Below are 72,089 nucleotides of genomic sequence, written 5' to 3'. Positions count from 1 at the left end.
CTAAAGGAAATCAGTTCTGAATGTTCATTGGAAGGACTGATGTTGAAACTGAAGCTCCAATTCTTTGGCCACCTGATGCAAAGAACTGACTCATTAGAAAAGACCCTGATGCGGGGCAAGATTGAAGGCAGGAGGAAAAGGGGACAACAGAGGACGACATGGTTGGATGGCATCACCAACTCAATGGACATGAGTTTGAGCAGGCTCCGGGAGGTGGTGATGGACAGGAAGCCTGGCGTGCTGTAGTCCATGGGGTCGCAGAGTCAGACACGATTGAACGACTGAACTGATGTGGCACACAGGATCTTAATTACCCAACAAGTGATAGAACCTGTGCCCTCTGCAGTGGAAGCATGGATTCTTAACCACTAGACCACCAGGGAAGTCTCTAAAATTGTTCTCTTTTAATTGAAATATAGCTGATTTACAATGTTTCAGGTGTCCAGCAAAATGATTCAATTAAATATGGATTCTTTTTCAGATTTTTTCTATTAGTATAGGATATTATAAGATTCATCAGACTTATCACAGCGCCTACACCTTGTGGACGTTGTGACAGCGTTTTCCAGTCTAAGAATCACACTCTTAGCAGCATTGACAAGTCTAGTCTGAAGAGGTGCACTTGGAAAGAAATACCTTTAAAGGTGGATTATTTTTTAAATATTTGAAAAGCATTTTGGTCCATCTTTTCTTTCCTTCATGCTTTCCTCTGCATTCTGCATCCTTTTCTCTCCCTCCCAATGCACTGATAATATATAAGCATGTATTGCTTTGCTTAAATTACAAGCCAAATTAGGCAAAAATTCAAAGGTTTTCTAAAATATATATGCTATACATATTATTTGGGGCTTCCCTGGTGGCTCATATGGTAAAGAATCCGCCTGCAATGTGAGAGACCTGGGTTTGATCCCTGAGTTGGAAAGATGCCCTGGAGGAGGGCATGGCAACCCACTCCAGTATTCTTGCCTGGAGAATCCCATGGACAGAGGATCCTGCAAGCTACAGTCCATGGGGTCGCGAAGAGTCGGACAAGACTGAGCAACTAAGTCCAGCATGCATATTATTTATATATATGTATATGTAAGCTTTTCTACTACACTTGATAAAAGTTTGTGAAAGAACATTCAAAAAAGAGAAGAGATGGAGTAATTGGAAAACATAAACTAAATGAAATGGAAACACTGAATATGAAATAGAAAAAGTGGAACAAGCTAGATAAAAGATCATGATATAGTCCAGTTGTTTTCAAACATGGCCTAAACATTTGGCTGACCAAAAAATTTATGACATTTTGATTCCATTTTGACTTAGTATGAATAAAATGCTAGATTTCTAATAAAAAAAAAAGATATTCAACAAGCAGCAAAGGTTTACTGTACAGTACAGGGAACTACAATCAATATCTTATAATAACCTATAATGGAAAATAATTTCAGAAATAATATATGTGTATATGTATAACTGAATCTCTGTTATGTGCTGGAAATGCTGTAAGTCAACTGTACTTCAACAATATATATATTAAAAAATTACAAGCCAAGAGTAAATCTCCATATTTGTAAAAGATTAGTCACTCTAGCTTCACTTAAGTATGCTGTGTCCAGTACAATGCTGTTCTCATCTTGGTTCACAAAGCCACAAGCAAGGAACAAGCAGAAGACAGAGAGGATCAAAGGAAGGTCTCAGGACACAGTTAAGTTCTGCGAGTCAGCAGGTTGCCTGCTTCGTTAGGGACGCTCCCTGCGGCGTCTCTTCTCCAAAGTGCTGTTGGTATCTACACTGAGGATTAGTCTTACTGTCAGACCCATGTTTTTCTAGTCATGGGTCTTCACATATTCCAGGTTGCCTATTGGGGCAGAAACTAAATATTAGCATCAAGAGATACCCAGATGATTAAAGACACATAATGTTTTTCTCTATTCAGTAGAATCCGTCAGTCAGGAAAGCACGCACTGGAGAGAAATTAGAAAGGGAGCAGAAGATCACTGTCTTTTCTCTTAGAGAGCTTGTACTTAGGGGAGTGTATTCTTAGAAGAGTTTATGTTATTCTTCTATTACAATGCAAATTGTCAGAAAGTTTATTATTAAGAGAAATAATACCTATCCATATGAAATCAACTGAAAGTCTGCTGCTGCTGCTGCTGCTGCTAAGTCACATCAGTCATGTCCGACTCTGTGCAACCCCATAGATGGCAGCCCACGAGGCTCCCCCGTCCCTGGGATTCTCCAGGCAAGAGCACTGGAGTGGGTTGCCATTTTCTTCTCCAATGCATGAAAGTGAAAAGTGAAAGTGAAGTCGCTCAGTCGTGATCGACTCTTTATGACCCCATGGACCGTAGCCTACCAGGCTCCTCCGTCCATAGGATTTTCCAGGCAAGAGTACTGGAGTGGGGTACCATTGCCTTCTCCACCTGAAAGTCTAGATGACCCAAACATGAGAACATGTAGTATGTAATTATGAATTTGCCCAAATCTATAAGGGGTGTCGTCTTCCAGAAAAGCCTGAGGTCATCAGAGACACTTGGCGTCGATCGGTGAGCATGCTGGAGAAGGGGTGAGCCGCGTGAGGTGCTAGAACGTGAGATGAGAAGACGCAGCGTAGCCAGGGCACAGTGAGGTCTGCATTGAAGTCCAAGGCATGTCTTGACAGAGCACAAATCATCTCTGGCAGTTGCTTAATGTCTATGAAACTTATTTTCCTTATGAAATGAGAATAACAATGATAAATAATAATTTCAACCTTACAGGTTTGTAAGGAGACTCGAGATGAGGTCTGAGATCATTTTATAATTGATAAGCGGTGGGGGACTTCCCTGGTGGTCCAGTGGTTAAGACTTTATCTTCCAGCGTAGGGGGGTGATTGTTCGATCCCTGATTGGGAAGCTAAGATCCCAAATGCCTCAAGGCCAAAAAACCAGAACATAAACAACAGAAGTAATACTGTAACAAATTCAATAAAGACTTTAAAGATAGTTAACATCAAAAAAAGTCTTAAAAAAGTACAGTAAATAAGCTATGATTATGATGATAATGAAGGTGATGAGGATATTTTTCCTCCTTTCTATTAAGAGTTGTGAGAAAAAGCTTCTCTCTGCTCCTTTAGAAATAGAAACTCTAAGGATGCTCTTCCCCTCACCTCAGACATCATCCCTTTGTTTAGGTTTGGTGTGTGTTTAGCAGAACACAGAATACTCTCAAGGAGCCACGGATGGAGGTGGAAATGAGTATGTGTGGACATGATGTGTTTTGTGAGTCAGCCTGAGTGGAGATCTCCACAAAGAACATGAATGTGGTCAGGTTTTTCAACAATAAAATTACTATGGGTTAATATATGCAAATTGTGTAACCTTATGAATTTAAATCCTAATATTTAATTTTAAATTAGATGATCTGCTTACGTAAGTATCTGTAAAAGTAACTTTTACATATAATAAAATAGCAACATTAACCAAATCAGTTTTATATTAAAAAAGCATTCTTTCTTTTAATTGCTTGCTTGGCCTAGAAAACAGTGCCGGTAGTCCCACAATTCGTCCAGGGAAAACAATCACATGGTATAATTATTTTGTGTTTCTTTATTCTGATAAATAGAGGAAAAAAACAAACTATACAGCACATGAAATAATATGCTGTAAATAACAACTGGCAAACGTTATAAGACACTAATTTAATATTTGAAAAACTATGTACACATCAAATCTCTATCAAGGAAAGGCTGAAAGATATCAAGTCAAAATTATTGACCAACTATTTTGTTGGTTCCCAATGCCAAATCCATAATTTTTAGCATCTAGATTAGATACTAATTTCAAATCAGATATATTAAAAGTAAATTCTGATGTCTTCTTAGCTCAGCAAGGAAAAGTTATCCTTGACACTTATTTCCAGCAGCTGGATCTACTTCCTAGATATTTGAATGAAACTAGAATATTTGTGATAACTATAGTCTGAAAAATATCCCTAGGGCTGCTTCTGCGTTACTACTCTAACATTGCAGGTAGAGCATTCCGCAGTTCCCAGATAGTACACCCAGATCTTTGTGCAAGTGGCTACGGTGAAGACTGGTAGAAATCAATGTGGATAGAAAGACGAAGAAATTAGAAAGAGGTGGGCCTGATGGTGGTAGAAATGCTAAGAGCAAGATCAGGACAATCAACCAGGTCAAGTCAAATCACCCAAATCTTCTGCTAATCAATGTTAGAAGGAAGTAAACTGAAAGGACTCATCATATGCTTCCAATTAAACTTAAATCTATTTCCTTGTGGTGGTTCCTTGATGTTGTTGTTTCTATTCTAATAAAAACCAGTTGTAGTTTCAAGGGCAAGAGATTTTGCCACTGAACAAGATGCTGTCATCCTTCTTGATAATAAATAGGAATGGATGATCAGCTCGGAACACACTGGACTCGGGCAGCTGCTTTTCCACAGTGTTGCTTCCTGTGGTGGTGGTGGCCTCTGTGCCCTCCTCGGTGACCTCTATGTAAGACTTGTGCATCAGCTTTGATACATACAGACGGCCTCCTGCAGCTATACCAGAGAGATCAGCTCTGGATTCATCAAAGATATCTCTCAGCCCTAGGGCTTCTAAATAGTGCTTGATTTCATAATTCTTCTCTATCTTGAACTGAGGTAGAAACACTTCGACATACTGAGGCTTCATTTTTCTTGGATTGGTCCAGTCCATTAGATTCTGAAAAGTCAGTTTGTTTTCAATCTGTAGAAATAGTTAAGAGGCAATTTAGAACCATATGGTTAAGAAACAGATGAAACAATAGCCTCAGAGGTATATGGTTTTCCATAACAACTGGATATTTGCTTGTAAGTATGTGGAAGGGTGCCAGCGGAGTCTGGAAATGGGAAATGATTAAAACAAATGGTTCAAGTAATCTTGAATGAATCATATGTTTAATTTGCTCTGCTATGACAAGGTGTGGTTTATTTATATTGATATTTCAGGGCATTTCTGTTCTCTGCCCACGTATTAACATATATAGACAAAGTAGAACAGTGAGCAAGTGAAGGAATTTGGGACTCAGAGATCATCAGAGGGAGAAAGGAACTCAGCAGTCATTTGAATCAGTGTTTCCTGACCATTTCTGCCTCATGAAAGACACGGAAAATAACATTTGCACAACTTGTAAGAGTAAACCAATGGAACCCCAGGTAGCCAACAGCAAGGAGCCCAGAGCTGTAGCCTCGGGACTTGTGCGATCACCATCCCCAGCGCGGCGCCCACACTGGGAGATCTGGATACAAATTGACTCTGCTACTTCACACGTGTGACAACTGGAACTCAAGGCAATGTAGGGAGGTGTGCCCAAGACGCACAGCCTGCCCTTGGTGACATAGTGCATGCGTGTGTGTGTGCCCCGTCGTGTCCGACTTTGCAAACCCATGGACTGTACCCCGCCAGGCTCCTCTGTCCATGAAATTCTCCAGGCAAGAACACTGGAGTGGGTAGCCATTTCCTTCTCCAGGGGATCTTCCTGACCCAGAGATCGAACCCATGTCTCCTGCTTGACAGGCGGATTCTTTACCACTGAGCCAGCTGGGAAGCCCCTAGTGACAGAGTGAGGGACTACATATATCTTTCCAACACCACTGCCCCAAAGTGACTCACAAATTGAACTCACCAACTCCTTAACACTGAGAATTGATCATAGATTATTCCAGATTTATAATGGGAAGTTTTCATATGAGCATTGTTTACAAATCTTGTATTAATAAATGAACAAATGGGTGAGTGACTAATTCTGACGACCTGAAATCTTGAAGCTGGTGGATGAGAACACGATCAAGGGTCCTAGACATCTTCCTATTCCCCAGCAATGAGAGCAACAGTGGTAACTTACTTGGGACAGGTCATTATCCGGCAGCATTATGTACATGCTTATACCACCATGATATCTGAGCTCAAGAACCTGCATGGATGGATCTTTAATGACAGACAAATTGAACTTCCGTTCTTGATGCATCATGGCCACTGCTTTCCCAGGGCACTGAAAGTCAAGTCATTTAAAGAAAACAATTAAAGCCCTCCTTATTTCATGTGTTGACCAAATACAGTGGAATAGTGCTGCAGGCTTTTCTTTCCAGTGGATTTTCCCCAGCTTGCTGCCAGTGGCGGTCCTATTGGTCCACATCTCGAGTGAAACCACAGACTTTGAGAGTAACTACCTGAGTTTAAAACTCACCAACTGTGTGACCTTGGGAAAGTTACTTCACTGCTCTATGTCTCTACACCTCATCTCTGTGATGGAGGTAAACACAGCCTCTATTGCATAGGATTGTTGTAAAGATGATGTGCCCTACTGTAGCTAAGACTTGGAACATTGCCTTGCATTTAGTGTTTTATCTGAAAATGTCTATATCATGTCATGAATAATTATTAAATAGCATTATAATTCCAAGTGATTGCTATAGATTTTTCTCTTATCTGACGTATTATCCAGGCAAGTGTTATAAAAATTACAATTTAATAATAGGGTGTTGTAAAGCTTTTTTTTTTAATTCCTATGAAATATTTGACAAATTAACTTGAGGAAAACACAGTATCTCTTATCTTTAGGATACCACTTCTAGATTTAGAAACATAATAGAGATATAATAAACTGTCTTTTCCTAAAAGATATTGTGATCCTGCAAGTTTTTCAGTATTCCTATAAAATCTCCCTTTACGAAAGAAGATCCTATAGAGGAGGACGGATAAATTTTATGCTTCAATCATGGGCTCTTCTTCCTCCAGAAAGGTTGTCCTTTTTGACCAAGAATCCAAACCCCAGAAAGAGCACCCATGATACAGTAAAGGAAAGAAGGTGCCTTCCTAGTGAGACAGGCTGGTGCCTTCTCACTGAGTCTGGAACCATGGGGGCTGAGCTGCAAAGTCTCATTTCCAAGCTAGGGCAGGGAAGATTCCCACAGCTGAGTTATGCTGGAGAAAAATTGAAACCAGACTTCTTAACAAAAGGGTGATTTCACCAATTTTGGATGGAACCAAAGCTGTCAAGTGATATAGATTCTACAGCATATTATATTATAAGCTATATATTAGAGCTCTATTATAAAGGATATAGTCACGAAGATTATTTTAAACAATGTTATTATACTTTATGTTAATACTTACAGATATTTTATTTGCACATACTCATATTTATTTAAATAAGCCATTATTTAAGAGCAAAATACAAACAAACAAAACCCCACAGACATTGCGGGAAAGAGTCATGCTTCATTTTCATTCATGGAAGTGAGTTAACAAATGCAGTCTACCAGAGGAGTTGAAGGAAAGAGTGGGGAATAAAAGCTCATTTCCAAATACCATTAACACTGTCAGCCCCAGTCATTAAAATTCTGTGTGTGTGCACTCGGTCACATCCAACTCTTTGCAACCCCATGGACTATAGCCCGCCAGGCTCCTCTGTCCATGGAATTTTCCAGGCAAGAATACTGGTGTGGATTGCCATGCTCTCCTCCAGGGGATCTTTGCTACCCAGGTATCAAACCTGAGTCTCCTGCATCTCCTGCATTGGCAGGTGGATTCTTTACCACTAGCCCCACCTGGGAAGCCCCATTACAATTCTGGGACTGTCTAATATGCTTCATTTTGCAATTACACAGCTAACATCTCTATCAGACAGAGTTATGGTTTATTAGGAGTTATTAGGTTTCAGTTTTTTCACTTAGGATTTTCAAAATACTTCTGTGCCCCTCTCTGTGTTCTCATAGAGGTACCTACATTATAGACTTGCTCCCGAGTTGGGCTCTCCTTAGGACCCTGCAGTTAGGACACACAGCAGGCTGGCCGCCCTCCATGCGGGTGCTAAAGGCCACCAAACTCCAAGTCCTTCTGGCATCTGATCTACTCTGCTCAAGTTTCTTCTCCTTCCTCCCAAAGCGCTCCTCTCCCCACAGACACGGCCTGCTAGACAACCTCTTACTGCCCATCTCCTCACTTATCAGTCATCTTTGATTTCCAGGAGCTCTCAGCACTCCTGTGTCTAAAACTTCTGATGTGGAAAGATGCAGAAAGAACATTTCAATAGCATTTTCCACTTAAAAATAAAACTATGTTTAAGCGTTAAATCTGAATTTTTATGCTTCAACATGAAAAACTGAGGATTGAAAGGAATTTGTTGTTGTTGTTCAGTCACAAAGTCGTGTCTGACTCTTTGTACACCATGGAATGCCACACTCCAGGCTTCCCTGTCCTTCTTTATCTCCAGAGTTTGCTCAGATTTATGTCCATTGAGTTGATATCTAACCATCTCATCCTCTGCAATCCTCTTCTCCTGCCCTCAATCTTTCCCAGCATCAGGATCTTTTCCAATGAGTCAGCTCTTCGCATCAGGTGACCAAAGTATTGAAAGGAATGTTCTAGGTGAACTAATGGAATCACTTGGTTTTACTTGTGAGAAAGACTATGGGTTTAAGGTTCATGTGCTAAGACAAGGCAATTCCTGTGAAGCAAGGTAAGGACCCTAACGTGGCATGTCTGACTACAAAGTCTTTGATGTTTCTACTATACTAAGATTATTGTGTGAAAGTGAAAGTATTAGTCTCTCAGTCATGTCTGACTCTTTGTGACCCCATGGACTGTAGCCCACCAGGCTCCTCTGTCTGTGGGATTCTCCAGGCAAGAACACTGGAGTGGGTTGCTGTGCCCTTCTCCAGGGGATCTTCCCAATCCAGGGATTCAACCTAGGTCTCCTGCATTGCAGGTGGTTTCTTTACTGTCTGAGTCACTAGGGAAGCCCTGTAAAGGCATATTATTGGCAAAAACCTTCCTAAATTAAACAGAATTCCATACCTTGGGAGATCTGAAATGGCAATTTTGGGTCTGGTTCTTGGTGAAGGCTGACTCCCACTTGCCTTTGAAGTACACGGCGTTCACCAGCACCATCACAGCAGATGAGCTTATGGTACCTTCATGAAAGACATCCCTGATTTTGCCTTTTGAAAAATTGAGAAAAAAAATGTAAATTTTAAAAAGCTAAAGACAAGATGAATATTTTTCTTATCACATAATTAAAATGATCGTGATATTAGTAATAATCTGTGATCAATTACTTTGTCCAGCACTTTCCATGTGCAATGCTTTATGTGCGATATTTGGTTTAATTCTCACAAAATCCCTGTAGGGAAGGCACTATTATTATTTCTGTTGCCTGTTGAGAAATCTAGGGCATAGAAAAGTAATTTGCACAAAGTCACATAAAACAGGATTCTGGCCCAAGAAGACAATGCTCAGAGACCTTCCCTAGACACCAAACTGCATTCATTTATTTGAGGCCATAGCATTCCAGGTATAGTTTAAGGCCATTTCATTCAATGGGCTAATTCCTACATTCCATGTTTATGAAATTTTTGCTAAATGCCTTGCACTATTCTGGATACTGAACAGGATCCTATGGGGTCTTCCCTGGGCAGGCCTTTCCCCATAACCTCTCCTTTAGCTCCTCTCTCAAGTGCCTGCTGCTGCTACTGCTGCTAAGTCGCTTCAGTCGTGTCCGACTCTGTGCGACCCCAGAGACGGCAGCCCACCAGGCTCCCCCGCCCCTGGGATTCTCCAGGCAAGAACACTGGAGTGGGTTGCCATTTCCTTCTCCAATGCATGAAAGTGAAAAGTGAAAGTGAAGTCGCTCAGTGGTGTCCGACTCTTAGCGACCCCATAGACGGCAGCCCACCAGGCTCCTCCGTCCCTGGGATTCTCCAGGCAAGAACACTGGAGTGGGTGCCACTGCCTTCTCCTGAAGTGCCTGGATAATAGTATTTGATACACATTTGCTGGTGGCAGTAGTGGTAAAGAATTTGCCCCCAATATAAGAGAAGCAGGAGACTCAGGAATATAATGGGCTTCCCCAGTGGCTCAGATGGTGAAGAATCTGCCAGCAATGCAGGAGAGCCAGGTTCAGGCTCTGGGTCAGGAAGATCCCCTGGAGGAGGAAACGGCAACCCACTCCAGTATTCTTGCCTGGAGAATTCCATGGATAGAGGATCCTGGTGGACTACCATCCATGGGATCACAAAGAGTCAGACACAACTGAAGGGACTTAGCATGCCCACGTTTCCTGAGTTGTCTTGCAGATGTAAAAACCTCCCCGGAGGATGTTAAGTGCCTAACACTGGAGCCCATAGCCTCAGGCCTCTTGGAGCCTAAGGACTGAGAATGTGAACCTCTGCAACACCACCCAGGTGCCTCAGCAACAGCCAGAGAATTCTTCACGAGCTGATCACCACTCTGCAACGCCCCACCTCCCCTGGCTTTTAAAAATGCTTTGCTGAAACTCTTCCAGGAGCTCGGGGCTTTTTGGGTCTACCACAGGGACCACTTGCTTGGTCCTGCAGTAAACCTTTCTCTGCTCCAAACTGATGGTTCAGTTTGTTTGGCTTCACTGTGTGTTGACCCCGTGAGCCTATATTAACAAGTCCAGTGCGGTGGGGGCACCACCTTAATGCAGTTGCAGCGTCCTGGGGTCACAGCCCTGTGCTCAGTGTGGGGTGGGTACACAGTGTCTATGGCCAGGCCACCTGCTTGAGCTGAGGGCAAGGTGACGGCCAGGGAGAATTTCCATAAAGCTGGGACTCTTTATTCAAAACTTGAAAGCTTCGAAGAGCTGACTGTATTTGGGGAAATCCTAACTTATTCTGATTCAATAGGAAGAGTAAGATTGGAAAGGTTGGTGGCAGGAGCCAGATAATTGAGCCTGGAAAGTCTGAAAAGAATTTTTTATTATTTTGAAGGCGATGGAAAAGCATTGTTCAGGATTCACTGAAACACAAAAAAGGACATGGTCATGATGGATCAGATTTGCCTTTCTAAAGGATGACTCTGGCAGTGTGCGTAGGATTGAAGAGGGGGTGGAGGGAGTGGGGAGGAGGAGGAATAAAACCTAATAAGACCAGGGTAGGTTTATTGGAATATTGGCATCATTTTGAAGTGTTCCTCCAAATAAGTATTGAGTCCATGCCCTCATCACAGTGAGAATAATTATACATAGATTTGCATGAGAAAGGAAAAAGGGGAAATAAATTACTACTCCAAATAAAGAAAGGTACTAGTAATCTGATACACCAAAATACTTTAACACTAAATGGAAGGCAGGAGGAAAGGGGACGACGGAGGATGAGATGGTTGGATGGCATCACCAACTCAAAGGACATGAATTTGAGCAAACTCCAGAAGATGGTGAAGGACAGGGAAGCCTGGCATACTTTAGGGTTGCAAAGAGTCGGAACACAACTGAGCGACTGAACAACATTAGAAAAGTAATTGCATAGTTTTTTGATTTATGAAGAGTATATTTGAAATACACAGTGGCTAATGGTCAAATTAACTCTAGTGAAGTAACGATGAATGAGTGAGCAAAAGCAAAACCGAGCCCCTGTATTCTTGTTTCCTGGAATAATTATATGCCTTTGAATGTTTGCACTTAAAGGTGCAAGTTACATGTCTCATATTTTTGAAACAGAAACAAACAGCAAATATGTATATATTGTTCAGAGTATAAATCAAGGCCATTTCTTAGGTAAAGAAATGACAAGCTTTGGAATCATTGACTAAGGAAACAATAAATAGATTTCTTTATTTCTTTTGTACTAAACCAGACCATTAGCTGGAACTTCATTTTTAGTTGGAAAGAGACTTGTCAATAAAGAAATATGCTTTTTTGTGGAAGGAACCACCATTGCCAGATATACAGTTTTGAAAATGAAGAGAATTTAAAATTAAATTTATTTTTTTTGACAGAGTGTCATAAAAACTATGTGTGTGTATGCTCAGTCGTGTCTGACTGTTTGCAACCCATGGACTGTAGCCCACCAGGCTCCGCTGTTCATGGGATTTTCCTGGCAAGAATGCTGGAGTGAGTTGCCATCTCCTCCTCCAGGGGATCTTCCCAGCCCAGGGATCTAACCTGTGTCTCCTGCATTGGCAGGTGAATTCTTTACCATTGTGCCAACTGGGAATTCCCTGGACAACAACTAGAGCAATTTTAAATAACAGCAATCATTACTTCTGATAAGCAGGAGCAGTTTCTCATATGTACAAAAGATTCCCAACTTTAAAATTGGGAGTTCTCAATATTCACATATAACTGACAGTCTTGCAGATAAACAGGGCATTGCACTCACCATGGGTCTCATTTTCAATCCATTTGTTAATTTTATATCTGGTATCTTCCACATCATTTGTAAAGTCAACTCTTTCCACTTTGGCATTATATAATTTCTTAGCACACTCAATATAGTCCTATAAATATAAATGATATACAGCTCTATAAGTAGCTCTATAAGTAATAAACACAGTTTTTGTACTTACAAATCACCACCAACTAAGCACCATAAGAGATATATATTTGAAATTGTCCCCTCATTTCCACTACCTTACTCAAGGACTACGTCCTGCCTCAAAGGTGAAGAAATAGGCTGGGAGGGAGGACCGGGGAACTCGAAGTCGAAATTGCGGAGCAAGCACACTGAAATGCACTGGGGAAGATCAGCAGGGCTTGTGGCTGATACCACCCCTCAACTTCACCACTCTTTCCACCATGAATATTTCAGGGGCCTCCTACCTCTTGCCCCTTGTTTGTGTCATTCTCTTCCTACTGAAACACTGTTCAAGAAACCTAGCAGATCCCACCGTAATCAAGTGATCACAGATAACGCTGCCAGCAATAGGGTTAATCAGAATCCTGCCGGGGGGCAATGAGGATAATATAATGAAAATAAAGCAACAACCGTGATATTTTCTATCAAATCAGATGGAGGAGTGATCTAAAGAAAGGGTGGTCACCATTTTGCAACATATGTGTGTTAGCTGCTCAGTCGTGTCCAACTCTTTGCAACCCCATGGACTGTAGCCCTTCAGGCTCCTCTATCCATGGGATTCTCCAGACAAGAATACTGGAGTGGGTTGCCATTCCCTTCTCCAGAGGATCTTCCTGACCCAGGGATCAAATCCCAGTCTTCCACATTGCAGGCAGTTTCTTTACCGTCTGAGCACCAGGGAAGATTTTTATGACATATAAGAGTATCAAATTAACATTTTGTACACCTTAGATTTACACAGTGTTATATGTTAATTATGTCTCAATAGAGCTGGAAAAAATATGACTCTAATTATGAAGAAACATCAAACAAATTCACACTGAAGGACATTCTAAAATATAACTAGTCTAAAACTGGACATTATGAATAATCATTGAAAGTGTCAAGATCCTTAAAGTCAAAAAAAAGGCTAGGGAACTGTTCCAAATTGAAAGATACTAAAGATACATACCAACAAAGCACAATGCATGATTCTGAAGTAAATTATTTTGCTATGGGATGATGTAATGATGGTTGATTAGACGTAAAAGGATCTAAAGATTAGCTGATAATGATCTAACCGTGTGAATTCCCTGATCATGACGGTTGCACTGTGGTTATGTAGGAGAATCTCACTGTTTGTAGGATTACACCAAAGACTTCAAATATGATTAGGGATTTCCAGTGGTTCAGGAAAAAAATTTTTCTTCTCTATAATACTTGCAACTTTTCTGTAAGTTTCAGATTATTTCAATATAGCTTTTCTTTTGAAAAGTAGAAGGAAGACCTAATAAGTCTTCTTCACTAATGGACTGTGAATTTTAGGGAAAAGAAGACAAATTTGACCCAAATACTTGGTGGATAATTCACTGAGAGAGAACACAGAAGAAAGAGAAGTCAGAGGACAGGAGGGGCGGTACATGAGAGTCTGGAGGTGCCTGCCTGAGGACTGGAAGGAGGCAGGTACAGCCACAGAGCGTACAGAGGCAGGGAGAACAAGGCTAAAGAGCTACACACGTTTTGAACACGTAATCTCTCCTTGGGTAAGAAAGTTAACTGAAAATGGAACATGGCTGAGGACAGAAAGTTTAAAGAACACTAGTGTTTTAGGGATGCCTGGAGGAACAAATATAAACAAAAGAGACTGAGATGAAACAAAGAGACTGAGTAGAAAACCAGGAGAAATCAATACCATAAAAACAATGAGAGGGGAAGGTTTCAGGGAACATCATTCATGGTGAATACTATGAAGAGGCAGATAAGATAAAAACTGCAAAGTGTTCATAGCTTGGGTGTCTACATGGAAGGCAGCAGTCAACTTCATAAAAAAGGATTTCAGGGGAGCATTTAACATAGAAGCCAGATTGCAGCGGATTGAGGAGTAAAAGGGGGGTAAATGGACTCCGAGAATACATATTACTCTTTCATTAAGCTGGATTTTTCAAGCTTACATTTTCAGTCTGACAAACAATAAGATGGGAAGGAGAATCATTGAGCAGCTTTTAAAAAAAAAAACTTTAGAAAAAAGGTACCTTGTACATACATTTATATGCTATGAGAAAGAAGAAAGTAGGTTAGTAAAAGCCCAATAAAGAATATTGTTGGAAAGATAACACCAAGGAAAAAGTAGGAGGCAAGAAAGCAGTGGAGGAATTGACAATTTAGGAAAACTGTTTCCTCTGAAATTGATGGAAAGAGGGGAAAAGATCAGCAAATGGGTTGGGATATGAATCCCGCCTCTATTTGCTTTGTCAAGAAGACAAGACCTTCAGTTGAAAGTGATGGTGGTAGTAAGGGGCTGTTGGGAATCTGAGAGAAGTCGGAGAGTTTTCAGAAACTGCCATCAGGAATGAAACACCAAAGCTGGCTATTCGACCCACGAAGAACGTCTGACCGGGACGGCAGGGAGACTGCCACGCCGTCGTGGTAACTGCACACCTCCAGGCTTCCCGCAAGCATTGCCCTGCAGCCCAGGCACAACTGTGAGTGAAGTCACGGCACTGCTCCCGACTCAGAGCTTTGTTGGGGGAAGAGAATGGGGAAGGAATGGCTGAGAGCAGTTCAGTGTAGGAATAAATCTAGGCAAGGAGAGAGCTGATACGCTGAGAGAAAGTCGAGAGATCAAGAGAATGAATAACTCAGTGCAGCTGAAGAACAGGTGGAGTAGTGATGAAAGAATGAGAAGCACGCGGTGCTGTGACCACACTGGAAAACTGGAGCTGTAGACTTCCGGTCGTTGATGAGTGTCAGGGTGTGGCTCAGGTATCTATAGTGGTGTAGAGAGAAGGTCAGGAAACTGTGGAAGCGGAATCTTCCATAGGGACACGGAGTTTATTCAAAACAGTGGCAGAATCAGGTATGGAATAACATGTACAGAGGTCCTACCCAAGGCACATTTAGCAAGGATTGGGGGAGGAGGGGGAACATGGGGTCAGAGATAGTGGTTGGGTCTTCTATAATACCATACTTTTCACAGAGACTATTAACATATTATTATCTTTATCAATTGTAATAGAATATGTATCCTCTTATTTGAACCCATACTCAAATGTGAGTTAAAAAGTGTTATAAGAAGAAATGTAAGCAGCTTGGAGATTATCTATCTTTGTACTGATCTGATTGAAATTTGATGATAGGTACATTTAAATCAAAAGTAGTTTTTAATAATAACTTATTATACCTATAAATGTTTGGGAGAAAAAAAAAAAAAACGGCTGTCTTGTTTTCAATGATCTTGATTAGACCTCACCTTTACTGTGCTTCTGGGTACATTGCAAGGAGAGTCAGAAAAAGGAACACAAAAAACAAGATGCTATAAATAGCACCATGATAGACTCATCAACATCCAGGCTACGGCTGAGGGTCCCTCAGGAAGATAACAGCATCTGTGGAATTGAGACTCAAACCGTGGCTGAACATCATGGTGGCCCCTGTAAAACTTGTGTAGGATACCTTTGGGAGGATTAAAAGCAAAGTGACCTAATGCTTCATAATTGACAGGTTGCCAAGCAATTCGGGAGTGGCGCTGGAAAGGGCAAAGAATCTGAGTGGGCAACAGACAGACGAAGCAGTAATGACTGGGCGGGACACAGAGAGCTGGAAAAGACGCCAGCAGAGACCAGCCCAGCGACGTCACGGACTGGAGTTTTATAGTTGTGTGAGACGTGGAGAATTAAAAGGGAGAACAGACTTCCCCCAGAGAATCGCGGCCACTGTGTCTGCTTAAACAACACTACCAGCTTCTGGTTGTCATAGCAATGACGGTCAGGCATACCAGCATGCAAGAGTGCGTCTGGGACTTGCTGGTCTTTGAATGAGGAGAATTCCATGATGAGGGAAATCAGTCTGCTGGCCTCAAGTTATTCACCTCCTGTGTTGGGTCTTAGCTGCAATTCTACCACTGGCCAGCCTTATACAGCTATGTCTCTTACCAAGAACTCTTTTATAAGTATGTGCCATGTGCTCAGTCATGCCCAACTCTTTGCAACACCATGTCTGTACCCACCAGACTCCACTGTCCATAGGATTAGGTAAGAAAATTGCAGTGGGTAGCCATTCCCTACTCCAGGGATCTTCCTGACCCAGAGATTGAACTCATGTCTCCTGTGTCTCCTGCATTGCAAGTGGATTCCTTCCAAGCTGAGCCATTGGGGAAGCCCCCTTTTATAAGTGATCTTATTGAAAAGATAAGTAACTGCTGGGAGGAGAGATGGAAGGGCATAGCTGAGGGAAAAAAAAGGCAGGTGAACTCAGCACTGGGGATGAAGAACTGTCCTAGAAGACAGAAAACTCAAAGGAAAAGTGAATAGGCTTTTTCTCTGCTGCCCATAGACAACCCTAAATGCACTGTCTGCTCCTCCCACCCCAGTTCTAACTCCACATCACTGCCAGTGGACAAGCTTTCTCTGTCTTGGAGCATGTCAGTCTAGTGACCCTGAATATGTGATCACTCAGGTGAAGAAAAGCTGTACTTTGGAAATAAAGTGATACTATTGAGAAGGCATCTGGGAACCTAATTAATAGCCACAGGAAAAAAATATATCACCTTGGTATGGCCCCATGGAAAGGCGCAAGCCTTTATTCAGATGATAAATTGAGCAAGACTCAGGTTCATAACAGAAATAACCATCTAACATAGGAGCCTGCACTTACTTTTCGAATATCAAATACTTTTTCTGCAAAAAGTCCATTGGCAATGCTGAGTTCATAATCCTTGTGGGATGTGTTTATATCAGACAGAACTCTTTTCAGTTGAGACTGGAGTCCTGGCTGCTGTTAAAAAGATTTATAAAAAATTATTCTTGGGCTGCAAAGATATGTCTACTCTTTTTACACATGAAATAAAACACGTATAATATTATCATAAAAGAATTTAAAAGCAATGATGCTTATTAAAGCAGGAAACAATGTCACATACATGTAAAATTTTCACCCTTTTTCTCAAAATAGTGTCTGTGATCAAAGTTAATTAAAGGAGTTAGTGAAATAAATAAATAACCTTAAAATAAAACTATTAACAGAAGATAATGAATTTGTCTAATGCATGTACTAAATAATTCATTTTACCAATGTAAGTTGACTGTGAATATCAAAGGATAAAACGCAAACATTTAGTTCCACGCTATCTTGCCAAATTTTAGCTAACACATAAGTAAAATATTGGCTTACTTGATAATTTACAAATAAATTATCAAAAATTGTATCTGGAATACCCACAATACAGAAATCTGAATGAGACATGATCCTTTGCTTTAAAGGGGAGAGAAAAATAGAAATATATTAGTGAGATGGGGATTTTTCTAAATGGAGTCTTACAGTCTCTTTCTCTAGAAGAGCATATTGTCTTTACCTGAGTATCAGAAGAGTTTCCATGTCTTGAGAAGGTATTAAAGTGAAGCACCTGTAAACAGGCAACAAGGAAAGCAGTCAGCAAGTAGTGGCAAAGAAGAAGAGAACCAATAAAAAATAAAGCGGACATCCCGCTGCTGGTGGCTGTGTGTGTGTTAGCACACAGGGCGGCAATGGGCTGTGCAACTGTCCTACTGATGTGTTTAGAACAAGACTAGTCATTGGGGAAAGTATCACAAACTGGGAGAATTCATAAATCAATGGCTACAAAGTGAAATATGTTTAATAATTTTGGTTTGCTCATTCTTGGGGATCAATTTAATAATCACTCACTGATTAAACCTGAACCAGAATCAAAAATAGTCTCATAAAAAAATGAAAACTTTGTTTAATGAAACAGGAGGCAAGACTGGGGCTAACTACACATACACCAAGACATAAAAGCAAGAGATTTCCCTGGTGGTCCAGTGGCTAAGACTCTCTACCTCCAATGCCAGGGGTCCAGGCTTGATTCCTGGTCATGGAACTAGATCCCGAGCACCACAACTAAAGCCTGGTGCCACCAATTAATAAATAATTTTTAAGACATTATAAAAACATAAAAAGGAAAACTAGTTATTGAGTATCTAGCAAATATTAAATAGGAAGCAAAATTGGGATTTGATAGATATAATTTTTGATCCTACAATTATTTGAGAGGCTTCCCTGGTGGCTCAGTGGTAAAGAATCTTCCTGCCATGGGTTTGATCCCTGAGTTGGAAGATCCCTTGGAGAAGGAAATGGCAACCCACGCCAATATTCTTACTTGGGAAATCCCATGGACAGAAGAGCCTGGCAGGCTACAGTCCATGGAGTGACAAAGAACTGGACATGACTGAGTGACTAAACAAACAAAAAAAATTACTTGAAATTAAGCAGTTTGGGGTTTCCTTTTCAGCATGGCTCTCAATAACCCCATTATTCTAATAATTGTTCCTATGCCCATCTTGATTTCTTATTACATTTTATCTGCTTTTTTCCAGGCCCTCTGTCTCTGGGATCTGAAATGCAAAACAACTCCATTAATAGGAAGTAATAAAATGTGCCATGAGTGTGAAAATCACTCGTGCAGCTGTCTGGGGCAGACTGAGTGCATCCTGCCTCCTCGGCACAGGTGGGCAGTGCGCGGAGCAGCATTTATCTTGTATTCCCCCGACCAATCGTCTGAAAGATCTAAATAACTGCCAGGCAATGGTGGATTTGTTCTATTGTCTCAGTTTGTGACTCTCAGAATCTCATTGGTTGAATTTTCTGTAGAAAGATGTAGCTTTGCCTTAAGGGACCTTTCGGGCTTTGTTTGTGTGTGAGGAGTTGGAGTAGGGAGAAGGTTGGAAGGACTGTTCTGATGCAGGGTAAAGAGACACGTATGGGAATTTAACTAAACCAATGTTGCTATCAGGGCCTCTGCGAGGGATTTCTACTTCAAAGCCTCAGACCCCTAATTACAGCACCATCATATTGGCTTGAGGAGAACGGAACCGCTCAGAAAGGGATATGAAAGCTTACGAAGGCTCCTAGTATCATTGTCTTAAAATGCCACAAAGGATTGGAACCTAACCTCAATTTCTACATCCTCTTAATCTAGGATGACACTATGAGATGGAATGAGAGAGAAGGCAAAGTCTACAAGGCAAATTTGATATACACATTCGTTCTATTCACAAATGGGGTCTTTGCAGACATCAAGGACTATGCCTGGAAGCCTGGGTGTCATTTTTCCCCTAGTTCTAGGCAGTTGTGGGGCAGGAAGAGCATCAACACCCTTTCTCATCCTTCAGGGCCTTCAAGGATACTGTGGTTACCTCTTCCCAGCTGATCCAGTTGACTAGAATATTCCAGGGTTCGTGATTCTGCCTCATAGTTTTGTGGTCAGTTTCACTGTGCCTGTGATTCATTGACAGAACGCTGAAATTACCAATTTAAGAGACTTTCCTGAATGTCCAGTGGTTCAGATACCCCCTTCCAATGCGGGAGCTGCAGATTCCATCCCTGGTCAGGAAACTACAACCCCACATGCCTCGTGTGTGGCCAAAACACATAAAATAGAAGCAATATTGTAACACACTCAATAAAGACTTCACAAAAGGTCCACATCAAACAAAAAAATCTCAAAAAAAAGAAATTGCTAATTTGTCACTAAGAAAGGAAGGTTCAACAAGGACCCTCCTTCCCATGGAGTTTATTTTGTAATTACAAGAGGAGGAAACAAAAGAATGAGTTTTATTACTTGGATTATGTTATTATAGGACTTCCCTGGTGGCTCAGATGGTAACAAATCTGCCTGCAATGCAGGAGACCTGGGTTTGATCCCTGGGTTGAGAAGATCCCCTGGAGAAGGGAAAGGTGACCCGCTCCAGTGTTCTTGCCTGGAGAATCCCCAAGTATAGAGGTACCTGGTGGGCTACAGTCCATGGGGTCACCAAGAGTAGTTTTTCCAGTTCTTACTGATTTGTAACATTCATGTTAAAAGTTTACCTCTCAGTACCCCCAGAACTGAAAAAGGAAAAGTTGCAAAGAAAAGTCTGTATAGTCAGTCACCTCAGTACGAGATGGAAAGAAGCTCTAGCCAGCTTTTGTTCACTGAACTTGAACTTGGGCAGCCCCGTTGCATATTTCCTTTCTAAAATAAGCCCTGGAAGTTGGAGGGTCCATTTCTATCATCTTTGAGAAAGATTTAACCAAGAGAAGGCTGAGAAAATTCTGAAAGTCATATTGATTGTTATGTAATGCTATCTTTAGTAAAATATATATGGCTTTGTGGAAAAACATTTTGAATGGTGTCTGCTCCTCTGAGTTCTAAACCTTTTACTCACTACCTCATAAAAACAACCTAGTAATTAACTTAATTAACTGAAGCTTAGCAAAGTGAAAGGAATCTTCTCTTCTTTTTGACCAAAATTTCTGTCAGACTAACTTTTTAAATTTCCTGTAGCTGTCTTTAAAAAAAAAATTCCCCAAGGTCACCATTGGATAGATCGGCTATTTGAGAATATGTGGATGTACCAGAAACAGACTCACTTGCTTCTGAAACATTATGTTTTTTAAATAATGAATGGAAATCTTTTTTTATTAGTTGTTAGATTGATTTTTCCAAAGTCAATACCTGTATTTATTAAAATATTGACTTCAAGATAAGTGAAGCTTTATGGTAGTGTACTTTGAGCTACCTTTCAGTTTGCTGACTTTAGGGCAAACAGCTCTTCCTCTTGGGGCTATTTGGTGGTGTCTAGGGACACGTTTTATGGCACCCCACTCCAGTACTCTTGCCTGGAAAATCCCATGGATGGAGGAGCCTGGTAGGCTGCAGTCCATGGGGTCGCTAAGAGTCGGACACAATTGAGCGACTTCACTTTCACTTTTCACTTTCATGCACTGGAGAAGGAAACGGCAACCCAGTCCAGTGTTCTTGCCTGGAGAATCCCAGGGACGGGGGAGCCTGGTGGGCTGCCGTCTATGGGGTCGCACAGAGTCGGACACGACTGAAGCAACTTAGCAGCAGCAGCAGCAGCAGCAGGAACACGTTTTATTTTCACGATGGGGGAGAGGTGTGCGGATGACATCCAAAAGGAAAGGGCCGGGGGTGCTGCAAAACCTCCTACAAGGCACAGAACAGCCCCTCACAACAAAGAATTCTCTGACCCAGAAGGTCAATAGAGCCAAGGTTGAGAAACTCTGCTTTAGAATAAGACCTTCCTGAGTTTACTAGCACAGAGATGATGTGACAAACCCTGCATAAAACCGGGGAAATGATGCCAACTCCAGGGTTACTGTGAGCATCAAATAAGATACGCGGAGAGCTTATCCCAGAGCCTGACCCTGATGGAGTTTCCAGCTGGCTGTTGTTATCATTGCGTTAGCGTGAGGTGCTCAGTGCACGGGTTAGGAACCACTCCAGCTCTGGGACAGCAGCATTCTTAGACTCTGTCATTATTTCCTAGCATCAGCTACTGGTGGAGCAGTTCAGAGAGTGAAACAAGTCTTTCCAGCTTCCCTGACTGCACAAATAGCCCTCAACACGTACTCAAGTGTGAGAGGTCACAGCAGGGATCCTGTCCCTCTTGCACTTAAGTGTGAGAGGTCACAGCAGGGATCCTGTCCCTCTTGCACTTAAGTGTGAGAGGTCACAGCAGGGATCCTTTCCCTCTTGCGCTGGTTTATGAACTAAAATAAGGAGTCGGTGGGCAGAAGGTTGGGCATCGAAGTTGCAACATGCAACTCGGCCCTGGTATCTCACCTGCTGCTGACGCACTGAATTTCAATGGCAAACTCCTGAGAGAAGGGAGAGAAACCATGAGCTTTTTGCCTCCCGGCAGTCTCGCTCAGGGTAGTGGGCAGGAGTGAGTTAATAAGCTGTTTCTAAATGTGGTGGGGAAGGTGATGCTGGCGGCAATGTGACAGGCATCCTGGTGGGCTATGATCATCCAGGCTGCACTACTATGTCACTTGTGGGCAGGTCACCAGTGCCTAAGCTAGGACTTCACTGGCATTTCTTTCTAGCTCTTCCTTCTCATCCATATTACTCAGGTGTGCATGCATGTTCAGTCCTGTCTGACTCCTTGTGACCCCATGGACTGTAGCCTACCAAGATCCTCTTTCCAAGGGATTTTCCAGGCATGAACACTGGAGTGGGTTGCCATTCCCTTCTCCAGAGGATCTTCCCGACCCAGGGATTGAACCCGGGTCCCTTGCGTCTCCTGCATTGGCAGCAGGTTCTTTGCCACTGAGCTGCCATCACTCAGGCTGAGGCTCTCTCCTTCCGCGTGCACCTGGAACGTCCATCAAAGCTCAAGTGCCAGGCCCCATCCCCGTAGTTTCTGATTCAGTAGGTCTGAATCCAAAGATTTCGCATTCCTCCTGAGATCTCCAGGTGAAGCTGGCATGGGAAACACACTTTGAAACCCACACTAAGGCACAGTATCAAAGCTGCAGTTCTGGAACGGTTCCAGCTTAAAGAGCAGGGGTTGCAAGCTGCATTCTTTCCTCCCCCTGGACGGGGTCCACTGAGAGGTCTTCCTTTACATGAGACCATTGCAGTGCAATATTCTCTTGGGAAAAACTGTTCGCCCTGATGATCAATTACAGAAGTCATAGTTGGTGATGCAGTCAAGACTGACCTTATCAATCTGAGAAGCACAGTCACCCCTCGCACCCAAACGAACCAGGGCCAGGGCAGTGAAGAGGCTCAGAGAGGAAAAGAACACGTTTTCACTCCCTTGATTGCTGTCCATCTCTCTGAACAGGTTGAAGCAAAAGTCTGCGTCTGCTGCAGCGAGGGAGGCCATGGTGAAATGGAGTACAGCCTAGAGAGGGAGAAAAGAAAGAGCTCTGGGTACGTTTTCTGTGGATATTATGGGGTTTCTTTTTTAATTAGAGTATAATTACCTTACAATGTTGTGTTAGTTTCTGCTGTACAATAATGTGCATGCTAAGTCGTTTCAGTCATGTCTGACTCTTTGCAACCCCATGGACTGTAGCCTGCCATGCTCTGTCCATGGGATTCTCCAGGCAAGAATACTAGAGTGGGTTGCCATGCCCTCCTCCAGGGGATCTTCCTGACCCAGGGATCAAACCTGCGTCTCTTATGTCTCCTTCATTGGCAGGAGAGTTCTTTACCACTAGCGCTACCTGGGAAGCCCTGAATCAACTGTCAGTATACATATATCCCCTCCCTCCTGAGTCTCCTTCCCACCCACCCTGTTCCACCCCTCCAGGTTATCACCAAACACCAAGCTGAGCTCCCGTACTGTACAGGAACTTCCCACTAGCTGTCTGTTTTACACATGGTGGTCTACATATGATTTTTATATTCATTCATTTTTTTAAGTCCAAGGCTTCATTTCTTCAACCTTGGATGTAACGATCAAATAACTCACAACAAAAAGAAAAAGTTCTTTTGGCCCAGTGTTCTTGCTATCAACGCTCTAAGACTGTCTTCTGGCAACAATATTATGATACCTTTTTAAAACAACATTGATCTTTTTTAGCACGATGTTTCTGTATTTCTGCCTGTGCTCTCATATTCACAACCAGGCATAGTCTCACTGTTCCTGGAGGTGGAACTTCCAGCTTCAGTGATCTTTGATAATTCTGTTTTGAGTCCCAAGCAAACACATTTATGGGGCCTACTATTTCTCAAATCTCCCAGATTTCTAAGCTGAAATATAGCAGGAATGCTATTGTTGCTGTTGTTGTTTAGTCACTAAGTCATATATGACTCTCTGCGACCCCCTGGACAGTAGCCTGCCAGGCTCCTCTATCCATGGGATTTCCCAGGCAAGAACACTGGAGTGGTCTGCCATTTCCTTCTCTGGGAGATAGTCCCAACCGGGGTGGGAGCCCACGTCTGCTGCCTTGGCAGGTGTATTCTTGCCGCTGAGCCACCATGGAAGCCCCAGAAGTGTTGTTACAGTAAAACAAATGTTACATTAGACAGTCTATTCAAGGGACTATATTTCAGGAAGAAAAATTGTGTGTTACATTCTCTCTCTTCAAATAATTTTCAAGACTTCATGTTGATTGCCAAAAAACCATAGTATTTAAATGAAATTAATCACTCTTAGGAAAGTAACTTCAAAAGCAAAACCATAATAATTCTTTGCAAATATTTACAGAGGAAATTACATTTAATGAAGCGTTGTGGGCACATTAACATGTTGATACAAACCCTCTTCGGGGACCTGCCTGAGTGTCCAGTGGGGTCTGAAAGCTGTTTGGTCATTTCATAATCCAAAATACAAAAGCACACTCTTCAGTACATTTTTCCTCAATCAGGTCCCAACTGTTCTTGTTGTTTTATAAATGCAACTTTTACTATTTTACCCCCAGGTGGGAAAGGGACATTTCATGATTTTAAAAATTATTCTTTAAATCAGCTTCTAAAAAAGCACTAATCACAAAATTTTATTATCTAATTTTTTAGTCATCCTCTTGACTTTTCACAAAACTGTTGTCATATTGAAGAGAAGAGAAACTACACAAGAATGTGTTCATTCAAACAATTAAGTACATATTTTTAGGGCTTAGGTAAATTCTGTGGCAGAGAAACCATACTAGATAAATAATCATTACAGAGAAACATCAGCCAAGAGCTTCTTAGATCTAGTCATTCTCAAGCAATAGCTTTTAAAATGATAAACTGCTCTAGGTAATATACAGTTAAATGTTCTCGTACAGACATGTTCATACTCTATGCAAATAAATGCCAAGAAGTATGTTCCACTGCACATCATTGCTTTTGTTTTTTGTTTTTTGTTTTTTCTCTATGCAAGTGCTTTGTAGTTTCCAGAAATGAAAGTAAGTTTCATTCCCCTCATCTGATACAAAGACTGAATCCCACTGGCAAATAACTACCAATATATATGGCTGAATTACTTGTTTTTCACCCTAAATTTCCATCAGATGACATATAATTAATATTGGAAAATTAACATGCTACCAAAACTGATTTTCTTTCTCCTATAATTTCTTTTTCCAGTAACTTTTTTTAAAAATTAAACACACAAAAATATAATTAAATGTAAACAAGTCATCAACAAATGCCCAGTGATTTGGGTCCCAGTTAAATAACTAAACTGAAGAGGAAAATTAATTACATCAAGCTACAGAAGAAGGTATCAGCATGGTGCTCCCCACTATGCCACTATCCAGATGCAGCAACGAAGGAAAATTCTTTTTAAATCATACAGAAACTTAACTTTAAATTAATCTTTTATTTCACTAAAACTGCAAAAATACTTACAAAACTAATATACAGATATGGAATTAATTTATAATTTTCAAGTTAACATGAATCAAATACTTATGAAGGTCTTTAAATCCTAAACAGCAAACTTAAGGATGTCAAAGTCCAGGGAAGACTGAAGCCTATTTACTTACTTATGGTACATTTCAACTTGAGAAATTTTTTTATTTCTTGCTTTCTTTGTTAATATACTTTTTGTGTCAGACCAAAAAGAATAGATATGTTCTCAGTAAAGCTTTTTAAAAGTCTAATTAAAAAGTAAGAAAAATAAATTTTGAAGCATGAGAAAAACCAGGGACAAACACTTTCAGTAAAACATGAAATTATATTGAAAATATTTCATGAATCTAAGCTTATTATACCAAATTGATAAATTGTGTGCCTTATTGTTTGATCAAAATATTATTTCTTCTTAGGATAATTCTGTCTGGACAAGAAAAAGTAACCATGTTTCATGGTACATTACTGAGGGGAAAAAAAGCCTCCTGTTTTTACTGAACTAAAGTACACATAGAGGAAAAAATTGAAACTACAGTTGAACAGACTTAATTTTTACTCTTATCATGTAAGTCAAATGTAATACATTCATATCTTTCCATTTTTTTCAAAAACATACTTTAAAATTTTGATAAATTCCTAATCAAATAAGTTGAGATATACAATTAAACTAGAATTCAATTCTAATGTCAAGAATGTGTATACTCCAACATATAATGCCTTAAATAAGAACATCAGAAATACAGAATTTTAGACTTGTCCATAATTCCCTGATCCTGTTTCTCTTCTCCAAGATGGGATGTGATGTGTTGGGTGGTCTCGGATGCCCTCTGAGTGGCAGGCGCCCCTATCCTCGGTACCCCAGGGTAAGTGGCTACAGACAAGCCCCAAGACAGAGAAGCTGGGAGCAGGGCGGGCCCAGGGCCACGCTGAGGGACGGGTTCTCGGCAGAGATGCACTCACTGCCCTCTCTCCCCACCCGCGCTGCTCTCTGTCTCTGTGTCTCTCTGTCTCTGTGTGTGTGTCTCTCTCTGTCTCTCTGTCTCTGTCTCTCTGTCTCTGTGTGTGTGCGTGTGTGTGTATGTGTGTCTCTCTCTGTCTCTCTCTGTGTGTCTCTCTGTGTGTCTCTCTCTGTCTCTGTCTCTCTCTTGGAAGCTGTCTGGCCAGACTTTAAGTTCTGAGCTTTGGAAATATTTACCTTACTCTCTTCATAGAGGAAGTTAGCCGCTGGTTGGATGAGTCTGAATGAGTCTTGCATTACTCTGAAATATAAAGCCTCTGACTCAGACACTCCCTACTTCCTTTTGTAATGACCATGATAATTTTAAATAATGTAATTAAAATGGAGTTATGTTCAGGCAGTTTATAGTGCAAATTCAAAGAAGTGTGCAGAGTATTAGCTACAGACTGGATTCAAAACAGTCAAAACAGATATTTTCTAATGAATCCAAGCCTAGCATGAAATTTTGTTTAATTTGTTATGAGCCCCGCGCAGTCCTCTCATATGGTATATGGTGGTTCGAATGGTATTTTGGGGTATGGAATAGCATACTTGTCATATTCACTCACTGATTCATGCTGTGTTTGTTCAGCTCCTCACCTTTAAGGAGCTGTGTTCCAGTGAGTAGAGCTGTGGTGGAGGAGCAGCAGGCAGTCCAGAGAAGAGAAGACAGCAAGTTACTGGAGGGCAGAGAGAGTGCGACAGAGACGTTGCTCTGGCCGGGACCCGAGGGTTTGCTGTGCTCAGGGGAAGTAGGTGAGTGGGCTCTTTCAGAACGAAGAGGGTTTTACTCTACATAGTGGTTTTTGTTGGTTTTTTGTTTTTGTTTTTTGCTATGAACCATTTTTCGTTTTTAAAGTCTTTATTGAATTTGTTACAATGTTTCTTCTGGTATATGTTTTGGTTTTTTGGCCACCAGACCTGTGACATCTTACCTCCCCGACCAGGGAAAGAAGCCACAGCCCCCGTATTGGAAGGCGAAGTCTTCACCCCTGGAGTTCCAGGGAAGTCCCCACAGTGTCTCAGACCTTGCGTTACACATTATTTATACATTCTTACCCTCCCAGCCTCATCTTCTGTGTATGTTTTCATTCTAAAGTGGAACATCCTGACCATTTGAAGTCTCCTCAGACGAATATCCTCTCAGAGGGACAGATGTGTTTGAACATGTTGAACAAGATGGAGAATATCTACCTCCATCATAAGAGGAATATGTTACTGATGAAAACATTAAAACAAAAAATAAGAAAAAGTAAAATGATTAACTCCAGAGAGAACAAGATTGCACAGGGAAATGCATATCATACTACACTTTATAGCTGGGCTGTGAATAATATTCTCTTAGTTGTAATGATTTCAATGGACTTCCTTGGTGGCTCAGTGGTAAAGAATCTGCTTGCCAGTGCAGGAGACACAAGTTCAATCCCTGCTTAAGGAAGATCCCCTGGAGAAGGAAATGGCAACCCGCTCCAATATTCTTACCTGGGAAATCCCATGGACTGAGGAGCCTGGTGGGCCATGGTCCACGGGGTCTCAAAGAGTCAGACATGACTTAGTGACTAAACAACAGCAGTGATTTCAATACTGAGTACTGAGCTGAACGAGATTGCGGATGTATTGATACCATAGGGGTATTAGAAGGAGGTGGTAGGGGACGGGATGGGGAACTGGACGTCCAAGGAGTCCATTGTCCTTCCGTGAAAGGAAGGCGACAGACAGTCTCTAAAAGCAAAACAAAAAAGTCACCTTAGCTTGTTATCTGGATGTCTGGAAAGCTACAAGAAGCAACACCAAAAGCGATTGAGATTGGAGATAAATATCCACCCATGAAACCAACCCAACAATCAATCATGCTTCAGTACAGTGGCTTCTTTTCTTTAAAAAGCAGTGGGGAGAATTGTTCCCGTTGAGTGAGAGTAGAGTGGGAGAGGGAGAGTGGAGGAGCCTGCTGCTTTGCATGACAAGCTGTGTGGTCTGCTTTTGACTCCCTCACCACCTAGATCATAATAAACTCAAAATAAATGAAGGATAAAATAATGGCTCTGGATTAAATCTCAACTTGGCAACTCACTGTGCTGTGTGACTTTGAGAAAGTAACTTAATTTCTCTGAGCCCCCATTTTCTCATCCATAAAATAAGAGTTCATATCAATTATATTATATTCACATTTTTATTTAAAATATGTATGTACTATATTACATGCTTAGGTTTTATATACATATATGTGTATGTGCATGTATATATGCCTGCCTACTTGTGCTGTGCTTAGTCATGTCCGACTCTATACCCCATGGACTGTAGCCCACCGGGTTTCTCTCAATGAGATTCTCCAGGCAAGAATACTGGAGTGGGTTTTCATTTCCTTCTCCAGGGGATCTTCTTGACCCAGGGATCAAATCCGTGTCTCCTGTGTCTCCTATGTATTCATATAATCACTAGCATAATGTTCAATGCAGGGTAAGTCCCCACTAATTTTAATTTCAGGGACTTCCCTATAGCTCAGATGGTAAAGAATTTGCCTGCAATGCAGGAGACCTGGGTTCAATCCCTGGGTCAGGAAGATCCTCTAGAGAAGGAAATGGCAACCCACTCCAGCATTCTTGCCTGGAGAAATCCATGGACAGAGGAGCCTGGTGGGCTACAGTCCATGGGGTCTCAAGGAGTCGGACGTGACTGAGTGACTAACACACACACACAGTTTTAAATCTCCCCTACCTACCCTCCACCCTCACTTTGCCTTCGTTACATTTTATTGTATATGTTAATACCATATAATATAAGAAGTCAGATCACTTCAGCAGTTTTAAAGCAGGATTTTACCCTCCAAAATCAGGAAGTTTATCTCTCTAGTGTGTTATCTCCCTTCCTAAGGCAGATAATACAATGGCTTCTTCACAGGGATTTTTGTCACAGGAGGAGTGTGGAGAGCCTTTAGGAATAGTGAGCAGATGTGAGTAAAAATTCCAGAACTAACAGAGTAGACAGAGAACCCAACTGGAGGTGGATCTGTGGAGGCAAGGACCCAGGTTACCCACTGGTCCTCGCTTACCTGGGATTTTCCTGGTTTTAGCACTGAAAGTCCTGCCTCCAAGGATTCCCCTCGGTCCTGGTGTGGCGTCCACTAGAATGCATCATCTCCTTTCAGACAAAAGGTTTCCCAGAGCTTCTCCTGAGACCAAGGTGTATCTAGTACACCCAAAGCTCTGCTCACACCAGGTCATGGTCGCTCAATCCAAACTATCATAAGACACCCAGAACATATTCTGAACACCCAAAACTCATCTTCATCTGCTCACTGATGCCCAAAATCGCCATGCAGGGGACCTGAAGTCCCACCCCACAGTTAGAAGTAATGCTTAGGGAACCAAATAAGTCAGGAAGAAAAGAATGCACACAACAGGAGTTCCCTGATGAAATGGTCCAACCAAGTAGCCATGTATGGACATGAGAGTTGGACCAAAAAGAAGGCTGAGCACCAAAGAATTGGTGCTTTTGAACTGTGGTGCTGGAGAAGACTCACAAGAGTCCCTTGGACTACAAGAAGACCAAAGCAGTCCATCCTAAAGGAAATCAGTCCTGAATATTCATTGGAAGGACTGATGCTGAAGTTGAAACTCCAATTCTTTGTCCACCTGATGTAAAGGATTGACTCACTGGAAAAGACTCTGATACCGGGAAAAATTGAAGGCAGGAGGAGAAGGGGGCAACAGAGGATGTGATGGTTGGATGGCATCATTGACTCAATGGACATGAGTTTGAGTAAGCTCCGGGAGATGGTGAAGGACAGGGCAGCCTGGCGTGCTGTATGTAGTCCATGGGGTCACAAAGAGTCAGACGTGACTTAGTGACTGAACAACAGCAAAAGCAAAACTGGGTTCTTAAGGGTGCTGACTTACACTGGTGGGCAGGCTGTCCTGAAGAAATGATTGCCTCCAGAGGGAAGAGAAGAGGGTTTTTTGTTGTTGTTGTTTTGTTTTTTGCTAAAGGAATAAGGGAGGGAGACTTCAGATATTCTGATCAGGTTCTGTTTGCATATACTGAATGCACTTTTATGGATCCAAGTTATCGTTCAAAATTTTTAAAAACAAATCAGAATATAAAGAAGGAAAATGCCTCAGAGATAGGATCACAGTTCATTGTCTATAATTGATAGTTGACCTATTCCTAAGAGCAAGCTTTGGTGGGAGATAGGCTGGGACCCTGAGCCAAGGTTGAACAGTGTGGCCCTGAGGTCAAGAATATGCTACTAAGACCCGGAGGACTGACGCAATGCACTCAGCAGAGACCAGGGACCCCAGTGCTTCCCAAACCTAACAAGGTATACCAAAGGTAATACAGGCTGACTCCCCTGAAGGCCAATTTTCCAAAGATGCAACTGGAGAGATTTCAGGCTGCTACACGTGACCACCGGCTGTTTTCTCCACCTTTCTCCAGACTCAGTCAGGAGTTCACCCCTTGCTTACCACAGCAGAGACAGGAGAGGCCTATTTGAATATGCAAAACCATAACACAATTCACACCGCCATCCTGGTACACAAAAGCAGTGATGAGAATCTGGTCTCCTTTCTCACTCACAAAGAAAATATTCCTATATCGTTCAGAGTCTAGACTATTCACTTTTCCCCATGCACTTAGGAAGGTGCACGGAATCAAATAGAATTTAATACAGTATTTTTGTCATTCTTTAAACTCAGACGTTCATCTGGACCCTAAGCTGTTTCAGCGGGCTTCTCTTTGTACTGTTCTCAACTCCTTTCCCATCTGCTCTTATTCCCAGTTTTCTCTTCCTGGAATTTTCCAGAAGTGTATCCGTTGGGTTAGTCATCTTACCTGGCTTCTATAGATGCTTACCTGAGTGAAGCAGCTTTAGCTAGGAGCTGAAACTTGGGGCGTTAGTTCATTCTTGGCACCTGCCAGCCTCTTCTCCACCCTTCTGATCTGGTAATGGAAAGTTATGTCTGTAACACCCAGTTCCTCCCTGCTGGAGTACAGGCTAGAGCTCCTTCAAGGGGTTTTCCCTTTGAAAAGTGGCCAGGTGTGGGGAAAGGTAGGTTAGGACTGGCTGGTTGCTGACACGTTGGCCATCAGAATGCGGCCAGCACCCAGGTTAGCATCACTTTGCAGAGCGCTGTGTTACCCCCACACACACACACCTGCTGTGCACAGTGCGTGTGCGTGCCGTCATGTTAGTCGTGTCCAGCTCTGTGCGACCAACAGACTGTCGCCTCCAGGCTCCTCTGTCCGTGGGATTCTCCAGGCAAGGATGCTGAGTGGGTTGCATGCCCTCCTCCAGGGGATCTTCTCAACCCGGAGACTGAACCCACGTCTTTTATGTCTCCTGCATTTGCAGGTGGGTTCTTTACCACACGTGCCAATCGCAAACCTGGTTCTTCTGGCTGAATATTTTCCAGTGTAAAACCAGGGGTTGCCCACGTGGCCGAGGCCTCCGTTGTAGAAGCTGCTAGAGTCATAAGCCACCGTCGCTGTGTATGGTGCTCGTCAACTTTATGAGTTTTGCCTCTTTGCTGCCAGTTTATCCATAGCCAGTGCTCATTTCCATGATGATTCGTAAGTAACATAATAGCAGAGGAAACGAAAGTCACAAATAATCCCTGAAACGTAATTTTGATTTAACATTTGCAGTCAGTTTTCTGATGCTTGTTGTGAATATGGAAAATACAAGCTTAGAAATGGATTGTGCCTTCTGTGTTCTGATGACTGTGATAATTAACTAGAGCAAGCTGAAATATTTTTAATGCCTCCTCATTTCTGTTATAAAGAAATATAAAGTAGGAATAAAGTACTTTCAGGAGATAAAATGGCTGGTAGGTAAAAGGCAAAAGATCTGAGTGATATGCAGACAGGAGAACCCTCCTAGAATTACTAAGAGTCAGCCACATTTAAAATTCTTCTCGCCCTTGTTTTCTGCTTCACTTGAACACAGACAAGCCTCCCACAACTGTGTTGGCAATAGTTTATTCAGAATTAACCAATCCCAAAGTGGCATTAGTCCAGGAAGGAAACTCAGCAGTGGGAGCTGGCAGGTCACATGAACTCTTCTCCCTTGCGATAGAATGGTGACCCAAATATACAGAGGCCTTGCCAGCTCATGAGCACAGATGGAGGTCATGTGAATCGTAACAGTCTGACTTTGTCATTTGTCCCCACTGACTTACCTGGGACTTAAGCTTGCTGTACTCTTTGAGCGTTGCCAGGGAAACAAGATTGCCATCAGCTGCATCCATCACATGGCCTTCCGTGTGTTTCCTCTGTTCTGCTTCCCCCATTGGTGTCACCCTGAGGACCCCTCACCTTGGTCACTGCTGCTGCTGCTCGTTGGGAGAGCACTGCTTCCTCATTAAGAATACCATTTCTTGAGATTTCTAAGCTAGTCCAGTGGCTTCGACTGCACACTGCTAAGGCAGGGGGCCTGGGTTCCATCCTTGGTCAAAGATCCAGAGCCTACACACCACAACTAAGACCTGGCATAGTCAAATAAATAAATAAATATTTTAAAAGAATACCATTTCCTGATCCCTTCATAGATGGCAAGCAGGAAGTCAACACCTGCATTTGGTCCCATGAAGAAATGGGAAGAATGTTCCTTCCCCAACTCTTACTTACTGTATTGATAGGCAGCCAACAGAGACACTTACTATACTCACTATATCTTCCAGAGCTTGTCATCTAAACAGTTTCTTTGCCTTATGCTCTCCTTGGGAACAGATGAAAAACAGAGACTCTTCCACTGATTCCAAGGAAGAGATGCCTTCATTCACCCACTGTACTCAGAGACACCATGCATAAATAGCCTCTGGTAGATTCCTTGTCTCAATTAAAATAATGATTCTAAATAGGCACTTTGAGGGGACTACCAAATCATCATTTGACCCAAATAGGTCTGCATTTTCTCTACTATTATCATAATAGAAAGTCAGAGAAGGAGGTTAGAGGTGGATGACCCATAATCTAGGTGAACTGCAACTTTTTGCAACTTCACAGAAAACTAACATTTTCTATGAAGGCTTTATCTAAAGACTATTCCCCTGTTCTTCTCCCTAAATGAACTGCTAGCTGTTTCTTCTTTTTAAAAGCTGATACAAAGTGAATAAAAATGTCCACCTTACACAACACAAAGATGAGAAATAAAAGAAAGTGGCCTGCCTAACCCAAAGTCATTCTGTACTCCAAAATTTCAACATCTTACATAACTAGGGAGCAATTTTATAAACAGAGGGACCTCTCACTGTCTGGTGGAGCATACACTGTTTTCACACATGCTTTATCTTCATGCTAAATCTACAAGGAAGTGGGTTTTTTCCCCTGCATAGCTTTGATGTTAGGGCTGCCAATCTCAGAAAGTTTTGATTCTCCAGCTACCTAATGTGGACAGAGGAGCCTGGTGGGCTATGGTCCATGGGATTGCAAAGGGTCAGCTGTGACTGAGTGCACACAGACAGACAGACATTGTTATAAGAGTCTGAGTCTAAGAGGTCTTTTCTTGTACCATGATTGTGTTAGATTTTACTCTAGGACCTGCCGTCAGGTGAGTCCACACCACACAGACGGCATGCAGAGTTTCTGTTTTCATAACTTGAGAGATACTACACAATTGTAGTTGTCTTGTAATGCAGCTCTATAAAGTGACCCATTTAGAAACACAGGTCAAACTTGTTCTTTTCTGGGTTCCTTGACCTGGAATACATTCCCAAGTCATGGAATTCTCAAAGTGTGGCATGGTGAGATGTTAAGATTTGCCACCAAAAATAGTCTTCAATTTAGAAAAATAACAATGCATGCATAAGGAACATGATCTTTTACAAAGGGAAGTAGCTACAGTATTCTTGGTCCAATAGCCACTAATTTCTGCCGCAAACCAAAGATATCACTGAAAGTTGCAGTTCACCTACATTATGGGTCGTCCACCTCTAACCTCCTTCTCTGACTTCCCATTATTTAAAGTGCTCTCCACATGCTTTCTATTCCCAGAGCACCTGAACATGAGCTGCTTAAGTCTTGGACCAGCAATCGCCCTTTCGGTCATGCATTCAATGAATCTGAATGTTATCAAATTTAGCTTCTGGCTGTCACTTTACCAGGATTATTTTGAACCATAATGGAAAATAATATGAAAATAATATGTAATATACATGTATGTATACATGTATATATAACTGAATCACTTTTCTGCACAGTAGAAATTAATTGTAAATCAACTGTACTTCAATAAAATAAATTTTAAAAAATAAAATAAACAAAACAAACCTATTTTAGACCTGATCATAAATTTAAATGCTTTGTTTACTAATATTTAAATTATTAAAAATTAGACCAACTCAAACATAAAATCATTTTAGGTTGAATTTTTTAATATTTAAGTAATAACTACAGAAACCCTATAGAACACTTTATTCTAATCACCAATTTACTTTCTGGATGATGTTTTAATTGTTTCCACTTGTTAGAATATTATTTATGCTTGTTAAAAAAAATTAGTAGCAAGGAAATTTGAAACACAAGTTTGCATGGAGGAGACAGAAAATCTTCAACAACTCCCTGTAGCAATTCAGAAAAATTGTGTCAGTATTTTGATAATGAAAAGTAAAGTTTCTTGTGATATTAGTTAGGGCTTTCAATCTCTTTCTTGAGTACGATTTTCATCCATTCTTTGATTCTTTCCCACAAGCAACTATAAAGCAAGTCTGTAATCACAATTCACCGAAAGCCCAGAGTGATGGGATGCGTTTAATGTAGACTACAGAAGGTGGGTCCCCCCCCTTTCTTGTTTTGTGATGCAATCTAAAAATAGGGATATGGCCTAACCTCATATACATCTCATCAACCTTTTAATTCACAATTCTGCTTTCATTACAGGCATGAGGGTAATTCAGTGTTTACTTTTACATGTTATACTGTTGTATGTATAAAACTCATGCTCAAATACAATCATATTGTAATGATTGATAAAGAAAAATGAATCTAGAATGTGTTACTGAACACAGTGAATTAAGTCATTGTATTAAATGACTCTTCTCCTCCTAAATATTTGTACTCCAATAGGCAAAGATTAGGAAAGCCCTTATTTGAAAAACCAATTTTTAAAAGTAATAGTGTTCATAGCGCTTTAAAGAGAACAAATGCTCAAACCACAGAACAAGTAAATGTCAAATGTATTCAAAAACAAGGCCTTCTCGCTCTCCATCTTATATGTGCCGGGGCTCCACCCACATTGTCTTCTGAGATGGATGAAAGTCAAATGGAGCCTGGACCACACCCTCTCAGGCTCCTTCACTGGCTCTTCCTGTTCACTCTGTGCTCTAAATTTTGATCCCTTTTCTCTTTCCACTTTTACTTCCAGAGACCTTACCCTTTCTCATCAAGTCCAAGACCACCTACCACTGAGGACTCCCATATTTGCATTTCCAGATCTCTTTTGACTTTATATTCCAGGGCCTACTTGACATCTCAGAGGCATTCCCAACTTCACCTTAAAATCTGCCCTCATCATCTATCTCCCAAACCTGCTTTCCTCTCCAACTTTCTGCATCTCAGCAAGTGGGCCTTCCAATGTCCCAGTTAGAATGAAACCTGAGATTGATCTTTGACACCCCATCTGCCTCATAGTCACACAATCCATTGCCAAGTGCTATTGATTCCTCCTCCAAAGTATAGCTCAGACCTCTCCACCTTTCATCGTCTCTCCATGGACCCCCTCAGTCCAAATCACCAATGGCTCTCGCCTGAGCCTTGCAGCAGTTGGCTCCTGGCTCTTGCCTCTTTCATTCTTATCTTATGCAACCTGTTTTCTACTATCACCCAGAATGACTGTCCTTAGACATAAGGTGGATCATATTACCCACCTGCTGAAACCCCTTCAAAGACTTTGTGTTGGCTTGATATTGCCCAAAAGGCCTTCCATGGTCTGGCCATGCCACCTGACCACCTGTTCTTCACCACTCTTCAGCAGGGGTTGAATTATATCCTCCCAAATGATATATCTAATTCAACCCCCAGTAGCTGTGACCATGACATTATTTGGAAATAAAGTCTTTGTAGACTTAATTAAGGTTTTCAAAATGAAATAATCCTAAATTACCCAGATAGGCTCTAAATTCAATGACTGATGGTCTTATGAGGCAAATGAGAGTGAGATTGTAGACCCAGAGAAGGTATTTGAAAATGGAGACAGGGAATGGAACAATGCATCCACAAGGCAAGGCAGTCTAGAGCCACTAGAATCTGGAAGAGGCAAGCAGGATTCCCCACGGCATTTCCAGAACGATCACTGGCCCACTGACTCTGATTTTGGAATTCTGACCCTCAGGATTGTCAGAGGATACATGTGTGCTGCTTTAAGCCACCAGTTTGTGGTAACTTGTTGCAGTAGCCCTGCGTGTTAAGTTGCTTCAGTCATGCCAGAGTCTCTGCAACCCTATGGACCATAGCCCACTAGGCTCCTGTCCATGGAGCAAGAACTCTTTGGGCGAGAATATGGAAGTGGGTTGCCATTCCCATCTCCAGGGGACCTTCTTAACCCAGGGACCGAGCCCGTGTCTCTATGTCCCTGCACTGGCAGGCGGGTTCTTTACCATTAGTACCGCCTGGGAGGCCCTAGGGACCTAATACTCCCCCTAAACGCCCATACACCGATCTTTCAATTATTTTAGAGTCAGATTTTTCCTGCTGAAAGATTCTTTGCAAATTTCCACCACCAGGAATTAAGGCAGTTTTTCAAAGAGATTTTCTCAAGACCTAATCTAAATCAGGCCCTCCCCCCTGTACTCAGAGGTCTTTCTTTGAGCATTTATAAGAATATATAACTACATATTTGTGTATTTGTTAAATGTCTTCTCTCTTTTACATTCTAGGCTCCATGGAGGCAATGAGTGTGTCTTTTATGCCACTACAATAATTCCTATCCTGGCAGAATAGCTACTAAAAATGTTTCTCCAATAAATCGCATTACAGAGATAAAAGGGGACTAAATGCTCTCCTTTTGTTGGTGGGTATCTTGAGAAGTGGCTTACCTTGTGTTGAGTTAGCTGAAATCCACCAACTCAGTTAAATTTTAACTGAGTTATTGATTAAAGGATTTATACTCCATGGATTAATCCATCAAATCCATAGAAAATTAGAAATCACAATGCCATTACAAGAGAAAATACTTTCTGTTGATACATGATCTGCTAGAGAACAGGGCTAATTGTTTGCATGCAGGCACCAACCACCACATGAACTAGTTGAGATGCCAAGATACACAATGAGAAACCATGCCAGGGAAGCTGTGCAAATCGGCTCCTCAGCACCTACAGTCTTCATGAACGTGCCTGAAGTGCAGATCCTTGTACGTATGATGTCTTCCCATTTCCTTTCATCCCAACAAGCATGTCTCGATGCCTTCATCCCAATAAGCAAGGCCCTCATACCTCCCAACACCTGACACACGACGATGCACACAGCAATCTGTGAATCAGACTCGGCCACAGGGGGATGACTGTCTTGGGTGGGTGAGCTCTGAATCAGGGTACAAGAACCATATTGCCAGACATAGGAGAAACACATCTCAATCTTATTTCAGAGGAAAATTTCATGGACATTGTGCCAATGAAGCCAAAGGAGAGTATTAAATAAACAAATCTGCCCATTCAAATCCTTCATGTAGGGGCATTTTCCCCCTCTGGTCAGTGGTTTCATTCATCTACTCATTGATCCAACAAATTTTCCCTGAAGGTTCAGTAGACACTGTCCCCCTCTCGAGCTGTAGAAATACTATGTCGGTAAACATAACCCTGCACTCAATGGGCCCAAAGTCTGATAAGGGAGGCAATTTATGAGCAACTACAAGGCAGCGTGAAAGCACCACGAGGGGACACTGTGTGAGCAACCAGAGACAGCGTTCATTGCGCGCTAGAGGCGGCAGGAAGTACTTCTCAGGGAAACTTAGACCCGCCAGATAATTTGGAACCGACCATCATAAGCTGGTGCGCAGGGTCCCCTGGGCATAAATGGCCAGTCACTGGATGATAGGCAGGAAAAGGTTTTCTCAACCCATTTGCTGAAACATTCCACACACCCACACAGAGTGACGATTCATAACTTGAGTAGAGTTCATAACTTGAAACGGAACCAGGTAGTAAGATATGTGAAAAATCTTCCTGGTCTTTACTTTGCATCCCATAAAGTACATTCTCATTCTACAACATCCTTGTGGGTTGGAAAACAGCATCTTTCTACTTTTAAACTTCAAAACTTGGTGTGTAAATCCCTGATCTATTTCTCAATAAATATTGTTACTATTTGTTTCCACTTTTGGCAATAGGTAATATAAAGAGCATCACTATGAACAAAGCTAATGGAGGTGATGGAATTCCAGTTGAACTATTCCAAATCCTGAAAGATGATGCTGTGAAAGTGCTGCACTCAATATGCCAGCAAATTTGGAAAACTCAGCAGTGGCCACAGGACTGGAAAAGGGCAGTTTTCATTCCAATCCCAAAGAAAGGCAATGCCAAAGAATGCTCAAACTACTGCACAATTGCACTCATCTCACATGCTAGTAAAGTAATGCTCAAAACTCTCCAAGCCAGGCTTCAGCAATATGTGAACCGTGAACTTCCTGATGTTCAAGCTGGTTTTAGAAAAGGCAGAGGAACCAGAGGTCAAATTCCCAACATCTGCTGGATCATGGAAAAAGCAAGAGAGTTCCAGAAAAGCATCTATTTCTGCTTTATTAACTATGCCAAAGCCTTTGACTGCATGGATCACAATAAACTGTAGAAAATTCTGAAAGAGATGGGAATACCAGACCACCTGATCTGCCTCTTGAGAGGTATGTATGCAGGTCAGGAAGCAACAGTTAGAACTGGACATAGAACAACAGGCTGGTTCCAAATAGGAAAAGGAGTTCGTCAAGGCTGTATATTGTCACCCTGCTTATTTAACTTATATGCAGAGTACATCATGAAAAACGCTGGGCTAGAAGAAGCACACACTGGAATCAAGATTGCCGAGAGAAATATCAATAACCTCAGATATGCAGATGACACCACCCTTATGGCAGAAAGTGAAGAGGAACTAAAAAGCCTCTTGATGAGAGTGAAAGAGGAGAGTGAAAAAGTTGGCTTAAAGCTCAACATTCAGAAAACGAAGATCGTGGCATCTGGTCCCATCACTTCATGGTAAATAGATGGGGAAACAGTGGAAACAGTGTCAGACTTTATTTTTGGGGGCTCCAAAATCACTGCAGATGGTGACTGCAGCCATGAAATTAAAAGACGCTTACTCCTTCGAAGGAAGGTTATGACCAACCTGGATAGCATATTGAAAAGCAGAGACATTACTTTGCCAACAAAGGTCCGTCTAGTCAAGGCTATGGTTTTTCCTGTGGTCGTGTATGGATGTGAGAGTTGGACTGTGAAGAAGGCTGAGCGCCGAAGAATTGATGCTTTTGAACTGTGGTGTTGGAGAAGACTCTTGAGAGTCCCTTGGACTGCAGGGAGATCCAACCAGTCCGTTCTAAAGATCAGTCCTGGGTGTTCTTTGGAAGGAATGATGCTAAAGCTGAAACTCCAGTCCTTTGGCCACCTCATGTGAAGAGTTGACTCAATGGAAAAGACTCTGATGCTGGGAGGGATTGTGGGCATGAGGAGAAGGGGATGACAGAGGATGAGATGGCTGGATGGCATCACTGACTCAATGGACATGAGTCTGAGTGAACTCCGGGAGTTGGTGATGGACAGGGAGGCCTGGCGTGCTGCGATTCATGAGGTCGCAAAGATTCAGACACAACTGAGTGACTGAACTGAACTGAATAAAGACTTGGTAAGCCTGGGGACTCCCTGAAGAGTCAGTGGCTAGAACTCAGCTCTTTCACTGCCTGAGCACAGGTTTGATCCCTGATTGGGAAACTAAGATCCCAAAAGCCATGTGACACAGCCAAAAAAAAAAGAATCCATGTAATGACTTTATATAGATAAATTTATATTTTTTATTCATGAAGTGGTACAATTCTCGTCAATAGTTGAATAAAAAATTTTAAAGTTCTTCAAAATGCAAACCTATTAAGCACAGTTTGCCTCACTAACTCATCTTTTTAAATGACACCATCACAGGTGAGTTTTGCTGAGCTAGCCTGCTAACTTCGGCATCTGCCATAAAACAGGGTAATTACATACCAAGGGGACAAGTAGGAACAGTCTAGGATCATTCTTACTGTCTCTAATTTCCATGCGTACTGATGCCTCCTCCAACCCCCAAATTTCTCTTGACCTCTTCACAGGAAAGAAAAAATTGAAAATGAGGGGGAATTAAGAAAAGAAGCAGTAAAGGCAAAAAAATTATTTTCATCATTTCAGAAGAAGTAGGGGAAAAAACTGGAAGCCTCTCACCATGACCTGAAACACCTTACAACACAGCACTTCAGTTTCAACACTGCTGGCACAAGGAAATTATTAAGACATTTTCCCTGACTCCTTCCAAATAATCCAAGGTCTACAGATAGATTTGGAAACTAGATTGTAGTGTGTGAGAAACTGTGCTGGTTGGAGATACTTGAGAAAGTCTTTGAGGGAGGGAGAAGGTCACAAAAGGCTTTACTGCAGAGATGATGCTCAAACACCATCCCACAGGAGGAGGAGAAGCAGACAAGGACCAGCGGGCTCAAGGGATGGACCTGGGCACAGACGCGCCTAGCCTGCCATTCCCACGCAGTCTCTCTCCGACGCCCGGCGTTCTCTCTGACCAGCTTCTCTGCTAGTTTCCGAGGGAAATTCTAAGACTGCAAGGCTTACACCTACAAACGTCACTTGTGGAGTTTTCATCCACGTCCTGGGGTTCTCGTTAGCATTGCCTGTGGCAACACAATCAGGTTCAGATCAGATCAGATCAGTCGCTCAGTCGTGTCTGACTCTTTGCGACCCCATGAATCGCAGCACGCCAGGCCTCCCTGTCCATCACCAACTCATGGAGTTCACTCAGACTCACGTCCATCGAGTCGGTGATGCCATCCAGCCATCTCATCCTCTGTCGTCCCCTTCACCTCCTGCCCCCAATCCCTCCCAGCATCAGAGTCTTTTCCAATGAGTCAACTCATCACATGAGGTGGCCAAAGTACTGGAGTTTCAGCTTTAGCATCATTCCTTCCAAAGAAATCCCAGGGCTGATCTCCTTCAAAATGGACTGGTTGCATCTCCTTGCTGTCCAAGGGACTCTCAAGAGTCTTCTCCAACACCACAGTTCAAAAGCATCAATTCTTCGGCGCTCAGCCTTCTTCACAGTCCAACTCTCACATCCATACATGACCACAGGAAAAACCATAGCCTTGACTAGATGGACCTTTGTTGGCAAAGTAATGTCTCTGCTTTTCAATATGCTATCCAGGTTGGTCATAACCTTCCTTCGAAGGAGTAAGCGTCTTTTAATCTCATGGCTGCAGTCACCATCTGCAGTGATTTTGGAGCCCCCCAAAATAAAGTCTGACACTGTTTCCACTGTTTCCCCATCTATTTCCCATGAAGTGGTGGGACCAGATGCCATGATCTTCGTTTTCTGAATGTTGAGCTTTAAGCCAACTTTTTCACTCTCCACTTTCACTTTCACCAAGAGGCCTTTGAGTTCCTCTTCACTTTCTGCCATAAGGGTGGTGTCATCTGCATATCTGAGGTTATTGATATTTCTCCCGGCAATCTTTATTCCAGTTTGTGTTTCTTCCAGTCCAGCGTTTCTCATGATGTATACGGCATATAAGTTAAATAAGCAGGGTGACAATATACAGCCTTGACGAACTCCTTTTCCTATTGGGAACCAGTCTGTTGTTCCATGTCCAGTTCTAACTGTTGCTTCCTGACCTGCATACAAATTTCTCAAGAGGCAGATCAGGTGGTCTGGTATTCCCATCTCTTTCAGAATTTTCTACAGTTTATTGTGATCCACACAGTCAAAGGCTTTGGCATAGTCAATAAAGCAGAAATAGATGCTTTTCTGGAACTCTCTTGCTTTTTCCATGATCCAGTGGATGTTGGCAATTTGACCTCTGGTTCCTCTGCCTTTTCTAAAACCAGCTTGAACATCAGGAAGTTCACGGTTCACATATTGCTGAAGCCTGGCTTGGAGAGTTTTGAGCATTACTTTACTAGCATGTGAGATGAGTGCAATTGTGCAGTAGTTTGAGCATTCTTTGGCATTGCCTTTCTTTGGGATTGGAATGAAAACTGACCTTTTCCGGTCCTGTGGCCACTGCTGAGTTTTCCAAATTTGCTGGCATATTGAGTGCAGCACTTTCACAGCATCATCTTTCAGGATTTGGAATAGCTCAACTGGAATTCCATCACCTCCACTAGCTTTGTTCATAGTGATGCTTTCTAAGGCCCACTTGACTTCACATTCCAGGATGTCTGGCTCTAGGTCAGTGATCACACCATAGCGATTATTTGGGTCATAAAGATCTTTTTTGTATAGTTCTTCTGTGTATTCTTGTCATCTCTTCTTAATATCTTCTGCTTCTGTTAGGTCCATACCATTTCTGTCCTTTATCGAGCTCATCTTTGCATGAAATGTTCCTTTGGTATCTCTGATTTTCTTGAAGCAATCCCTAGTCTTTCCCATTCTGTTGTTTTCCTCTATTTCTTTGCATTGATTGCTGAAGAAGGCTTTCTTATCTCTTCTTGCTATTCTTTGGAACTCTGCATTCAGATGTTTATATCTTTCCTTTTCTCCTTTGCTTTTCACTTCTCTTCTTTTCACAGCTATTTGTAAGGCCTCCCCAGACAGCCATTTTGCTTTTTTGCATTTCTTTTCTATGTGAATGGTCTTGATCCCTGTCTCCTGTACAATGTCATGAACCTCATTCAATAGTTCATCAGGCACTCTATCAGATCTAGGCCCTTAAATCTATTTCTCACTTCCACTGTATAATCATAAGGAATTTGATTTAGGTCATACCTGAATGGTCTAGTGGTTTTCCCTACTTTCTTCAATTTAAGTCTGAATTTGACAATACGGAGTTCATGGTCTGAGCCACAGTCAGCTCCTGGTCTTGTTTTTGCTGACTGTATAGAGCTTCTCCATCTTTGGCTGCAAAGAATATAATGAATCTGATTTCGGTGTTGACCATCTGGTGATGTCCATGTGTAGAGTCTTCTCTTGTGTTGTTGGAAGAGGGTGTTTGTTATGACCAGTGCATTTTCTTGGCAAAACTCTATTAGCCTTTGCCCTGCTTCATTCCATATTCCAAGGCCCAGTTTGCCTGTTACTCCAGGTGTTTCTTGACTTCCTACTTTTGCATTCCAGTCCCCTATAATGAAAAGGACATCTTTTGGGGGTGTTAGTTCTAAAAGGTCTTGTAGGTCTTCATAGAACTGTTCAACTTCAGCTTCTTCAGCGTTACTGGTTGGGGCATAGACTTGGATTACTGTGATATTGAATGGTTTGCCTTGGAAATGAACCGAGATTATTCTGTCATTTTTGAGATTGCATCCAAGTACTGCATTTCGGACTCTTTTGTTGACCATTATTAGGAAAGCATAATCCGATTAGTTCTCAAAGAACAAAGAGTGTTTACTTTGTAGCAAGCCCAAATCTTGTCTTCACTGGTGAAACATGAATAAAACCGAGCACTTCGCCGGTGTGAAACTTAGTTTTCCATCCCATTCTGTAAGACATCTCTAAAGCACTTTTCAGGCAAGTGGGAGACTTATTTCCTTACAAAAAAAACTTTCAGAATAGTTTTCCTTAATACCTGCAGAGAAATCAATGTGATTTTTTTTATCAATATAAATATCAATTTCTCTGTTCATATGTTAGTATTCAAAATCCTACCGTGATTTTGCATCAAAATTTTCCAGACACAGCTATAGTTACTGCAAGGTCTCCTGTTGTTAGCACTTCCATTCTAACCCCCAGACGAACCCTGGTGCCTCACAAACATAAATCACCCTTTCCCGAGCTCTCTCCCGTATCATCCCTTGTAAGAGCCCCATGCGACACCCGCTTTTCAGTTACTGTTTATGAAGCACAAAAATACTAGCAGAGGTGTCCAGGCTATAAATTATCATAGAAGAAAACAATTATGGTACAGAGAAATTCCAAAACTCAACCATAACCAGCTTTGGAATTTGGGGAGAAACTATGGTTTTGAATAAGTTTGTCAAGTACTCAGAAGTGCCTAATATTTCTAAAAGCAATAGCAACAACAAACTCAAGCCTCTCACCATTATGTTAAAGCTGACAAATATCATTGATATTAACTGAAATATCATCAACAAGGAGTATCTAAAACCTAGCAGGCTTTCTTTATTTTTTGAGAATTATCATCATTATATTGTGGTCTCTAGCTTTTGTTTTTGACCTGAAAGCTGAACAACTTGGATCACTCAAAAAAAAAGGGGGGGAAAGATGACCTTGTAAATATCCATGCATTCATTCACACACCTTTACAGCAAGTCCCCTGCATGTGAGTGATTTCTGTTTCGAGAGTGCCTTTGTAAGTCCACTCTGTTCCAAGTCCAACAAAGTTAGTTTAGGTACCCAACCAGCACAACTGGGTACTAGGATTGTACTATAATAGGTTTATAATATTTTCACACAAATAATACACAAAAAACAAATACAAAAAATTAAGAAAACACTTTTAATCTTACAATACAGTACCTTGAAAAGCATATAGTACAAAACATCAGCGGGCATACAGGGGCTGGCACACACATTGGCATCTCTGAAAGTTCGCAGGTTCGTATGTAGGGGACTTACTGCATTCAGTACTGTTGTGAAGCCCAGGGTAGAAAGCTCAGATGCAAGCCTTAAATATATTCAGTGCGTAAGTTACCTGTTTATAAGCATGAGGACTTGTTCAGCGGTTGAAGGGCATTTTTCATACAAGGTCAAGAATAAAGCTGGTTTCCTGTATCCAGTGTCACCTGGTGTGATCACTGCTGCCACTCACTGCCATTGTAGCCTCAGAGACCACAGCACAACCCTTCTGAGCAGGACAGAGAGAATGGGGGGAGCTCACAGTGTCCTCAGGGAGGTACAGGAGGCTATGGTGTTACCAGGCAAGGAGATGTCTGACTATAGGACCCAGACACTAGAGGCGAAGCCATTTCAAAGGCAGATGAATGCTCATGACAAGCCTTGGGCTCCAGGGCTTCCCCGTACATCCTGAGAGTCTGAGAACACTTCAAACAAGAAGAAGCCAGCATGCACGAGAACAACCCTTAGTTCCTCCCACCGCCTCTTTGGCCTTCACTGCTGAGCTCCAGTTCCTCCTGCCTCCTCTCACCTAAGATTCCTTGTTCCTCCCACCTTGCTTCTGCCAAGGTTCAGAGAAAACATCCCAGACTTCCCGCTGGCTCAACTGCCAAAGGAGAGGCCGGGGACCGACCGTAGCAGCAGTGGCAGCAACACAGCCCTTGCTTCCCAGACTGGACCAGGAGGAGAAGCACGGAAGGGGCAGCAAGGAGGGGCACCACAGAGGCTCCCCTGTCCGGCTCAGGAAGGCGTGTGGGGGCTCCCTGCTCAAAAGAAAGCACGGGGCAGTGCCCTGAGGTCTTGCTTTTCATTGTACTGCTTGATCACCATGAATGAAGCCCAACAAACCACTGAAACAAGATATTCTAACAACAGTCTTTTCACTTTGCCTCCTAAACTGTGTGCCTGGAAGTGGCAGGTCATAGGTTAGGGAGGCGGGAAACAGAGCCAGCAGAACTGAACACAAGGAGCAGATAAACACGAGAGCAGGCCATAGTCAAGAGGGGCAAAGCCTCAGGCACAGAACTCATACCACACCGCCCTCCGTCCAGGACCGAGGTCGAATGCCTGAGCTTTATCCACTCCCAGGGCAGTCATTATCTACGGCTCAGTGTTGTCCTGAAACAAGTGACTCAAGCCCCAGATGTAATGATAAGCTTGCAACATATGGTTTTTACAAATAACATACGGTGATGTGTGACTCTGGAGAAATGCTGACAATCCACAAACACAGTGGAGACCACATGTGATGAACCACGCAGCGGGATACGTCTTCAGGGAGGTGCACTATATTTTTTTTTTTTTTTTTTTTTTTTTAGGGAGGTGCACTTTAGGTGGCAAAATACAGAGGGTGTGGTGTAGACGAAAGTTCCAGTTCCTCTCCTTGTACCCGTGTGACTTTCTGCAAGCTACTTAGAATCTTTATGTCTTGATTTGTTCATTTGGAGAAAATGGGGATAATTTCAATAAATTTATGGTTGAGAGGATTATACGTAACATATACGTAAAGTACTTAAAATATAGTAGGTATTTAACAAATGTAGTTATTATTATAATAATAGACTGGAACAATCCTGGAAATTCAGGATGTGTGAGAACTCCACCGATTGTATTTTTCTATCTCTGTATAATTATTCAAGGTCCATCTCAAGTCCCACCAGTTCCAACACCTTCCATATATCATGAACCCGTATTGATTTTTTTCTTTCTTCATAATATCCTTTTATTATATATTTTATGAATTTTCCTTTTATTACATGGAATATTATATGGTCACTACTAAGTCACTCCTATAAGATCTTTTCCACACTGTTTTAAAATTCCCTTTGTATTCAACACACTATAAGACACTCGGTAAGCATGTGATAAATAAGAACTTAATTCATTGTGGTTCAAATAGTATTTTTTGTTGGCCAGACTGTAAACATAATTCATAAATACCTAGGCATTACCCGAATTATCTTTTGGGGAAAAAAATGTTTCGTTTTCATATTGTACTATCATCTATATAGAAAATGAAAATCCTAGCTACCTCACAAAGTTATTGTCACTTTATCTTTGTTATTAAACACAGTCATAGCCTTCTGGCAGATGGCACAGTTGTAAAGAATCGCCTGCCAATGCTGGAGTTGAAGGTTCGATCCCTGGGTCTGAAGATGCCTTGGAGAGGGAAATGGCAACCCACTCCAATATTCTTGCCTGGGAAATCTCATGGACAGAGGAGCCTGGCAGGCTACAGTTCATGGGGTCGCAAAGAGTTGGACAAGACTTAGCACTGAAACAATAACATCTCTTATAGAAATGACATTCCCTTAATCTCCCTACTACACATACACACTACAGACACTGAAAAATCAGGATCATTGCCAAGGCTAGACTTGGGAAATAATGAAACATATACCCTTTCCCTCATGCCCTCGCATTCAAATGCCCAGCATGCCCACTAAACACCTCTTCTGTTTTGATCCCCTGACCACTAACAAAAGATGTTCTTTCATAAAGCAAGTAGTGATATTTGTCATTATTCCTTAATCTGAATCTGTTTCTCAGCATCACTTTTCCAGAGAAACTTTCCTTAGTCATCCCTCTAATTGCAAAGAAAAGAGTTTGTCCCTCCGTTAAGGATTTCAACATCAGGAGTAACCGGACAAGTTTTTGAAGATATAGTTCATTATATCCTAATGTAATGACTAGTAAAACCATTTCAAAGCTGTGTGAAAAGATGAGATTTGAAGACACAAATTTAATTCTTACCCTCTCATCTCTCCCCAATATAATGTTAATAGAAATGACACTTTAAAAATTTAATGAGAAAAACTCCATCACAATGGTAAGGAAGTGAGTTATATAAGTACTGGAAATGTTAAGACAGCCAGAGTTTACGTACAAACAGCCATCACAGAGAGTAGTGAGCTTGAGGGAAAAAGTGATGGAGATCCTGCCGCCCTCCCAACCTGAACAGGAAAGCAGAGGATAAAAGTGGCAGGCAGATAGGCAGCACGCCCGGCCAGGAATGGCTTCACATAGGTTCTCTTTGGTTGCTGCAGACTGGCGGAATTCAAGGACAGAGTAACAGTGCGACCTAGAAATTCAGCCCGCAAGGAGGGGACTTGCTGAGATAACAAGACACGTCTTTGGAGCGAGTAGCTGCCTGACAAAAACATGGTCTTGACAGCAAGGGGTTACTAGAAGTTATACATAGAAATACATCATTGGCAAATTTTTGGAAGAATGAATTCCCAAGGTGGCCCTGTTATTAACTGGTGAATAACACAGTGTTTCCCTAGCCAAAACAGGTTAAATGCCTGGCCACAGAGATCCTGCATCAGGTTCAAGGCTTCAAAACACAACCACCATCAGAGGAAAAAAGCAGAACAAATAGGTCAAACGAGAAATGACACACAGAAATGAGTTCTTACCAGGACCTGTCCATGAGAGTGAATCTCATTTGCCGCTCAGACATTTGCATTGCTGAATTAGCACATTTTAAATGTTGATGACATTTATAAAAGGGATTCAAAAATCAAAGTATGCGCAAGACCGTCTCATAGAATTTTAAAGAACATAATTGAGAGAAATGAAAGACAATTTAAACAGCAGGATTTATCATGCATATGGACTGGAAAACTCTACATACTACAAATATATCAATTCACCCCAAATTTTTCATTGTTTTTTTTTGCTATGCCAATCAAAGCCCAGCATTTTTATGTGTATGTCTTTGTAAATCAACAGGTCGATCCTAAAGTTTATATAAAAATAAAGAGGGCCAAGAAGAAAATCTTGAAGTATTAAAAAAAAAAAGTTGACCCTCTTTATTTTTATACAAATTTTAGAATCAGCCTATTGATTTACAAAGACATACACACAAAAATGCTGGGTTTTGACTGGCACAGCAAACGTAAACTGCAAAGCCACAGTACTCAAGAGAAGTGCAAGGATATGCGAGTAGACTGGCAGAACAGAACAGCGGCGGTGCCTCAGTCGCCCAGTCACGACCAACTCTTTCCCGACCCCATGGGCTGTAGCCCTCCAGGCTCCTGTGTCCATGGGATTTCCCAGGCAAGAATGCTGGAGTGGTTGCCATTCCCTTCTCCAGGGGATCTTCCCGACCCAGGGATTGAGCCCAGGTCTCCTGTGCTGTGCATGGTCTCCTGCATTGTAGGCAGAGTTTTTACCAACTGAGCCACCAGGGAAGCCGTCAGGACAGAACAGAGAAGCCAGAAGTAGATCAACCAACTTGGTCCTGCTTGAAAACAACGGCATCATTAGGTGAAGGTCCAGGCAGGAGAATGTCTTTTCAGTAAGTGTTCTGGATCTACTAGGTATCCATAATTTTAATGACGTCTGACCTGCCTCTTGAGAAATCTGTATGTAGGTCAGGAAGCAACAGTTAGAACTGGACATGGAACAACAGACTGGTTCCAAATAGGAAAAGGAGCTCGTCAAGGCTGTATATTGTCACCCTGTTTATTTAACTTATATGCAGAGTACATCATGAGAAACGCTGGACTGGAAGAAGCACAAGCTGGAATCAAGATTGCAGGGAGAAATATCAATAACCTCAGATATGCAGATGACACCACCCTTATGGCAGAAAGTGAAGAGGAACTAAAAAGCCTCTTGATGAAGGTGAAAGTGGAGAGTGAAAAAGTTGGCTTAAAGCTCAACATTCAGAAAACGAAGATCATGGCATCCGGTCCCATTACTTCATGGGAAATAGATGGGGAAACAGTGGAAACACTGTCAGACTTTATTTTTGGGGGCTCCAAAATTACTGCAGATGGTAACTGCAACCATGAGATTAAAAGATGCTTACTTCTTGGAAGGAAAGTTATGACCAACCTAGATAGCATATTCAAAAGCAGAGGCATTACTTTGCCAACAAAGGTCAGTCTAGTCAAGGCTATGGTTTTTCCTGTGGTCATGTATGGATGTGAGAGTTGGACTGTGAAGAAGGCTGAGCACCGAAGAACTGATGCTTTTGAACTGTGGTGTTGGAGAAGACTCTTGAGAGTCCCTTGGACTACAAGGAGATCCAACCATTCCATTCTAAAGGAGATCAGCCCTGGGATTTCTTTGGAGGGAATGATGCTGAAGCCGAAACTCCAGTACTTTGGCCACCTCATGCGAAGAGTTGACTCATTGGAAAAGACTCTGATGCTGGGAGGGATTGAGGGCAGGAGAAGGGGACGACAGAGGATGAGATGGCTGGATGGCATCACTGACTCGATGGACGTGAGTCTGAGTGAACTCTGGGAGTTGGTGATGGGCAGGGAGGCCTGGCGTGCTGCGATTCATGGGGTCGCAAAGAGTCAGACACGACTGAGCGACTGATCTGATCTGATCTGAGCAAATGAAGAGGAAAAGTAGAACTATTAAATACAAACTGAAAAAATTAATAAGTCAACATATAATAAATATTTATAATGCTGGTTGAAATAACTCATAAACTGTTTTACCAGCAGGATTCAAGATTCACAAAATTAAAATCTGTGGCAGGCTCCCCTCTCCTGCGACAAAGCCTTCCATCTAGTGGTGAGATGGGGAACTGCAGCAATATATCTACAGCCTCGAGGTTCCTGCCTGTTCTTTTGAAATGTTTAGGGATTAAAGCATTATAGGAGGATCTGTGTAGAAGGCAATGGCACCCCACTCCAGTACTCTTGCCTGGAAAGCCCCATGGACGGAGGAGCCTGGTGGGCTGCAGTTCATAGGGTCGCGAAGAGTCGGACACGACTGAGCAACTTCCCTTTCACTTTTCACTTTCATGCATTGGAGAAGGAAATGGCAACCCACTCCAGTGTCCTGCCTGGAGAATCCCAGGGACGGGGGAGCCTGGTGGGCTACAGTCTATAGGGTCATAAAGACGAACACAACTGAGCAACTCAGCACAAGCATACCCTCTATATAGAGTACAGTGGTACAGGAGCTTTATTTCAAGCTCAGGATGTCCAGAAGCAAGCATAAAAGCAGCCATATATAGCCAATTGTGTTAGTTGGATACCTAAGCTAACTTTGTTGGACTTACAATTGTGCTCTGGGAATGGAACTTGTTCTTATGTAGGGGACTTACCGTAGTGTTAAGGTAGGGAAATCACATAACTTACCATTGAAACCCGAGCACGAGGACAGCAGAAGTGAGCCAGGATGGAGCCAACCAAACCAGGACCAAGGCCGTCCCATCACCCAGGCTCCACAAGGGACAGCATGTGGAGAAGGAGACCGAGTCCTCAAACACGGGACTCGGACGGGGCATTTCTCCAGTAAGAAGACTTTGTTTCTGCCATTCCATTCAGCTCTTGAAATTTTCTGAGAAAAAAAGTGACAAGTCAAAGGTAAAGAGGAAAAACTGGATTTATTGTAAATACACAAACAAATCTCTCACTCACCACTGACTGAAATACTATTCTGTTTTGTTTTGTTTCTCTCTCACTTTGCCTTTTAAATTTGCAGCAATTTAACCTGGAGGAGACACCCTGAGCAGCGATGCCTGTACACGTTGACCACTGATGCACTGTGACTGGGAACCCAGTGTGATGCTTTTTACAGCGTGTGGTGGGTGCCAGGCTTCCCAGGGCTGAGAGGTGTGGATGTGAATGCATTAGGCAAGCAGCGGTTTGGTCTGAGTCATGTGTCCCAAACACCAGTCTGGAGGCTCAGTGTTCTTGCAACAAGAGGGGGAACAAAAGACCATTGATAAACTCAGAAGAACTTCCAAGTATCAGAAGGAATAAAGACAAGAGAAATGAAAACAAAATACCATCAGAGAACACCTGACGAAAATGTAGAGACTTTCTGGGTTTTTTGAAACCCAGGTAAAGGATATACCCCTTCCTACTTTGTTCCCCACTTCCTTTATTTTTAAACTCATAGTCTTTAGATTTTGATTAATAGTAGTGTTTTGGAATCGTTTCAGATTTTCGGAAAAATTGAGCAGAGAGGACACAGAGCTTTCACATGCTCTCCTCCCTCCCCCCAGTGTCCTCAGCTGCTAACCCGCCATTAGCAACACACGGGTTACAAATCATAAGCCTGCATTATTTTAGTTATCATTAGTAATTAATTTGATTACTTAACTACATTATCATTAACTAAATTCCATAGCTTACCTCGTGTTCTCTCTGTATTTCGCATCCTCTACACTTGGCCAAGTGTATAATGACGTGTCCTCCAGTTCGGTATCACACAGAATGGTTTCATAGCTTGAAGTGGTGGACACAGGTTGCTTCCGTGTCTTGGCTGTTGTAATAGATGCTGCAATGAACACAGGAGTGCCGATATCAATTTCATTTCCTTTGGATGTATAACCAGAAGTGGGATTGCTGGATCATATGGTAGTTCTACTTTCAATGTTTTTGAAGAACTTCTCTACTATTGTCAATAATGGGTCAATCAACTTCCCACCCATGGTGACCAAGAGCTCCCTTTTATTTAAACTTTTGCCTCTTGAACTTTTGTCTCTTTTTGATGGCGGCCATTCTAACAGGTGTGAGGTGACACTGTGATTTTGATCTGCGTGTCCCTGGCAATCAGCACTGCTGCACACCTGTTTGCATACCCGTTGGCCACGTGCATGCCTTCTTTGGGGAAATGCATATTTAAGTCCCTTGCCCATCTTTTACTGGGATATAATTGACGTATAACATTAACTCTTTGAAAATATCATGTATCAATGCATATATTTGGAATCTAGAAAAATGGTGTAGATAAATTTATTTGCAAAGCAGAAATAGAGACACAATCAGAGAGAACAAACCTGTGGACACCACAGGAGGGAAGAGGGGTGGGGTGGAGAGGAGACTGGGGTTGACACAAATACATTATTGATACAAGACAGGAATAGGTAACTAATGAGAACCTACAGAATAGCTCAGGGAACTCTACTCACTGCTCTGTAGTGACCTAAATGGGAAAGAAATCCAAGGAAGAGGGGATATATGTATATGTAGCTTGATGCTGGGAAAGATTGAAGGCGGGAGGAGAAGGGGATGACAGAGGATGAAATGGTTGGATGGCATCACCGACTCAATAGACATGAGTTTGAACAAGCTCTGGGAGTTGGTGATGGACAGGGAGGCCTGGTGAGCTGCAGTCCATAGGGTCACAAAGAGGTGGACACGAGCTGGTGACTGAAAAACAACAATGGCTGATTCACTTTGCTGTGCAGCAGAAACGAACACAACATTATAAAGCAACTATACTCAAGTTTAAAAAAAAATAGCTCTGTGAGAGAGTGAAAACAGCTATGTTCTCCATACCCAGCACTGGGTGCCCGAGGAGCTCCTGGCTTCGCACAGCAAACGCTCAGGAGCGTGACCCCCTCCTCCGTGCCCAGAGGCTGGTTTAGTCACTGTCTCTCCAAGTCCTGTGTCTCTGCCCAGGGCCCATTGGTGCTCTTGCAGCCCTCTCTGTAATGGTGACCATCAGCTCAATTCCCACCCCTTCGGGGGACTCTGAGGTTCTGGAATGGAAGCTGTGACTGGACACTCACTCTGAGCCTCTGTCAGGGAGGGAGGTCCTACAGCTTGTCGGCCACGGTCACCCCCCAGCCCCATGCCTGGTCCCACAGCTCCGCTGAGCTCCTGTACAGCACACACCGGGGTCTGTGGAGAAGGACCCAGCATCCACCAGACAGACTGCCTCTGTTGTCTTTCCTAGATGTTTAAGGTGAAAAGTAGATGCCAAGAAACAACTCATTTTTTCACACCCATCATAGTTGCGCCATGGTTCTCATAGTTCTGCAGTTGAACTTGTTGGGTTATCCGTGAGCTAGGCCAAGGTGGCTTCCTGGCTTTGTGCCGCATGACAGATGCTGGGATATCCACGACTTAGGCCAAGGTGGTTTCCTGGCTTTGTGCCGTGTGACAGATGCACTTGGTAAAGGATCGTTAGAAGAGCATGTGCAGCCACTCAGTGCCATGGGGCAATGTCACATGGTATTTTAAGGAGGTGTTCTTCAGTTTTATACTCTCTGGAAATCATTGCTTGCTTGCTACTTTATATTTTATTATTAAAGAATAAGGGCTTCCCTGGTGGCTCAGTCACTAAAGAATCCCCCTATAATTCAGGAGATTGCCGGCAGCACAGGAAACCAGGTTCAATCCCTGGGTCTGGAAGTTCCCTGGAGAAGGAACTGTCAATCCACTCCAGTATTCTTGTCTAAAAATCCCATGGACAGAGGAGCATGGTGGCTACTGTATAGGGTGTCAGAAAGAGTCAGACATGACTGAGCACATGCACCCTTCAGGGTCCCAATTCAGTTCAGTTCAGTTCAGTTCAGTGGCTCAGTTGTGTCGGACTCCTTGCCACCCCATGAATCACAGCACGCCAGGCCTCCCTGTCCATCACCAACTCCCGGAGTTCACTCAGACTCACGTCCATCAAGTCGGTGATGCCATCCAGCCACCTCATCCTCTGTCATCCCCTTTTCCTCCTGCCCCCAATCCCTCCCAGCATCAGAGTCTTTTCCAGTGAGTCAACTCTTTGCATCAGGTGGCCATAGTACTGGAGTTTCAGCTTTAGCATCGTTCAGATCAGATCAGATCAGATCAGTCGCTCAGTCGTGTCCGAATCTTTGCGACCCCATGAATCGCAGCACGCCAGGCCTCCCTGTCCATCACCAACTCCCGGAGTTCACTCAGACTCACGTCCATCGAGTCAGTGATGCCATCCAGCCATCTCATCCTCTGTCATCCCCTTCTCCTCCTGCCCCCAATCCCTCCCAGCATCAGAGTCTTTTCCATTGAGTCAACTCTTCACATGAGGTGGCCAAAGGACTGGAGTTTCAGCTTTAGCATCATTCCTTCCAAAGAACACCCAGGACTGATCTTTAGAACGGACTGGTTGGATCTCCCTGCAGGCCAAGGGACTCTCAAGAGTCTTCTCCAACACCACAGTTCAAAAGCATCAATTCTTCGGCGCTCAGCCTTCTTCACAGTCCAACTCTCACATCCGTACATGACCACAGGAAAAACCATAGCCTTGACCAGACGAACCTTTGTTGGCAAAGTAATGTCTCTGCTTTCGAATATGCTATCTAGGTTGGTCATAACTTTCCTTCGAAGGAGTAAGCGTCTTTTAATCTCATGGCTGCAGTCACCAACTGCAGTAATTTTGGAGCCCCCAAAAATAAAGTCTGACAGTGTTTCCCCTGTTTCTCCATCTATTTCCCATGAAGTAATGGGACCGGATGCCATGATCTTCGTTTTCTGAATGTTGAGCTTTAAGTCAATTTTTTCACTCTCCACTTTCACCTTCATCAAGAGGCTTTTTAGTTCCTCTTCACTTTCTGCCATAAGGGTGGTGTCATCTGCATACCTGAGGTTATTGATATTTCTCCCAGCAATCTTGATTCCAGCTTGTGTGGATCATGGAAAAAGCAAGAGAGTTCCAGAAAAACATCTATTTCTGCTTTATTGACTATGCCAAAGCCTTTGACTGTGTGGATCACAATAAACTGTGGAAAATTCTGAAAGAGATGGGAAGAACAGACCACCTGATCTGCCTCTTGAGAAATTTTTATGCAGGTCAGGAAGCAACAGTTAGAACTGGACATGGAACAACAGACTGTTTCCAAATAGGAAAAGGAGTACGTCAAGGCTGTATATTGTCACCCTGCTTATTTAACTTAGCATCATTAGGGAAGTTGAAAACCCATCCTTGTCCGCCACCACTGGCAATAGTAAGATGGTGGCCCATCACTGCAGAGGGAATCAATGATGGTCTTGGAACTGACTGTTCTAAGACAGTGTAAGAGAAGGGGGATTTGAGGGACTCTTGTGTTCAGCCCTCTGAGAGAGTTCTGGAAGGAAGCATTCGTCAGGATGACACTGAGAAGGCAGTGAATGTATTATGGACACTATTATCTGATCATCACTTTATGTTATCATAAATAGAAATTAAGGAGGATTTCTTTTTTAAAAAAGGATGTGAGAGTTGGACTGTGAAGAAAGCTGAGTGCCAAAGAATTGATGCCTTTGAACTGTGGTGTTGGAGAAGACTCTTGAGAGTCCCTTGGACTGCAAGGAGATCCAACCAGTCCATTCTGGAGATCAGCCCTAGGATTTCTTTGGAAGGAATGATGCTAAAGGTGAAACTCCAGTACTTTGGCCACCTCATGCAAAGAGTTGACTCATTGGAAAAGACTCTGATGCTGGGAGGGATTGGGGGCAGGAGGAGAAGGGGACAACAGAGGATGAGATGGCTGGATGGCATCACTGACTCAATGGACATGAGTCTGCATGAACTCCGGGAGTTGGTGATGGACAGGGAGGCCTGGCGTGCTGCGATTCATGGGGTCGGAAAGAGTCGGACACGACTGAGCTACTGAACTGACTGAACTGAACTGAATAGCATGTGGGGTCTTAATTTCCTGACCAGGGATCAAACCCCATGCCCCCTGCAGTGGAAGCTCTGAATCATAACCACTGGACCACTAGGGAAGTCCTTAAGAAATTTTTCTAATAAAATATTGTGATTGATGTCTGTTTTTTTCTGTTGTGAATTTTTCTCATTGCATTATTGTGAATATTGAGGGCTTCCTGGTGGCTTAGCAGTAAAGAATCCACCTGCCAATGCATAAGATACCGGTTCTATCCCTGGGTTGAGAAGAACCCCTAGAGAAGGAAATGGCAATACCTTTCCTGGAGAAGGAAATACCCACTCCAGTATTCTTGCCTGGAAAATCCCATGGGCAGAGGAGCCTGGAGGGCTATGGTCCATGAGTAGCAAAAGAGTTGGACACAACTTAGTGACTAAACAACTAAACACTATTGAGAAAGAGAGAGAAGGATGGAGGGAGGGAGGGAGGGAGAGAAAGAAAAATCTGATTCAATTTAGAGCCTAAAAAGATTTAGCCAAAGATTCTACTAAAATGTGCACTGAATCAGACTTCTACTTATCCAGTCTTTTCTCATATGTATTGAGTTGCTGCAGAGTACTAAAAATCCTCCAAGAATTTAAGGCATTTCATGTATTTATTATAGTCAATACAGAATTCATGATGTTATATTTACATATACAAGGAAAATAACAGATTTTAAGATCCAGCCAAAGTTGAAGCCTTTACATTGGTCTTCCAAAGGTAAAGTGGCCACTTAACCAAGAGCTCACTGATACAAACAAGTCAAGAAAATCTAATCTTCTAAACTATTTCCCACTGACTGGATCATATCACCCAGACAGCACTTAAACGAGGCCCCAAAGATGAGAGACAGAGGCTTGTGTGTAGCTGTAGCTTTTTCCATGATGACCATCATCTGAGGCTTCACCAACTCATGAGATAAGCCAGATGTCCCAGCCCCATTTTTCAGAGGCGCAAACTGAGGCACGGGGGAGGGTGAGGTGTGACCCACGTTTAGTCGCGGTTGCTCAGTGCCCTCCCCTGTGACCCTGAGCCTTGCTCCACCCACTCTGCTCAGGGAGAGGCCAGCTTGCCACAGAAGAGAATTGTGTTGGTGTGAAAGTGCTTGATGAAGAACAGGAAGGGGTGGTTCGCCACGAACTGAGCTCGGATGGGAAGTCTTTTTACTACCAGGACGTCGCCAGTGGCCGCAGCTGCCTCCGTGCCCTCCTCGTTGACCTCCACGTAGGACTTGTGGATGACCTTTGATACAAAGAGGCCCTTGACTGGTGATATTCCAGAGAGATCTGCTTTGACCTGACTGAAGATGTCTGTCATCCCGAGGGACTCTAACAGGGAATTGAGCTCGTACTTGATCTCCAGTTTGAATTTCGGGAGATGCACTTCCACGTCCCTCTCCACCATGTTGGGCGGGCTGGTCCATTCCTGAAAGGTCTTCGAGTTCAGCTGCTTTTCTACCTAAGAGACAAAACACGGGTGGAGCCCACAGGAGCTGAACACACGCCCTGAATGTTCAATGCTATTTGCTTTCTGATTGGCGTCAACAATTCAACATCAATTTCTTCTCTACCTTTAAAATGTACTCAAGTCCTGTCTGAATAAAACAAAAACCTCATGTGCGGCCACACCTCCCCTCTTCTCCTGTCTACTTCTCACTGATACTTCATAATTAAACTTGTCAATGTGTATCCTACACCCTTTTGCCTCATTTCCTCAGCAGGGAGGCATCTCTTAAACTCCCTCTATTGCCGTGAAGTCCTTGTGCCCCATTTCCTGGAGGAATTCAACCATGTCTTCTGGGCACGCACATCTGAAACATGAGTCACGTCTCCTTTATGAGCTGATTTTGCCGCTCTAATCCCATGTCCTGCCCTCATTGTGCCAGAAGCTTCTGAACCCAGGATGTCCTCTGCCTTCACCCAGCAATTCAGTTCCTGGGTCTATGCTTCGATTTCCCCCCAAGCAGTCTCAAAACTCAGACCTCTCACCCTACATCCAGTTTCAAGAGTTTCTGAAACCCTTCAAATTCTACCCTTGGTCATTTGAAACTCTCTGTTCAGACCTCCCTGCAGCTCCAAACCAGTATGTCAAACCCCATCAATCTATTACAAGAGTTGAAAACTTTTTTGTCACATTTTCCCCCATCCTGACAGTATAAAATCAGACATAAAATGAAGGTGGTTTAATTCTTAAGCCTCTTTTCCCTCTGTGCTTCTCTGCCCTGATCCACGTCACCACGACTTCATGTCAGACCCCCCTCGCTGCCTCATACTTCCAAGGCGTTGGCATGTGTCCCTTTCTCTGGCTGGAGCAACAGGCGCTGCCTTTGTTCCTCTTCATCTCCTACTTATCCAGTGAGGCTGGCATCGAGATTGCTCAACTAGGGTGCCTTCCTGACTTCCTCCCTCACATCTGGACTCTGTTCTTCCTTTTCTGCAGGGTCTGTCACAGCTCTCCCTACACATTCAACTCTGTGTTGTAACCACAGATTCGTCTGTGTTTCCAGGACATAGCAGTTTCAGCATGCTGTGGACACTCAATGTTTGGTGTATGAATGAATAAATGAACAATTAAATACATGAATCCCAATTTAATAAAAACCACTTCTGGGATGTCCCTGGCAGTCCAGTGCTTAAAACTCCACCCTTTCAATTCAGGGGGCACGGGTCTGATCCTAGTTGGAGAATAAAACCCCACATACTTCAGGGCACAGCCCAAAGGTAAAAAAGACCACTTCTAAACTGCTTCCAAGTGCTCTATGCCTCCAGGTATCTTTCACTGAAGCCCACAGACCTCCAGAGAACTGAGCTCCCCCTGCAGTGACCACACCTCTGCCACACGTGTTCTTACAGCCCAGACTGTGCTGCTCTTCCTAGAGCTCCAGAGCACACATCCCAGCCCAGGGATGTCCAGAAGACTTCCCTACTTTCCCAACCTAGGGATCAAACCCAGGTCTCCCACACTGCAGGCAGATTCTTTACTGTCTGAGCCACAAGGGAAGCCCGCTATAGCAAGGGGTTTCCCAAACGTCCAATGACCAGTGTGTGCGTGTGTGTGTGTGTGCATCTGTGTGTGTGTGTGAACTGGTACCTCAGGCACTTCTGCCTCCAGATGCCCTTTTTTAAAAGGAAGAATAGATTGTTCTCCCTAAATACATCATCCTGAAGTCAGGGACTTCTGGATGTCCGCCCTTTGCTCTCACAGCACCTGGCAGAACTGCTGAACCTGATAGAATCAGTGACAGGCAACACTATGGTCACGAAACACACATCGTGTGCGTGCGCGCACACACCCGCGTCTTCACTGCACATTAGCATTAAACACACATCGTGTGCGTGCGCGCACACACCCGCGTCTTCACTGCACATTAGCATTAAACACACATCGTGTGCGTGTGCGCACACACCCGCGTCTTCACTGCACATTAGCATTAAACACACATCGTGTGCGTGCGCGCACACACCCGCGTCTTCACTGTACATTAGCATTAAACACACATCGTGTGCGTGTGCCCACACACCCGCGTCTTCACTGCACATTAGCATTCTCACCTGGCCTACGTCAGCCGTGCCCACTGGAAGCAGAATGATCGTACCGAGTGTGCTGTTGACATAGGGCAGCTGCAAGACCTGCACCTGTGTCTCCTCGACGAGCCAGTTTAAACTCCCCGTCCGGTGCATCAGCTCCACAGTCACACGTTTACCCTATATTTAAAACAAAAAGCTGTAATTCGATGGTACAGTTACATGCGTGTGTGTACAGGTACACATACTGATTTTCCTTTCAGAATAACAAGGGTAACTGCATTAGTGCCAGAAAGGCATGGGTAAAACAGAAATGACAGAATACAGCCTGTATGACACTGCTTTGCAAAGGTTATAAGTTTTTTTAATTTTAAAATGTTTGTGTTCAGATAATATACTTACTAATAAAAATGATAACATATATGTTTCCCCAAAACAAAGGCAAGGTCTCTAGATAAAGTGATTTATGTGGGAAAATGAGATTATAGGGTCATCTCCTTTTTTTGGATCTGATTCGAGACTTTCTGGGAGAAAAATAGTACAACTAACTTTGCTGTGTTTCTAGAGAAACTATTTAATAGAAAAAGCATGTCTGGGAAGAATGTAGACCCCCAGAAGAACAGTAAGAAAAGGACGAACTTTCTTCTGTTCCTGATCACCCCATTGAGAAAGGTTACCATCACTTCATGGGAGCAACAGAAACAAAATTCATGGAAACACAAAGCCTAGAACCAGTATTTTCACTGAAACTTTCTAAATTGTCTTTAATGGATATGGCATTCTCCGAAATTGATCATCCACCTGAAAATAAAATACTTACCTTTCTTAACTGAAAAGGGGTTTTAAATGTTTCTCATTCCTGAAATTTATTCTGCCATTGTCCTTTGAAATATATGGCATTCACCAAGACCATGACACAGGAGGGCTCAATCGTGCCTTTTCCAAAGAGGTTAGTGACTTTTCCTTGTAACAACAACAACAAAAAAAAAGAATAAATAATATACTTGGATTTGAACTTATTGATAGTAGAGAGTTGAAGAGTTACAAGAAATTTGGGGCCTTTGTTAAGGCTAATTATAGATTTGAGATCCCAGAAGAATTCCCTCATCTGTGGCCATAAAGCATGTTCTTGTGAAATGAAGTTTATTTCAAAGAATATTGAATGCTTTGTTACATCTAATCAGAAGCTGGCATTCAAGGAATACCAAGTATGTTAGGTATGAATCAACCTGTCTTTAAACTAGTCATATCCCATGCTTTCTTATACATAACTGCTTTTTAAAAAATTCTACAATCATCTCCCATGGTGTGTCAGTCGCTCAGTCGCGCCCCAATCTTTGTGACCTCTGCACTGCAGCCCGCCAGGCTCCTCTGTCCACAGGATTTTTCAGGCAAGAATACGGAGTGGGTTGCCATTTCCTTCCCCAGGGGATCTTTCTGACCCAGGGATCAAACTTGAGTCCCCTGCATTGCAGGCAGATTCTTTACCATCTGAGCCACCAGGGAATCATCTCCTGTGGCTTACTTTTCATATCTATCAGGCTTTATAGTTACCAGTACCTCACCAATTGCAAATATGTTACATATTCCAAAGACACACCGGTCCTTTCAGTATGCTAACCAACATTTGAAATAAAAATGTATCTGAAAAATCAGGATTTATAAAACTATACCAAGAATTTCTTACTGTAAATATATTGATCAAGATGGAACACCAAGCCTTCTTGGAGCATTTTGGAGTGTTGCAATTTATATCATTTTTTTGGAATATAATCTATCATACAATATGAAACAGGAGTATATGAAATATCAGACTCTAAGCTTGATGAGAGCTTTCATTTTTATTGAACTTTTGGGCCAAACATAATACCTAGCATGTAATAACAATGATGAACATCATTTGATTATATATATACATATGTGTATATATATATATACACAAATGAATGGATAAATAAATACACAAATTAATGACAAAATAACGATAACAGTCTAAACAAATACACAGCATGTGGATCTGTAATGACAGACAACACTAATCAATCTACGCTCAAAATTTTTACAAAACTTTTATGTGCCAGGCATTATTCTAGGCACAGAGCCCTAAACTGAGGCCAGAACACTAATCTAAACAAGCGCATCTAGCTTCTTCCTTAACGTTAACTCAGCAAGTTTATCAACACAGCTCGAATAAAGTTTGGAGACATGTGGTTGACTTATCCTCATCAGCAGTTTTACTTTCAACCCAAGCATTGATGGTTTTCCTTGTTTCTTCTGCAGACCGTTCAAAATCAACAGTTTGCAGCCTGGCTTGATACAATTTCTCAGAACAGTGTAAGTATTGCTGTAAAAGAAAGGATAGTTGCATAACACCAAAAAAATAGTGCAAGGAAAGTTACTGCTTAACTGGATTCTTTTGTGCCTGAATCCAGGGAAAGCTTAACTGAGAGTAAAATCTGGCCCTAGACCCAGTTCTTGCCCTGAGCTGCATCCAGCTGTGGCTGGAACATGCTTACGTGACTGCTCACAGCCCATGCGGTGGGAATTTCTCCAGACAGAATCCTGGGATATCCGTATCTTCTGACACAGACCGAGACAACCTAATGAAACTAATGGGGAGCTTCTCAAGTCAGCTTCTCATGTCAGATGTAATCATCCTTGTCTCAAGTCAACATCTATTTACAATTACACCCAGATGGTGACAATTTGAGGGAGACAAAAGAATGAGAGAGGGGCCCACAGTTGTTAATCCCCTTACTTCAGGTCCTGTCCATAAACATTCTCTTTACGCTTCTAGGGCTATAGAAGGAAATACCTCTGAAATATCTATGATACCAAGATGGGCCACACTAAGTTGCAAAAACTCTGACAATCCAAAGCTTGTTGAGTATAAGACGTAGCCTGCACCACCAGGCTAGGGAAGAACATTAGAAATTCAAGGCTGCATTTCACTTCACCCAGCTGACATTTAAGTTGTCATTGCCCAGTTGCTCAGTCATGTCCAACTCTTTGTGACCCCCATGGACTGCAGCACAGCAGGCTTCCCTGTCCTTCACCATCTCCCCGAGTTTACCCAAACTCATGTCCATTGAGTCAGTGATGCCATCCAACAATCTCATCCTCTGTCTTCCCCTCCTGCCTTCAATCTTTCCCAGCATCAGGGTCTTTTCCAATGAGTCAGCTCTTCTCATCAGGTGGCCAAAGTATTGGAGCTTCAGCTTCAGTCCTTCCAGTGAATATTCAGGGTTGATTGACATCTAAGTCACACTGGTCAAACCAAAGCTGTGTCACTGAATCTAGGATTTCACCTCAATCATTGCAGGATAATGTAGTATTTAATATACAAGAAGATGAGTTTAGATAGAGGCCAAATCTAGGCTGTGTCACTTTATGTCTATGGCCTTTATAGAATCTGCTTCATGATTGTAGAGCTGGTAACAATTTTATGGTTACATCTTACAGGGCTGTGTAAGGAATATATGAGATTGAGTAGAATGGCTGGCACATAAGAAACACTCAGTAAAACTGTATATGTTACTGCCATTGGAAAATGGCATCATTAGTGTTAGAATTTGGGAACTAGAAAGAACGTAGTCTAATCCTCTCATTTTACAGGTGAAAGATATTTGTCCAAAGTCATGCCTCAATGGGAACAGCTCTCTTGGCTCCCAGCCCAGTGTACTTTCCATTAACTCTCAATATTCTGCCATTAAGGACCTTTGAAGGAGAGATGAGAAATATGTTTTGTTTTCTTTCTGGCTCATAAGGGATAATTATTACCAAATTTGTTTTGTGTTTCATCCACGACCTTACTCTTGGGCAACACGGGTGATTTGCAGGAAGTTATGTGACATTTCACAACCTTAAATAGGAGTTTGGTAAAAACCATTTCACTGAGACTCTATTTCCGCTCAAATGTAATCTCATGAAGATGAATATCATGTGACACTTCTTATCCTTCATTTTAGTTTATAATGTGAAATTCAGAGGATGCCAAGAAGGCTGTTGGCAACTGTTCCAAAGGGCCTTGCCTCAAGGAATCAGCGCCTTGTCCCGTAGGGTCTGCTGGCGATGCTGAGGGTGTAGGTAGAGTCCGGCCGATTGATCTGGGAGAAAAGGACTCCTAAGTCTGAGTGAATCCTTCCAGCTTGGTTGCACTGAAGCACCAGTAAATAAAGAATGGAGTATTAAATTGCTTGATTTCTTGCCATTAGAGAGTAAAAATAATGTGAAAGCAACAACCAGACAGCAGGGCGTTTGCCTCTGAATAGAAGGGCAGTGAATACGAACAAAGCAAGAGCTGGAAGCTGAAAGCCTTCTCCTTCTCCAGGTTTCCTCTCCCACAATAATCTCAGCACTCTGGGACTTTGGCTACAGACCGTGTGCAGAATTGTAAACTACCACAAACACACAAGGACTTGTCAGCTCTCATGGTTTAACCCAAAACCAGACATTTTAATGAAGAGATCCTAGTGGGGATTTTCAGAGCGATGATCCAAATGTGACTGTTGCCTTTGTGCCTAAAGAATCATTTTCCTTCTCTATCTATCATGCTCCTTTTAATGTCTCCATTTTCTATATGATCATTTAATCAAATACTGAGCTCTTTATTGAACTGACCTGACACACCCATCTGTCCATCACAGAAGCAATTCACTTAAGCACATGTTTTGTTTTGTTTTGTTTCTTTTTTAATTGAAGGATAGTTGCTTTGCTGACTTTTGCTGTTTTCTGTCAGACCTCAGCATGAATCCGCCACAGGTACACATATATCCCCTCCCTCCTGAACCTCGCTCTGCTTCCCTCCCCGTCCCACCCTCGAGGTTGGTGCAGAGTCCCTGTTTGAGTTCCCTGGGACATACAGCAAATTCCCGTTGGCTATCTATTTTGCATATGGTCATGTAAGTTTCCATGTTACTCTCTCCATACATCTCACCCCCTCCTCCCCTCTCCCGTCTCCTCCTCTTCAATTTGATGCATCTGAGTTCATGGGAACTGTAGGGATGGGGGAGCCTGGTGGGCTGCCGTCTACGGGGTCGCACAGAGTCGGACACGACTGAAGCGACTTAGCAGCAGCAGCAGCAGCAGGGTTTATGCCTCTATTGCCCAAAGTGAACGTTCCTAAACTATGGGCTCCAATCTCCTAACAATAAGGGTTCCATGAAGCAAGTACTCTGTGGCTCTAGGCATGTATGTCTTTCCTCAATCACAATCAAGCATACATATGTTTCCATGTGACAGTTCTATCTAGTTTTGAGGTCAAAAGGCATCCTTTTATTAGAAAGAACAGAGACCGCAGTCCTGGAGCACGTGGGTTGGATGACATCAGGCCCTGTTTTCCTGCTATAGAATTAAAAGGTAAAGCATCAGGTTCTTTCTCAGTCCCCTCATTGGACTGAAGACCTGACCCTACATAGAAGAGCCTGGCAGACTCACCATGGGGCACAGTTCATAAGAGAACAGAAAGCTGAATGAGGATGACAAAAATCAGATGATAAAATCTGGGGGGCTTTACTGTGGTTGTTACTACCATTGCATTAATCCTATTGGCCAGTCACCCTCAGGAGGATTAAAGGAGGAAACCGAGGATTCATCACTCACGTGCTTATGAATCAATAAAGTGCTCTGCCACTCAATGCCTGGACTATATTATTTCTTGGTGCTCTTTATCAAAGAGCATTTGACAGCTCAGCAGAGATATTATCATACCTTAGCTAAGGCCTTGAACTCTGGTCCTGATGGTTCTACAATATGATTAAAGTGAAGCACCTAGAAAACAAATGAGATAGACTGGCATCAAAAGGAACACACAGTCTACAGAGACTGACAGCTACAAGGTTTTCCACTTGAGATAAAGACCTAGTAAGAACTAATGTTTAATGATGTTACATCCAAATCCTGAACTAAGCCTTTGCATATCTTACTTAATCCTCCCGACAACTTTTAAAGTAGATACTATTATCCTCATTTTCTGTTAGGGAAATTGAGTTCATGAGGTTAATCCACTTGGCCCTGACCCGCATTGCCTGTCTGGCGCCAGGCCCTGAGCTCCGCTCACAGACTCTTTAGCCCCTCCGCCACTGTCGCCAGGCAGGCACTGACAGCTCCTCCGGGGCTGTGCAAACGCCTCATGGTTTCCCGCTAAATTATTTATTTAAATGCAAGAAAATCCTAAAAGTGCATCAAATATGGAATAAAGGACAAGCAATAATAAGATGTGCAAATACCCTGGGAGTTGTTAAGTGATATCCTTCTAGACTTTTCACAGCAAAAAAAAAAAAAAAATGCTCCTCTGTCCATGGAATTTTCCAGGCAAGAATACTGGAGTGGGGTGCCATTTCCTCCTCCAGGGGATCTTCTCTCCCAGGGACTGAGCCTGCACCTCTTGCATCTCCTGCTCGGCAGGCAATCTTTACCATTGGTGCCACCTGGGAAGCCGTATATACATACATATGTATACACATGTGTGAATGTATGTATACGTATATACATACATATGTATACACATGTGTGAATGTATGTATGCGTATGTATGGTGGGAAACCACTGCATATCAGCCTATGCCACCCGTTCTTCCTTCGTCTCAGGTTAGTCTGTTTCCCATCTGTAAAATGGGGATAACAATTCCTACCCCTAACACACAGGGCTGGTATGAACTTCAAATGCATAAATGAGCACTGTGAAAAACTGGATAACTTTTAAACAGTCATTTTTTTTTTTACTGAATTTGGTCATTTTTTTAAACTCCATTATTTTTTCATTTGAAATATAATTATTCTACAACACTGTGTTAGTTTCTGATAGAGACTCATTTTATTGTAAATTAAAACTGTAGAGGGCAAGAATCACACCATATATGTGTTCTCTAGCATGTTTAAACCACTGTAAAGATAAACTATGAAAGTAAGTTTCGGTCATTTACGTGTGAAAGCGCTGATGGCAAGGAAGAGACCGCGCGTGGCTGCATTGTGCTATTTGCATTGTAACGCGTAGCGTATCTAAGCTATCAGTCATAAGAAACATGCTTTGCCCACGTGTGGTTCTTTCACAGGATGGCAGTGTTTTCTGGGTATAGAGTGTAAGTCATTCTGAGGAAGACCCCAGGCCACCTGGGGCTCCTGCTGTGCCCAGTACCTTCTCCATCTGCTCTGCGCTGTTCCCTCTGGCTCCCAGGAGCATCACACTAAGAGCATAAAGAAGACTCAGTGGGGAGAAGAAGACATTGTCTCCTGCGTGGTTATAGTTCAGCTCCTTGAACACATCCAGACAAAATTCAATGTTTGCTGTGCTGAGGGAATCCATTTTCAGCAAAGCCCTACCTGAGAATGGAAGGGAAAAAAAATATCTCAGACTTACCTGGAGGCAAAGATAATATCGAGCATTCAGTTATGACCTTCCGTGAACGGAAGCGTCTGAGCCCACTGCTTCATGAGGAGTTACAGCCTGCTGTCACACTCTCTGAGGAGCTAATAAACGCTAGGGTGGGGGAGGGCCTTCACAGTAGTTCTTTATTCTCATGAAGAGAAGATTTACTGTTCTCTTCAACCAGTACTTCAAAGCTCTCTCGCTATCGTCTGTGTACATTTAAAAGTGACGGCTAATTTTTCTGGAGCAAAAGCACAGAAGAAACTGGATCCCTTGGCTCTTATTTTCCACACTTTAGGGACTCTCCTCATCTGGAATTTGTACAAAGTCCTTGAGCTACACAGCCCAGCCAAAAGAGATCCTTAGATCCTTCCCAGCCAGCTCCCGTCTTCACAGTCTCCATCCTGTCACCCTGCACAAGCAAGCTGAGAGACAGTGGGGCAAACTCGGATGATGTTCTCTGCACAGTTCATCTCCTTGGTGAACCTTATTTCTTGTCTCCTCCACAAAAGTAAGGGGATCCTAGCAAATAGGTCATGCCATCTGAAGGTGGCCAAAGCCCTCAGCCCCGCATGACATCAGGAAAAATGGAGGAAAGGAGGAGGAAAAATTGAGAGGAAGGAAAAGATGCTGGAAATGAGTGTTCTCTAAGGACAGTGGCACATCAGGAAGGAAGAATGTATTTACTGGACCCACAAACATCTGCTGAACACCTCCAGGTGCAGAAACAATCGAGCATCATTCCTGCCCTCAGGAACGTCTCACTTTCTAGGGCCCTCCACTGCCAGCAAACACTTCCTTCCTTTAACTTCCTGGCCATCCTTCTCTCTTGCCCCATCACCAGCTCCTCCAGCCACGCCCTTGAGGCCACCTCAGTCTCTTTTTAAGGATTTTTCTCACATTCTCAACCTCTGGACACAGTAACACATCGGGATGCAAATCTTTGCCTTCCATATTGCTCTAGTTTAGTTGCTCAGTCACATCTGACTTTTTGCAACTCCATGAACTGCAGCCCGCCAGGCTCTTCTGTCCATGGGGTTCTCCAGGCAGCAATACTGGAGTGGGTTGCCATTTTCTTCTCCAGGGGATCTTCCCAAACCAAGGATCTAACCAGCATGTCCTGCATTGCAGGCAGATTCTTTACCACTGAGTCACCAGGGAAGCACTCCCGTCTCAGCCTTGTATTGCATGTTTTAATATATTTACCACATATATTATAAATGTGTGTGTTTTATGCATTATATATACATGACTTTATGTAAATATAAGCAATGTTTATGTTTGTTTATATAAATAAAACACATATATGTACTATATATATATATATATCTATTGCCTGACCTTCTCGCTAGAGTACAATCTCCATTAAAGCAAGGAGTTTGCTTTTTATGCTTTATTCCAGCACCAGTCCTGACAAATTCACTAAATATCTATGATACACAGATGTACACAGAATACTGAGGAAGCTCAAGGGGGACAGAACTAACCCAAGAGTCACAGGAAGACTTCCTGGAGGACATGATGTCCTACTCCCCCTTGAAGAATGAAACAAGTCACCCAGGTATACATATAAAGGAAGATCATTACTGACAGAAGGCAAAATACGAGCAGGGACTCAAAATCCTGAAAGAGAAATTTGCAACAAAGGAAGCCAAAGGTGGTGGCTGGTAGGGCCGGAGAACAGCAGGAATGGCCCGGAGGCCTTGCACACTCCACTGAGGAGAGATCGGAGGGAGCCCGAGGGCTCACGGAGTCAGGGCTCCAGGCTGCCTGCTCGGAGCTCACGTCGGCTTTGGAAGCTCTTGCTCTCGGTCTCCTGACTTCGATTCTCTTCTCAGGGGTCTCCTGCCCTCCCTTTTCCAAGCTGCTCTAACAGCCACCAATGAAACTCTCACCCACAATCACTCCAGCAAGCATGTCTCCCCTCTTTTGGACACCTTCAAATTCTCCCCACATAGCACATTTTTAAAAAATGTTAATTGCCTGCTGTTCGATCCTTCCCTTCTGTTCCCCTATTCTGTGCTGAGAGATGGATTTCAAGGTGCAGTTTTCATGTAGAATGTCCTTCAGAAAAGGCTTCCCACTTCTCAAGAATAAGCTGTGATTGGTTTAAGCCAACTGAGGCTTCTGTATCCCACATCAGTGAAAAAAAAACCTGAAGGTGTAAGTCGCTCAGTCGTGTCCGACTCTTTGCAACCCCAAGGACTAGCTCCTCCATCCACGGGATTCTCCAGGCAACAATACTGGAGTGAGTTGCCATTTTCTTCTCCAGGGCATCTTCCCTATCCAGGGATCAAACCCACATCTCCTGTATTGCAGGCAGATTCTTTACCATCTGAGCCACCAGGGAATCCCTAACTGGTAAAAACTTTTGCTTCTAAGAATAAGATCTAATGTACAGCATGGTGGCAATGGTGGATAGCATTGTACTGTGGCTCAAAAGTTACTGAGAATAGACCTTAAGCTTGTTCATCATACACCAAAGAAAGGTTTAACTCTGTGAGGTGCAAGCATGCATGCGTGTGTGCTAAGTCACTTCAGTCGTGCCTGACTCTGCAATGCTATGGACTGTAGCCCACCAGGCTCCTCTGTCCATGGATTCTCCAGGCAAGAATACCGAGTAGGTTGCCATTCCCTTCTCCAGGGCATCTTCCTGACCCAGGGATCGAACTCACATCTCCTGCCTCTCCTGCACTGGCAGGCAGGTTCTTTACCGCTAGCACCACCGGGGAAGACCCATCACTATATGTTAAATATATAGTTATTCTTGTCAATCATCCCTCAATAGAGTTGGGGGGGGCAGAAATAAATGAATAAAATCTTAAAAATCGGAAGGTGTGGCAAACCTTGCCAGTAAAACAGCAGACTTTGCTGCAAGACTTCTGGAAAATTCCTTCTGATAAAAGAGATTCTCAGAAGGAAACCAATCCTCTTCTTCGTTTCAGGGCTGTTTTGCCTTCATGTGGCCGCTGATGCTGCAGCTATTTTGTAACCAGGCCAGGGTGTAGAGAACGTGACGGAAAGAATCCGAGTCTCTGATGATTCACCTTTGAGCAGATGCACTAACCCACCTGGATCTGCCCTACCTTGGGACTTTTTTTGTCCTGTAAGATGATAACTTTGTTCAAGCCATCTTAGTTGAGTCTTCTGTTTCTTGCAGCTAGAGGCATCTCAACTCTCTTTAGGAATTGCTTTACACGCCCTTGTCCACCTGGACCAGTTAGACCACTGGCCTCACGTGCATGCTTTTCTGCAGCTTTTCTCATTAGCCCCACAGGGAGCTGGAGCGATATCATTCTCCTTTGTCTCATCTTCTAGATCAGTGGTTCCCAACCTTTTTGGCAGCTGGCATTCTGACTAATGCCAGGGACTGATTTCATGGAGGACAATTTTTCCACGGACCAGGGTGGGGGGCGGTTTCAGGATGATTCAAGCACATTTATTGTGCACTTTATTTTGATTATTATTACATCAGCTCCACCTCAGATCACCAGGCATTAGGTGTGGAGGTTGGGGACCCCTATTCTAGATTATAGCTGTCCCCTCTTTTAGAATCCTAGTCTAGGCTTATATTCTCTAGGCTATTGAGACAGGTGACCGAGCTGCATCTGCACCTGTGTGTATTTATTTTAGTTACTAACTTACCTTATTTCCCACCCATACCCACCTGAGCTGAGCTCTCTGGAAGCGCATTCTCTGGTTGCTGATTTAGGCGTCGTATAGAGCTTCTCACTAACACAGCACTTCACGCACTGGGAGCCAAACAGAGCCAAGGGCCAAAGCCTCAGAACTGGGACAGGGAGGAGAGTGCATGGCTTAGCATTAATCAGGCAGAGAGAAGCTGAAGGCAAGTGTGTCACTCGTGGACTTTCAAAATAATGGCCCATGACATTTATGTGGTTAAAAAGATGACCACACATCCCTGTCATCGAAACTCATTGTCCTAAAATAATCACTAAGGAATAGAAGCTGCGTGTTCCAATCATCAGACCACCCAGCTTGGTTTCATGGAGTCTGGCAGTTATGTTACACCGAGCCTGGACCGTACCCTTCTCTGCTCTTCCCAGTTTTTTAAAGCTGTAACTCAAAGGTTTGGCTGATTTTACCTAATGAAAATACTGGTACGTGCCTTTAACAAGATGCTGTTCCACAAGTTAATTTCAGTACAGCTCTCTGTAACATGCCTGATAATAACAGTATCTCTGGAAGCTCTTTGCTTAGTTACTTTAATAGCATTTCAATAACGAAAGCACATTCCATAATGAAGCATGTCCAAGCCAGACACGCTTCATAAGGCATTCTGGCTAACGCCAGGTTCTGGGATGCAATTTTTGATTTATCAGCAAATATGAGTTTATGCTTCTTAAATCTTTGTCTTATTTTCATTAGTAAACAAGCTGCCTGCATAGCATAGTTGCTGTAGCCAGCAGTTGCTGGGACACCTAGGAAGAGCTTGGATACACTATCAGTACTCACTGCGGTGCTTTTGCTGTTGTTCGGTTGCTAAGTTGTGTCCGACCGTTTGTAACTCCGTGGACTGCAGCCCACCAGGCTCCTCCCTCCGTGGGGCTTCCCAGGCAAGAATACTGGAGTGGGTTACCATTTTCTGCTCCAGGGAACTTTCCTAGACCAGGGGTTGGACCCGCGCCTCCTACATTGGTAGGCC

General features: G+C 42.8%; 2 protein-coding genes across 3 annotated transcripts; both read right to left on the bottom strand.

Moving 5' to 3' along the window:
- Positions 1-4,314: 4,314 nt before the first annotated feature.
- Positions 4,315-22,972, bottom strand: SERPINB7 (serpin family B member 7). 2 transcript variants are annotated; one of them, XM_055559527.1, is made up of 7 exons: positions 22,805-22,972; positions 17,653-17,703; positions 16,956-17,072; positions 12,129-12,246; positions 8,806-8,948; positions 5,852-5,998; positions 4,315-4,713 (listed from the first exon to the last, which is right to left on the bottom strand). In XM_055559527.1, the coding sequence occupies exons 1-7, from the start codon at positions 22,970-22,972 to the stop codon at positions 4,315-4,317; spliced, it is 1,143 nt and encodes a 380-aa protein (XP_055415502.1). The 2 variants fall into 2 exon arrangements, with proteins under 2 accessions (XP_055415502.1, XP_055415503.1); XM_055559528.1 differs by lacking the exon at positions 17,653-17,703.
- A 34,312-nt stretch (positions 22,973-57,284) lies between these two features.
- On the bottom strand, positions 57,285-67,360 carry SERPINB11 (serpin family B member 11). Its single transcript, XM_055559196.1, is given in 7 exon segments — positions 57,285-57,992; positions 60,086-60,238; positions 60,879-61,026; positions 62,290-62,402; positions 64,072-64,215; positions 65,768-65,827; positions 67,193-67,360. Coding segments are annotated over 7 exon segments (1,191 nt in total). The 3' UTR covers positions 57,285-57,587.
- Positions 67,361-72,089: the final 4,729 nt, after the last annotated feature.

Source organism: Bubalus kerabau, chromosome 21, assembly GCF_029407905.1.
Source record: "Bubalus kerabau isolate K-KA32 ecotype Philippines breed swamp buffalo chromosome 21, PCC_UOA_SB_1v2, whole genome shotgun sequence".
Classification (NCBI taxonomy): domain Eukaryota; kingdom Metazoa; phylum Chordata; class Mammalia; order Artiodactyla; family Bovidae; genus Bubalus; species Bubalus kerabau.
The sequence above is the reverse complement of the archived record's forward strand: the minus strand, read 5'-3'. Positions and strand labels throughout refer to the sequence as shown.

What these genes read in the sequence shown, in the direction of transcription:
- SERPINB7 (XM_055559527.1), bottom strand. Translation starts at nt 22,972, where the DNA reads ATGGCCTCCCTCGCTGCAGCAGACGCAGACTTTTGCTTCAACCTGTTC. An exon ending in AAGTATTTGATATTCGAAAA is followed by an intron (nt 12,247 to 16,955) that starts GTAAGTGCAGGC and finishes TTATATTTATAG; the next exon opens with GACTATATTGAGTGTGCTAA. An exon ending in GCCATTTCAGATCTCCCAAG is followed by an intron (nt 5,999 to 8,805) that starts GTATGGAATTCT and finishes CTTGACTTTCAG; the next exon opens with TGCCCTGGGAAAGCAGTGGC.